Raw genomic sequence first — 57,018 nt, forward strand, 5'->3', positions numbered from 1 at the left:
CGCGGGGAGCCATGTGCCCCTGACGGGGGAGCTGTGGTGGTCCTGAGCGTCCAGGGGGTGAGCCCAGAGCGGCCGGAGGAAGCAACCCGCCGGGGACCTGAGGAGTGGGGCGTGTAGGGCCCCAGGCGAGGTCTGCCAGCCTCCGCCCTCCCACCGGCCGACACGTGGCCGTTTCCTAACACTGATCCTCACGGCGCCTGCCGTCCCAGCGTGGCTCATCCGTGTGGAACATGGGCCACGCTGCCAAACCCTCCTGTCCTGTGAAGAGTCAGAAACCCAGAAACACGCAAGGGCCGCGTGTCAGCGACCACGTGGGTTAAACCACCGCAAACCCGAAGGCCGCTCACGCTCGCTGCTCACGGCCCCGCCTCTGCAGGGACAGCGCTCTCCAGCCAGGGTCCCCTCCCCCCCCCAACTGTGATCAGAAACACAGACGGCATACACCAGGGGCCGGTGCTGAGCGGCTGGACGGAGGAGGCCCGCGGACTGTGCCGGCGGCTGCTGCTCGAGAGAAAGCGCTGTGAGGGCGACCAGCATGAGCCCAGGCCTGGAGGAACAGATGGGGCGAAGACAGACGGTCTTTGTTCTTGGTACATTTTATTGGCATCACGTTCGTCTCTACAGAAGAACCTGGCCCACACCTGGGGACACGGGCCCTCAGAGGGGAGCTCAGTGAAGCAGGCTGCAGTGTGGGGGCCGCGGGCTACACTGGGGAGTCGGGGCCGGGGAAGGTGTGCTCACCGAGGACGCCACACCCCGAGAGGAGTGCCGTCTAGAACAAAGGTACCGTTGCTAGCACAGGTCTGGGAGGGCCTCCTCTCCCTCTTGGACGTGGATGCGAATCTAACAGGGGAGTTTTAAAAGTGTGGAGCAGGAAAGAAAAAAAGGGAAAATGAGAGTTTTAATTTGTGAAACAGCTGTTTCTCCATTGCACACACCAAAGCATTATGCAAATCGCCTCTTGGAAAATTTAGATGCAGAGGGAACTGGACAGTCTCCCCCTGGAGAGATGCAAAGCTTTCTGGCTCTGAAGTCTTTGATAAAAGGCGTACATGATTCTCGTGTCTACTGTACAGAATACTGCCTCCTGCTGGACTTCTCACCTCTTGAGATGCTGAACACGCTGCGGTCCAAACCGGGTTCAGCCCTCTGCCTCTAGGCCTGCATCACAGGACTTAAACACATAACCCAAGAATTTCTTACACTGATTTATACATTTTAATTGGTTGCATATATTAACATGTACTATAAGATTCTTTTCTACGAAGCATTACATAATAAATGGATACTGTAAAAAGATCTGATTAGTTAAAAGTAACAAGCATTAACAGATACATACAAAACTCAGCCTGATCAGACTGGGTGTGAGCCTGTGATGGAGCGCAGGGCACCAGCCTTCCCACGTGGTGGCCTTCACAGGAGGGGGTGGGTAAAAAGACCACAAGACGGTTAAAAAAATCAGAACTAATTAGACACAGATTAACTGTAAACAGTTCTCTCTCCAGTGGATGAAAGGAAGAAGCTTCCAGCGCAGACTCCACCCAGGCGGGTGTGCGCCTCCGGCCTTGCTGCTGCCGCGGAGCCCGCGGGGCGGGCGGTGGGTCTGTGGGGCGTGTGCGGGGGTCGGCGGTGTGCTGGGCTCTCCGGGCAGCTGGGCGAGAGATGACTGTCTGTGGGAGGAGGGGCTCGTGGAGGAAGGCCTGCACCTGTGTTCTCGGTCGCGGAGGGCTGTGTGCTCTGCTCTCTGCCTCTTCAGCAGCTGCAGCTCTCGGCCGAGGCCTTGGGGCGGTCGTTCTTGTCCAGTTTGATGGGCTCGGGGAACTCGTTGTACAGCTCCACTTCCGTTTCCTGGGCAGGGAGAGAGGCGGTGACCGCGGGCCCGGGGTGGCTGCAAGTCCTGCGGTGTAGGGGGGCGGGCCCCACAGCGGAGGGGCCAGGCGGGCACCGAGGGACGCTGCGGGGCAGGGGCAAGAGGGACAGGCTGGCGCCCTCCACCTGCACGTGCCCGCTCTGGGAGCTTCTGCCAGTGCCTGACAAGGACAGGGTCTGGGGCCCCAGCCTCACAGACCCCGCGAGCTCGCCCTGCGCGCCCCTCTCTGGACCCAGGTCTGTTGTCTCTTCCAGGCCTTCAGGAGAGCTTGCCCCCAAGGCTGCACATGCCAGGCCCGCCCAGGACAACTCCCTCAGTGTGGGGCCCACAGGACAGGGCCTGGGGTCACTTCACGGGGACTTGGGCTGAATTAGCGTTTCCAGCGAGGGGCAGCTCCCTGCTTCCTAGGGAAGAGAATTCACCTGTGCCTTAGACGCGGAGCACCCGCGGGTCGAGGCCCTCTGGGGAAACCACTCCGGTCACAAGTGCTGTGCAAGCGGCCACGCCCAGGACTGCCTGTAGTTTAAGGCGGTCTCGCTCCCTGAGGGCTGAGCGTGTGCCCCTGCAGCCTGGTCTGCTCACAGGCCCAAGCCATCAGGCCCTTCCCGGCCCCGGAGGCGAGCCGGCTCCAGCAGCAGCGGCCTGTCCCGCCTATTGCTCCAAGCCCTGACCAGCGCTCATCTGCGTTCTGTCTTAATGGAGGCCTCAGCGAGATCGGACCTGTGGCCCCGAAACCGACAGGAAATAAGTGTGTCCTTGAGCCACGCGGCCTGTGGGCACTGTCCAGGGCCCGGTGCTGGCTGACACAGTTAGAACCTCAGGAAGGTTTATTTTTTGTGGGGGTAGGTGGTGGGGAGAGGACGGAGGAGGAAAAAGTTGCACCTGGAGTGAAAGTCTTAGTTCAAATGGATAATGAACCAAACAGAGCCAAGAGAAAAGCCTCGACTAGCGAGGGGAGAGGCCGTGAGGTCAGGACGGCCGTGCAGGGAGCACGTGGGCTGCAGGCGGGGCCCGGCGCAAGGAGAGCGCGACACGGGGGAGCGGGCTCCACAGACGGAATACACACCCACCGGCAGGTTCTTCACTGTGGCCAGAGAGGCTGAGAAGAAGGCCCACCACACACAGCTCAGCCCCACCTCTGCGCACGGCCGAGGCCCGGGCAAGGGCTGCAGGGGCCCCTCTGCAGAGCATGGGCGCTGCGCCAGCGACGCCACCGCGGTGCCGGGACTGAGGGTCACCACTGTCCCCAGGGACAGCCAGGGGCCCCCTTACCAGTCGGACAGTCTTCCTCCTGCGACTCGAGCTCTAGGGGCAGGAGTGTTTAGGGAGGAAAGCACTGCCCTGCTGCTGTGGGGTCAGAGGAGCCCTCACCCGGCACCGGCCAACAGGATGCCGCTGGTATGTGGTGGGGAGGGGGACCATCTGAATAAACACCACAAAGAAAACGCAGGAGAACCTTACCTAAGGAAGATGACTCCTAGAACCTTTTGGGTTAACCTTTATGAGGATTGTTTAGGATAATTCCCAAAGTTGGTGCACCTCACTGAATCTTCACAAACGCCCTGAAAGCGGGCAATCTCATTGTACAGCTCAGACAGGATTTAAAAACCAGACTAGATCCCAAGACGGGCAGCAGAGCTGTGCCTCAAACTCAAGTGTATCTTGAAACAGGAGGAGCACGCCGAGCAGGGCGGCCCCACACGAGGTGGCCTCGATGTGTGCCCCCATGGAGCTGACTTACAGACGGCGGGACGGGGCCGCTCTCAAAGGCCCGCCACCACCTCTGGCTGCACAGGAAGCCCGTGGGGAGAGAAGGTGCGGGCCAAGGCGGCCAGGCCAGGGCTCCGTCCCCGGACACCCACCTGCTTGAGCGCGTTCCGGGCGATCGTCTGGAAGGCCTGCTCCACGTTGATGGCCTCCTTGGCGCTGGTCTCAAAGTAGGGGATGTTGTTTTTGCTGTAGCACCAGGCCTGAGCCCGCTTGGTGGCCACCTGAAGGGGAGGCAGGGTGCAGGTGCCAGGAAGAGCAGGCATCCCAGCGGAAGAACCCCCAGGACCCCCGCCGGCCACCGCCCACCAGCCCCTCGCCAGCTAAGCTCAGTACAGTGGGGCTTTCCCCTCTCAGCCTCCGACCCCGAGCTGCACCTGGAGGCAGCTTGTGAAGGGCGGCGGCAGCCAGCTCGGGAGGAAGTGCCTCCCCTCCGGCCCAGGACAGGTCTCCAGCCCCTCCTGTGACCGCTCAGCACACCTGCCTGGACCCCTGGCCTGATCACACACCCAGGCCCCAGAGCCCCCAACCCAGCCACATCCTGTTTCCTGACTCCCCACCCGAGCCTGTTTTCAGGAACAAGAGAAGAACCAATTCACTTAGGAAAGAGCTGACTGGTCAAAAATAAACTCAGCTATGAGTGAGTGAATGAAGTCTGGTCAGTTGTGTCTGACTCTGCAATCCCATAGGCTGTAGCCTACCAGGCTCCTCCGTCCATGGGATTTTCCAGGCAAGAGTACTGGAGTGGGCTGCCATTTCCTTCTCCAGAGGACCTTCCCGACCCAGGGATTGAACCCGGGTCTCCCGCATTGTAAGCAGACGCTTTACCGTCTGAGCCACCAGGAAAACTCGGCTATGCTTGACGACATCTCTGTCTACACCGACATCTCTGTCTACACTCCCCAGAGATGCTACTGGAAAGGAAGCCAGAGCAGTTTTACTCAAAAGCCCAAAGCACCTCCCGCCCCGCGGGATCTGGGGGGGCCCCGCTGCGGGAGGACGACAGCTGATGGCAACCGAACCCTCCCCCAGGGTCAGAAGCAGAGGCGCCCACAAGCCCGAGTCACGGCTGTGCGGGTGGTGTGGGGGTCTCAGAGGGCCTCCTGGGCCCCAGTCCCCAGGGGCAGCCGGCCTGAAGATGGCGCCCCTGTGCACCCCCAGAGCCACGAGGTGCTCAGCACAGACCCTCCGTGTGCACAGGGTACCTCAGAACAGGCGGCCCAGGCGAGAGAGCAGGGCGCTGGGCAGGCCCTCTGGGGCCCCACGGCCAGGAGACCGAGGTCCCACGGGGCCCAGAGGTCAAGCCTGGACTGGAGCCAGGAGGGCTGGCAGGGGGCCACTCCACGGGGCGCTCCGACCCCGCACACCCACCCTGCTCTGCTCCCAGGGAGCCGGGCCCCACCCAAGGGTGGCCAGGGGCCCCCTTGTTAGTTCTACCCTTCCCTTGCAGGGGTCACAGGCAGACAGACAGATGGGTGACCCTCGGGGCACACGGCTCTTTACCAGTAGAATCTGAACACTGGCGCTGCCCCCTCTGAAAGGCAGCCCCCACCGAGGGCCCCGCCACCGCCAGCACACACCTGTCTGTTTTCGAGGTCAATCTTGTTTCCCAGCACGACGAAGGGGAAGTTCTCGGGGTCCCGGGGACTGGCCTGGATGAGAAACTCGTCTCTCCAGCTGTCAAGGGTCTTGAACGTGTTGGGGGCGGTCACGTCGAACACCAGGACACAGCAGTCGGCGCCTCTGTAGAAGGCCACGCCCAGGGACTGGAACCGCTCCTGTCCCGCCGTGTCCCAGATCTGCCCAAAACACACCATCACTCCTGGGGGCGCAGCCCAGGACGGGGGGTGCGGGGGACGCCAGGGCCACCCCGAGACGAGCACCGCAGGACTCGGGGAGTGCGTGGAGCACGCTGACCGACAGCAGCTGGGTGCACACGCCCGAAGCCCGGAGACGCTCAAAACTGTGGGTCCTGATCCAGGGGGAGGCCACACAGGGAGGTGTGTACAGAAAAGCTGCTCCGTGAACCTAGGCTCCACGCTCGGGGGCTCCCCGCAGCAGGCGTCTGCTCAGGGCACGCTTACTTTTGTTTGGCCACACCGTGAGGCTGGCAGGATTGGGGCTCCCCAGCCAGGGACCTGGGCCCTCAGCAGTGAAAGCACAGATCCTAACTGCCAGGCCAGCCCGAAACTCCCAAACTGTACGGTTGTTGACGTGCATGTACCTCGCTGTATGTGACATTTACTTAAAAAAAACACAACTTTTCATCATGTCTCAAGAGACAAAGAAAGCACTGTGTGAGGAGGGGAAGGGGAGGGCGAGAGGAATGAAGGGAAAGGCTGAGGACTCAGCACGGAGGGCAGGTGCTGACCAACAACGCACAGCGGCACCCAGCTCTCAGAGCTTCCCATCATGCTCTGCCCCGCCGGGCAGGGATGCAGAGTGCACCTCCTGGGTGCCCCAGACCCCGGCAGGGCCCGGGTCGCCGGGAGGGACAGCCAGTGTTCCCAGGACAGGCCCCAGGGCCGGGGCAGAAGGCACGCAGTTACCTCCAGCTGACAGCAGTCGCCACCTGCTGGACCCTCTGTCTGTCTGTCTGTCTGCAGGAAAGCACTCAGCTTCAGGAAGCATGAGACGCTGAACCATCCTCACAACCCAAGTAAAAGCTACATCCACAGCACCGGCCGGGACTCCAGGGCTGGGCTTTAGATCAACATGGAGTGTAGGCTGAGCCACCCATCTCCTCTAATGAACCAGCCTCTGCAGGAAGCAGCCCAGACTCCATGCAGCCGGCCTGGCCTCCTGAGACCCACAGCGCTTGCGGAACACGCCAACCTACCGGGGCCACACGGACGCCCGGTCAGGGAGGACGGCCTCCTGCACAAAACCGGACGAGTGTCTGCCCGGAGGGAGCGAGCCCACGCGAGGACAGCCCAGTGGCACAGGGCTGCGCCAGGGGGCTCCCGTTTCTGTCACTCTACCAAGCTGCAATCGCATCGCGGACCTGCACCACTGCCTACAGTGCGCCTCTGAGGCGCTCTGCACCGAGCCGAGGGAGGCGCGCCTTCCTCCTCACAGCCGGGCGCCTCGGGGGCAGAGCAGGCGACCTGGAGAGCAAGCCGCAGCCGTCGGGCCCGCTGCAGCCTCGAGCAGCTTCGCCGCCGCGCTTCCCGGCCGTTCTTGCTCCTCTCCCTGGTTCCAAGTTTATCTCAAAAAGGTTTTTCTTTCAAGATGGTTTTCCCAGTCTTCTTAATTTATCCCTCTTGGAATGTGGGCTTCCCTGAATCCGTGGGTTGGTACCACATCCACCGAGAAAACTTCCCAGCAAATACGCATCTTGACCTTCCTGCTCTTCTGAGACGATGAGAAGCCTGGGCTGCTCACCGAGGCCTGCTTCCGAGTTTCCCACCACTCCGCTTCCTTTCAGCCCGCATCTGCTGTATCCCACCTGCTGAACACTCTCTAACTTGTCATTCTGGGTTACCGTGTTCCATTTTCAGCAGCCCTACTGACCCACGCCACCTGCTTAGCTTCTCCACAGACAGACGACATGGCTTGATGTCTTTCACTACAAAAACCACTCTGAACTGCCAGGGAGGTTTCCACTGGTCTTCACCGTGTTGCCTCCTGGGAATCATCTCTCTTTTTTCGGCATGCTGCTGAAGGCCCATAAAAACAGGGAAGGATTCCTCAATACCTGGAATGAGGATGCCTTTGTCCGGAGATGGTGTTTCCATTTACTTCCGTCTTTTCAGCTGGCTGCAGGAGCCTGAGCACCAGCCTTCTGTTCCAGCCCGAGGACCACACACTTTCTCTCGCGCAGTTTCCAGACTCTGCTGGGTTCTCGGCGGGTGCACTGACTTCAGGAAACTCTTAGGATCTGAGCTTGTGGGGCTTCATCAGACTGGCACCCAGCCTGCAGGGGCTGGGCCTCTCTTCTGCAAGCCCTTGTGGTTATGAGAACCACCGCTGTCCGTCGGCTCCTGCTCCGGGACGCAGGGGTCTTCAGGCAGCATCTGAGCCCAGGACCTGGATGCAGGGCCCGGCCACAAGGCCGAGAGCTCACCTGTCCACCTGCTGTTCCTGCCCCTGTCTCCTCTCGCCAAGTGCTCTGAGGATCCTGGTTTCTGCATTCCGGTTTTCTCTGAGGTGATCTGCTCAGCTCATCCTGAAGCTCACTGTTCCCTCTGCTGAGCTTAACCTGGGCTTTGCCTGTGCAACCCATTTTCTCGGCTTCGGCAGAGCCCGGGCCGCGGCAGGGGCCGAGCTCCCGCCAGTTCCCGCTCCTCCCCGCTGCCGTCCGAGGTCTTTCCTCTCCAGCGGGGCTCATTCAATTTCTAGTCGCGCGCGGCCTGAGGCCTGCTGCCTGCAGCGCCGCGTCTCTTTCGGCTGTGCTGCCTGCAGTTTTATATGTTTACACCCCCCGAGCTCTGCCACCATCCAGCGCTTACAATTCTGCCACCTAGACACACCCCGCACCCCACCACCTGTTTACCGTACAACTGGAGGTCGGCACCGTGGAACCTGCCCATCCCCGCCCGCCGCTGTGTCTGGCGCGGTGGGGTGGGAGCCACGTCGGCCTCACCTGGAGTGCATGGCCCAGGAGCACGGGACACGCCCCCGCCACAGCCCGAAACACCCAGAAGTCTCAGCAAGCTGGGTGTTGGCCAGGACCACACAGCGTGGTCTCCCCAAGACAGCACTCAGGGCAGAGAACAAGGCTCAACTGCTGTGGAGGCAGGGCTTCCGAACACAACGCCTGGGCTGAAAGCTGGTGCTGCAGGATGCCAGAAGCTGGGGCAGGGGGCCTGGCCAGCAGGGCCCCGAGTGAGCGCACCGGAGGCTGGTGGGAGCTCAGCTCCTCCCCAGCGATCAAGCCCAGGCCCCGCAGTGGACGTGTGGTCAGAACCACTGGACCTCCAGGGAAGCCCCAGAACGTGAAGCCTCTTAAGGAGCCAAGTGAAGGAACTGTGTTTTTCCCAAGTGTTGAAAGGGAAGCCCCTGAAATCAGATTAAGCTGCTACATGAAGAAGCCAGGCTGGCTGAACAGAAACACAACTTACAGGGCCGTGAAGCGCACAAGACTAGAAGCCAAGAAGACCACTAGAATGGCCGCCGCAAGAGCCCAGGAGAGAGGCAAGGATTCTTCAGCCTCAGCACAGGCAAGGGTGCTGGGGAAGGGACGACTTGGACGTTTTGGAGACACAAGACAGGAACCGGAAGCTGCCAACTTTACAGCAGAAAACTGAACCACAACAGCAAAACCCAGGGAGGCCAGTTAAACTCGAACTTTGGGAAAAAAAGGGAAACTGCTGGTGTGCCTCGCGGTACTGAGGACGCCCCCCCCCCCCCCGCCCCGGTGTCCCGTGCTGCGTCTGGCAGGCCGCGAGGTCTGACGGGGAGGGCGGCGCCAGGACAGAGGCGGGGCGGCGCAGCGCGGCGGCGCTCACCTGCATGGTCACGAGCCTGTCGTCCACCATCACCTCCTTCGTCAGGAAGTCCGCGCCTATCGTGGCTTTGTACTGGTTACTGAACTTCTTGTTCACGTACTGGTTCATGAGCGAGGTCTTCCCGACTCTGAAATGGGAGAAAAACCACAAGTCAGGCCGGTCGGCATCGCACACCGACTCTGACGCGTGCCATCTGGAAGGACTGTCTGTCTCGCAGGAGAACAAGGCCCGCCCCTCCCAGTGCGGGGGAAGCCTCCAGTTCACCCAGTGGCGATGCGCGCCCACCAGGGACGGACGTGGGCTACCGGCGGGGGTCAGGTCCAGAGAAGCACTCCTGAGCTCTGGTACAGCTGGTAGAGCCGAGTGTTTCCATTTCTCTCCTTCCAAAAGGGGGCTGGCAAATGCTCTCCTTCTAAAAGAAGCTCCAGCAGTAAGATCCCTGCACTTGTCCCGAAGTGTCTCTGCCATCTTGGGTCTCTCCGTTTAGTGGTGGTTCTTCAGTCCAAGAGAGTAGCGGCAGAGGCGCCCACTGGCTCCCAGCAGACATTCATGCCAGCCAGCCAGCCTGCTGCTGTTGGTTTAGTCGCTAAGTCGTGTCCGACTCTTGCAACCCCGTGGACTGTAGCCCGACAAGCTCCTCTGTCCGTGGCACTTTCCAGGCAAGAATTACTAGAGTGGATAGCCATTTCCTTCTCCAGGGGATCTTCCCGACCCAGGAACTGAACCCGGGTCTCCTGCATTGCAGGCAGACTCTTTACCGACTGAGCTGTGAGGGAAGCCCAAACCAAGTTTAGAATCTGAAACAGAAAAAGCACCAATAATCCGCCAAATTGGAATCCACCAAAGCAGGCTCCCCAGAGGGGTGTTTCAGTAAGAGAACTCAGCAAGAGACCGGGGTGACTCTTCGGGTGACAGGGCAGCAGGACAGGCTGGTAACACCTTCCTTTCCACAAAGGCAAACACTCGCTTCACCCACAGAGGACCTGGGAGGACAGCCCAGGGCAGTGTTCCCCACCCGGCCATCTGGGCCCGAATCTCCAGCGGAAGACAACAGGAAGTCTGTCTTCAGGCAAGTCCAGGAAATGGGCCGAAAAGCAGCACTTTCAATCCTGACAGTGCAGCAGAGGAACCGAGAGGCGCGCGCGGGAGGCGGGCCAGGGAGAGCAGAGATGGGCGGGGCGTGTATGTGGATGCGCGGATGCAGCCAGCGCGGGCCTGCGGCTTGTGGTGGACGCGCGCTTTTAAAAGGCTTCTCAGCGGATTAAGGAAGCCAGCCAGGGCAGGAAAACCACTGCCTTTTAGGCACACTTGCATCATTACATGATTTTCAAAAGCACGTCGCCTCCGGTCTGAGCTTTCAAGGGTCACTTCAGATGCCAAGTCTGAAAACCTCACCTGCACCCCGAGTCTTCCCAGTGACCACAGAGCTAGTCAGTTACCTGGCCAGGGGAGACCCAGGCCCAGCCGGAGGCGGGTGCAGGCGCGCCTCCCTTGCAGGCGCTCCGCAGAGTGCCTTCCGCCTCGTTTTCTCTCTTTGCAGACCGCACGTCGGTGGCGGCCCCGTGTCAAGCTAGTCACTTTTCCAACGACGTCTGCTCCCTTCACGTCTGTGTCCCATTTTGATAAATCGTGCAGTGGTTACAACTCTCCCGTCATCACTCTGCTCTGATCTGTGACCAGTGATCTCTGATGTCACTACTGCAAAAACATGAAGACTCACGCAGGGGTCAGTGGGCGGGTGGCGTTTTCCGGCAGTAAGTCGTCTTTGAACTGCGGTGTGTACGATGCTCTTCAGACACATGGTCACTGCACACCAAGCGGCGACCGCACGGTGCGATCGTGACTGTTCCGTGCCCGCAGAAGCCAGAGAGCTCCCGCGGCTCACTTCCCTGCGATGCTGACGCCGCGGAGGTGGTCTGTAAGTGCCTGCAGCGTCTCGGAGCTCTGCCTGCGCCACCAAGTATGCCCCAAACCTCCAGCGTGGGCACGGCATGCTGCCCACAGCAGCAAACCTCCATGAAAACTCTCCTCCCTCCTCTCACCAGGTAGGAAAGAGGAGCCGAATGAAATTATCACTGAGTTCTAACAGCCACCATTTTCTCCAAACGGGACAAAGGGCCCCATGCCAGGGAGACCCGGCCCCGCAGCAGGGAGAGCCGGCCCCACGGAGAGCAGCGCTAGAGCGCCACCAGGGTGTCCGCTCACGTGCGGGGACACTCACCCAGAGTCTCCCAGGATGATCACCTTCAGCAGCACTTTCTTCCTCGAGGTCATCCTTCAAGCTGGAAGGAAGGAGAAGGCACATGAGCGGCACGGAACTGCTGAGGGGAACCCCTCTCTCGGCACACGCACAGACGAGGCCCGGGAGCTCCACGCCCCAGCCTTCCGGCCGGCTCCCCGCTGCACCCGGGGCCTGGACGGAGCTCAGGCTCAGCATGGGACCCGGGCCAGGAGCGCGCCAGAGGCACCAGAGGAGCCTGCAGGAGGCGCGACCGCCGGGACGCCGGGGCAGCGTGGGTGAGCCTGAGCGCTGCTCACGCAGGCCTCCTCGGCGCAAGCCCTTTGTCCACTGTGGAGCAGCCCGCCTCTCCCCACCACTGTCTACCCCTGATGCCGCCTGGCCGTCTTCAGAGCACGGACCCTGCACGCAGCTGGAGACAGCGGACAACCTCACAGCTGGCCCTCGGCCCCCGCGCTCCTGCCTCTGCGGCTCGACCACGTGGGCTGTGCAGTCTGCGTTCTTTAAAACACTCTCACGGGCATCCCTGGTGGGCCAGGGATTAGGAATCCGCCGGCCAATGGTGGGGGCACAGTTTCCATTCCTGGCCCAGGAAGATGCCACGTGCGGTGGAGCAACTGAGCCCTGAGCCACAACCCGGGAGTTGCGACCACCGCACCCAGAGCCGAGCTCCACCCTGGGGAAGAGCCTGTGCAGCAACAGCGTTTGACTTTGCAGCTTGAGACCGTCTTTCCCCAGGAAGCCCTTCAGGAAGTCTTCTGGAGCCTGGACCAGACAGCATGAAGAGGCCCTGCTGGTGTTCAACCCCCTGACTCAGCCTGACCCCGGATCACTTTCCTACGGGCACAGGCCTTGTGGTCCTCAGGAGTGCCTCAGAGGCCTTCAGGGGGAGAGCGGTGGCAGGAGGGCAGCAGTCCTGAGCCTAGGCCGGTGTCAGGACCGCACGTGAGGACCGCGAGGAGCACCCCTCGGTGCTGACCCCACGGGAGGGCTGGGGCTGCCGCCGCCTCCAGAGGCAGCAGCGTCCTCAGCAAGGACCCCATGCCTTCCGGGGACCCCCAGCCCTGGCCCCTCCTCAGGAGGCTGGGTGGAGACGACCAGGAACCAGCAGGGGTGGCGTCCGCCTCCCATAATCAGCAGAGCGGGGACCTCGGGGCTTACACAGGACCGAGCGGGGAGGGCGTGGGCTCAGGAGAGCCTGGTGTTCTTCCAGTCTGAGCTGAAAGATGCTCCAGGTGGGGCCTGAGAAAAGCTGCCTCGATTCTCTTCTCCACCTGCCTGGCTTCCTGAAGGCTGAGGCTGACGGCACTGCCGGCCACAGGGCCGTGACTCAAGAAGGGGATTCCTGGCCCACGCTCCCCAGCGCTGTGACCTCGGATGCGCCGGCCAACCCCTTTGCTGGGAGAAGGAGAACAGCTTTTAGGTCAGAAGAAGGGTGTCAGGACTGGATGAGAAAAACACTCAGGACAGTGACGAGAGCCCAGGCAGTGGTCAGTGAATGCTGGTGCGCTGGTTCCAACGTGCGCCGAGTGCAGAGCCGAGCACACAGTGGAGTTTAGAAGGCAGCGCGCGCAGCGGAACTCAGAGCTGGCCACCGCGCGCCCCGTTTCCAGATGCTCGCTGCCAGCTGTGCTCCACGAAAGGCAACGGCAAGGGCTAGAACGGCTAGTGCGCAGGGCAGGGTCAGAGGGAGGGCCCGTGCCCCTGAAAGCGGGGCTCTCTGCAGCTCTGCTCAGCGTGGGGATGGGAGGCAAACCAGAGGCGGCGAGCAGGCCCCGCAGCCGAGCCCGGGGCAGGCTGGCTCAGCCCCCAGTGCCTTCTATGCAGCGCCCACTCGCACTAGTCAGGAGTGGGACCAGACAAGTCACACCAGGCCTGCCTCCTGTAGCGTTTTCGCCGTCACGTGCAGGGCTGGCGTTTTCCTACCTGCAGTGAGAGGTTCAGCCCCAGCGTCTCCAATCACCCATGAGACCGCCAGCCCCACCGGCCTCCCGAGGGACTGCCTTAACCAAAGTCGAAGCGTCTCACCTCGAGGTCTGGGGCTGAATAGGGGCCGAGATCAGAGTGTGATGGCTGGGACACGCTTCAAATGCAAAGGGCAGGTTAAGAAAAGGGGTGAAAAGAAGATGCCTTTGCAAAGAAATACACCGATTCTCAGAGTTCAGTAAGTGTCACTTTGCACCGAGCGCCCTTTCCTAACATCAGAAAGAAGACGTAAGAAGCGCGCCCCACCCTCACTGCCCCCACGACGGCTCACGCCTACCTCCTCTGGGTCCTGCTCACAGGTGGCAGGCGGCCCCGAGTGCCTTCCTCCCTGCACACCCCATCACAGGCCTGGGGACCCACCGGAGGCGCGTCCAGGAGGCCCCTCCGAGCTCGTGTGGCCCTGCACACAGGCTGGAACCGTCTCCCCCGTGGTGCTGGTCAGCCACTGTCTCAGTGTCTGATATTTCTCTGGCTGCACTAAGCATTTAAACAGCCACTCACCTTCCGTCTGACATATCGAAACTCTAGGGAAAACAGTGCCCGAGAGGACACCTCTGAGCTTCCACCCATAGGGTCCTTTTCTGGGACACTGGAATGCTCGCTGGGTGGAGGTCTTGTAGGCGCTCAGACTCCTGAGACCCGTGCCAGCCACACAGAGCTGAGGACCACTGGCCAGTCCACACAGCGGGCAGCCCAGGCACGGGGAGGTGGCCTGGCCGCAACACCCCGACTTTGAGAGTCCTCACTCCTGGGGGCTCCCCACAAGAGACATACCCAGCACAGGAGCCGCTGTGCTCCCTGAAGCCCAAGGCTGGGGGCCCATCGGGTACGCCCAGCCCCTCCCCACCCATCAGATGCCATCACGAAGCCGGACACGTGACCACAAGCAAGCTTCCCACAACAGAGGCGCCTGCACGTGCCTGCAACAGGGTTCCCAGGCAAAGGGGTAGGAAGTCAGTGAGAGGCCAAATTCTCACTCAGGGGAAAGGTTTCTGTCCATCTTAACCCAAGATATTTAAGAACGGGATTACTGAGATTAAGAATGGGATTAACTGTTTAAGAATGGGATTATTGAGTCAAAAATATAAAAGTGCTTTTATGACTTTTGCTAATTCACTTTCCTGAAGGATTTTCCAAATATAGCTGCAGCCACCGTTGCAACAATTAACAGATATAGGATCTAAATGAGAAAAATTTTACTGAGACAAAGAAAATCAGGAAAAATGAAGAGACACCTCCTACAGGAAGCCTTGAAGTAAAGGGAGAAGTTCTTCCCTGTTTAAATAATTGCAAGGATTTGGGGGGATGGGATGAAGCCATCCTATCTTTCTTAGTAACGAATGAACAAAAATCCCTCGCAATCCTTTCAAAAAAGAGCAGTGACAGGGAACTGGCCTAACCATCTTGGAAAGTATGCTACAGAAACAGTATCAGCATGACGGGCTGGGATTCCAGCGTTACAGAGCTCAGCAGTACAAGGCTGACCCCCCACTCAGTGGTGAGAGCCAGGTTAACACCCCTACAGCTCGTCTTCCCAAACAGACTCCCCAGCAGAGCGGAGGTGCAAACTCAAGGAAGAGACAAATCAGCTCTCTCCTGGAGGGTAGGTCACAAACGACTTTCTTTCTTCATATTCACTTACTGTCATCTTTCCAGGGCAAACGACCTTCAAACTCAAAGGCTATTTCTATTTTGGAGGAAAACATTCACTGTTGACTTTCTGGTCAGTTCTCCTTGCAAGAGCATTCCTGTCCTGCAGGACACGCGCCCCCTGCGCGGAGCCTGTCAACAGGCGAGGCGGGGTCACGGCCAGGGCCGGCCCAGAGGGCGCCACCGGCTTCACACTGGCAACCGCTAAGAGCTACGCGTTTGTACGTCATGTTCTCTGGGATTGGAGCGTGGGACACTTGTTTCTAGAAAGGAGCGAAGGAAAAAACAAAACCAAAGCAACCCTGGAGCACGGCTCTGCCGCAAGGAGCAGCGCCTCCAGAACCCTCACCGCGGCACCTTTCTCTGACCCTCTCCCAGCACTGTCTCCATGGACTTCTGCAGACACAAACTGCTCTGAAAATCCCTACAGGGTCAAATGTCCCCAGGGCCTGGGACCGGGCGCTGAGGGAACACCCACCAGCCCAGGAGTCCCTCCCAGAGCCTTTCTAGAAGGGGTATTCGAAGCACATCCCCTTCCTCCTGTCCTCAAACCCAGCCTGCCCAGCGCACATCACCGCTCCACACGCTGTGTGCACTCCTCCCCCAGGGACACTGCTTCTCAGGTGGGAAACCAAAAGCTAGACTCCCCCGCACACACCTGGAGTCACTGCTCTCCTCATCTTTGAAGCTGAGCAACTGGCCGTAAAAGCAGAGGCAATAAGGAAGCCGCAAGCAGGCACAACCATCAGGAAAGCATCGTGGCCCAGCCCAGACTGTGGGCTGGGCAGGGCCAGTGAGGACAGCAACGGACTGCTGGAGAAGATGGGCGGGAGCGCGGGGACACGGGGCCAGGGAGGGGAGGAGCAGGAAGCCGGGCCACCCCCACCTCTGCCGCCAGCCCGAGGGCGGCCCCTCAACCAAGGCACTGCCCCCGTGCTGGCCACGCGGGGGCGCCGCCTGCGCTGAGTCCTCGGGGTCTAGGCAACCTGAAACCCGGGGGGTCCACTGATCATGCGGCCTGCGTGCTCCACGCAAGCCTTCGGCTGTGATGGTGTCAGCCAACAGGCTGCTGCTCTGTGTCCCATTTACAGCACCCCAGGGGAAGCGCAGCAGGCAAGAGCCCCAGGACTTCAAGAGGATACTGGGAGGCCCGAGAAGACGCAGGAGACACGCCAGCGAAACAAGCACATGCCGAGCGGCGCGGCACCCCAAGGGCGGTGGCCTCCGCTGCGGAGCAAGACAAGCTCTGCTCCGGGAGATGGCTGAGCAGGACTGGAGGAGGTAAAGGGCGCCGGATGTCCCAGGCAGGACGGCCCGCTGACCCGTCAAGGGCGGTGGCCTCAGCTGCGGAGCAAGACAAGCTCTGCTCCGGGAGATGGCTGAGCAGGACTGGAGGAGGTAAAGGGCGCCGGATGTCCCAGCCAGGACGGCCCGCTGACCCGTCAAGGGCGGTGGCCTCAGCTGCGGAGCAAGACAAGCTCTGCTCCGGGAGATGGCTGAGCAGGACTGGAGGAGGTAAAGGGCGCCGGATGTCCCAGGCAGGACGGCCCGCTGACCCGTCAAGGGCGGTGGCCTCAGCTGCGGAGCAAGACAAGCTCTGCTCCGGGAGATGGCTGAGCAGGACTGGAGGAGGTAAAGGGCGCCGGATGTCCCAGCCAGGACGGCCTGCTGACCCGCCAGCACTGCCCCCAGCATGCCCCGTCCCTCCCAGTGCCCCTTCGAGGGGGTGCCTGCCACTCCACACTGCCCCCCAGGTGCCTTGCGCACGTGAGGACGGGAGACAGTCCCGGAGACGGACCTGGGAGTGCAGGTCCAGGGACGGCCCCAGCGCCTCCTCCTAGGCTTGGCCCGCAGCGACGTGCCAAGCTCCCCACACAAGCACAAGGTCAGCACTCTCTGAGATGAGGACTTCTAAACCCCCGCCTACCGCTCACCAGGAAAGGCCTGGCTGGCGTTCTCACCAGGGCACACTCTCTGGAGCTGCCACAGCATCGACTTACATCTTGGGGGAGCCTGTCAGGCGGGGCCTGTCTGGTGTGGGGCGGGCCTGCCTGGTGTGTGGGGCGGGGCCTGCCTCGTGTGGGGGCGGGGCCTTCTGGTGTTGGGCGGAGCCTCTAGCTGTGGTGCACAGACTCTCTAGCAGTGGTGTAGGCTGAGTTTTTGCACCACATGGGATCTCAGTTGCCCGAGCAGAAGCTGAAGCTGCACCCGCTGCCCTGAAGGGCGGATTGTTAGCCACTGAACCACTGGGGAAGTCCCTCTGAGGGCATTTCCAACAGTGTGAAACACGCACCTAGTCAACCAGCATTCCTAGCATTATCACTGCACCTTCCAAATCTCATCACCCCAGCCTCTCACACTAGCTCGCTGACTCTGCTACACTAGCACGTTAACTCACACGCGTGTCCGAGGTCCTAGTCAAACATCTAAGACAAATCACAGCTTCATTTACGTGCATCCTGAAGTCACACTGTACAAACCGGGACTGCGTCAACACCAGCAAACGCTGCGGTGGAGGGAAGGGAAAGCACAGCTGACGCGTGGGCGCTCGGTGACTACCCAGTCCGGCTTTCGCCTCCGTCTACTGTTCTGCGGTACCAGTTTAGGCCCATGAGTGCGAGAAGCATGGCTCCCCGCTCTCGAGATCCTAACCCAGGCTGATCAGATGACCTCAGACTAAGGCACCCTACATCCTGACACCCTCCTCCACGCCTCATACTTAACCACGTCCACTCCCGAGTCCCTGTCTCTCTCAGGAACACGGGTCACTAACCGCGACCTCGGGTAGAAGCACACCCACTCTGGCTCGGACACCTGCTGAGGGTCAAGTAAAGTGTCAGTTACTGGGTTGGACGTTGGGGTTGACCTACTCCCTGGTGGTCCAGTGGTTACGACTTCATGCTTCAACGCAGGGGGTCCATCTCTCTGGTCAGGGAACCAGATCCCACATGCTGCCACTAATGCCTGCCTGCACAACCAAAGAAACGAGAAGGCCACCGTGACTGTCTAAGCTGAACAAAGCACTCTGTTTTGTAGCTTCCGAGTGGTCACCTGGAAGCCCCAGTGGCCAGATGCAGCTGGCTACTTCACACCTCCTCGCTGGACAAGGGGCTTGGCGTGATCCTACACAAGGAGAGGCCATGCGCAGAATGGGCCCAAGCACCTGACACCCATAATGGGCCCTTAGGAGTCACTTCACCCCATCCTGTGCTGGGTGAGGCACCCCGGGGGCACCCACAGCCCGCCCGGCTCCCGCCTGCACCCCCAGAGACCACGAACTACCTCCTGCGCAGGGAACTGCTCTCAGCCTGCAGCAAGACCAGACACGCCCACCCCCTCCAGCACCGGTCAACACCTCCACTCAACTCCTGCCCACGCAGGTGCCTTCTGGATCCTCAGCTTCCCGGCTGCCGCCCTCTGCCTGGCTCAGACTCAGTGCGCCTCTTACGCCACCTGCCTCGCACACGCACCGTCCTTTAGTGAAAGACGGTGATGCCCTAAGAACGCGGAGAACTTTACGGATGTCTAGGAGCTCCCTCGGCATGGAGTCCCTAACTGCACAGGACGGTGCCGCCCGCCTCAGCAGTCACCCCAAATATCCAGGAAGTACACTGCCGCTGGGCTAAGCTTCACGACCATGCCAACCCTCTGCTGGTCCAGACCACGCATTCCCCGTGCGGGCGTTACTAACCATGGTCTGCGGCCCTCCAGAAGCTGAGCATAAGGACATAGTACATCCACAGTATTAAAATTTCACTGGGGCCGGGGAGACAGTTGGGGAGGCGAGGCTGGGTCGCAAAGGCCTGGGGGGCAGAAGGGAGACGTGATAATGAAAAGTGGGGGGGAAGGCGGGTCTAACGGGGCGGTCCTCTACAGCACCCAGCGGCTCGGCCACACCGGCCACAGGCTCGCACCTGCCCCGCTGGCCTGCGCAGGCAGAGAATACTTGCGTCTCCACAGCCGGTGAGTTCTGCGGTGTGCTGCTGGTCTCAACAACCCGGGAGGATCTAACCAGCACTGGCCGGTGGTCCTCGCACACCTCCAGTCTCAGTGGGTGGCCATTCATTGCTATCCAGCCCATCGTCTTTCCCTCTTGAAAGCACGGCGAACACCAGCTCTTCAACGGCAGCTTCAGGCAGCAGCGCACGCGGGCTCCTCGTCCGACTGTCACAGGGGCGTGCTGGCCGCACCCTGACCGCTTCAGAACACTCGCAGCCACTGGTCCTGGCTGGCCAGCAGTGTCCACACAGCGCCCCAGGTCCCCTGTACCCCCGAGCTGCCTGTCTGAAAGCCAGCAGCACTGTGGACGACACCAGCAGCATGAAGGACCCGACAGACCGCACTGGCCCGGAGCAGGCGGCCTGTGGAAGGTCAGACTAGGGAGCGTCGCCCAGACCTCAGAGCCTCCCGGGACCAGGGGTGGACGTCCACTCCCGACAGAGCCGCGTGTCCCAGCAGACCCTCTGCCTGCGCGTGCCTGTGTGAGGCGGTCACAGGTACTTTTCCCTCAAGAGCTCTTGCAGGAACCACGGTGACTGAGGTGTGCCCCAAGGCTAGACCAACTCCTAAGCAGTCCTTCCAGACCACTTCCAAGTCAAGACGCCAACATTTAAAAAAAAGTCCAGTCAGCTAAGTGACAGTCTGTCTCCACACTTGCTGACTTTTAAGGGTCCACAGCACCCAGAGCACAGAACGCAGGACATCACACGTGTGGTCAGGTTACATGCGGACAAGCTGCCACCACCGGCCACGGGCCTACGACCCGGAGCTCAGACAGGGAGGCCCAGGGCACGCGGTGCACCACCACCACCAGGACAGCAGCCAGAGGAAGGGCACGGTCCACCGGCCAAGAGGAAGAGTGGGGACCGGCGCAGACAGACCCCGCCAGCACCCACGGGGGCGCCGAGCCGGCGGAGAGCGCCCCTCCTCGGGGGAGGGCTCTCGGTGGCTGCTGGGACCCTGGGAGGCTCCGAGGGCCCCTCCGTTCTGAAGCGGCTCCAGCTCAGGACTGGCTTGTCTCTCCCACACCGTAAACTTCAGTTCCCCGTGCCCACTGTCACACCACCCCGACCCCGCCACCGCTTCAGGGAGCAAGATCACAGGACTACACGCCTGCGGGCACACGGGATTGACCGCTTTGGCGCGAAGCGGGCCACTACCTCCTGGGAAAAACAGGTTAGGGCAGCAACTCTCGCCCAACGTCTGGGGTCACAGGCTCCGAACCTCGAGCACTGCCTGCTTCCAATCAGACGCCAGGGATACGGGAGTCCCAGGAGCCCCACGCTTGGTCCCAGGGCCACTGTCCTCAGAAAAGACCTCTGGGGCAAAGACCACATTTCATATCAAGTCATCAAAGTACATTAAACCAAATACGTAACCACTGGGGCTTTAATTCACAAAGCCTCCTCACCAAAACATTTTTAAACAAGTATTCAAAAATTTCAGTATTAAACGAAAAAGTAGCCCGATTTAGCATTATGAACTCATATCCTGTAAGGAGACTTACACCTAAAAGGGCGTGGGATGCCTCCTGTGGGGAACAGTGCCCAGATCCCGGAGCACCCTGGGGCTCGCACTCTCGGCCGTCACTGTCCCTGACCAGCTGAACGTGCAGAAACGATGGCAGAACAAATGACTCTCAGACACACAAATGGATTCGAGCAGGACAAGCCCCTCGCGTGGAAAAGCCAGTTTTGTGACCAGCTGCAGGGTCCTTACAACACTGTTGATCTCCATGTATATCTGCTCTTTGTTCATTTCATTGGACAGTCAGGATATTACCTTTCCTTGAAACTGTCTTTAACTATGCCCATCACCTAGGGACTTCCCTAGTGGTCCAGTGGATAAGACTCCAAGCTTCCACTGCAAGGGGCACAGGTTCAATCCCTGGTCAGAGAACTAAGACCTCCCACAAGCCACACGATCAAAAACAAACAACAAAAAACCGCCCAGTGTCCACCCCAAACAAGACTACTCTGATGCCTGTCTCTGAAGAATAATTCTATTAAAGTTCTAACCGCAGTTGTCCTCTGGTTGCTGAGCCATATCTCACTCTCTGTGAGCCCATGGACTGCGGCACGCCAGGCCTCCCTGCCCTTCACCATGTCCCGAAGTTCGCTCAGACTCATGTCCATCGAGTCGGTGATGCCATCCAACCATCTCATCCTCTGTCGTCCCCTTCTCCTCCTGCCTCCAACCTTTCCCAGCATCAGGGTCTTTTCCAATGAGTTGGCTCTTTGCATCAGGTGGCCAAAGTACCGGAGCTTCAGCTTCAGCATCAGTCCTTCTAAAGAATATTCAGGGTTGATTTCCTTTGGGATTGACTGGTTTGATCTCCTTGCTGTCCAAGGGACTCTCAAGAGTCTTCTCCAGCACAATTCAAACACATCAATTCTTCAGCACTCAGTCTTCTTCATGGTCCAACTCTCACATCCATACATGACTGCTGGAAAAACCACAGCTCTGACTTGACGGACCTTTGTTGGCAAAGTGATGTCTTGGCTTTTTAATATGCTCTCCAGCTTTGTCGGGTCTTTCCTTCCAAGGAGTCAGCATCTTTCAGTTTCATGACTGTGTCTCCGTCTGCAGCGATACTGGAGCCCAAAAGGAAAATCTCTCGCTCCTTCCACCTTCTTGCCTTCTATTTGCCGTGAAGTGATAGGACTCGATGCCATGGTCTTAGTACTTTGAATGCTGAGTTCCAAGCCAGCCTTTCACTTTCATCAAGAGGCTCTCTAGTTCCTCTTCACTTTCTGCTATTAGAATGGTATCCCCTGCATATCTGAGGTTGAGATTTCTCCTGGCAGTCTTGATTCCACCACGTGAAATATCCAGCCTGGCATTTCACATGATTACTCTGCAAGGATGACAATATACAGTCTTCACATATTTCTTTTTCAATTTGGAACCAGACCGTTGTTTCATGTCCGGTTCTAACAGTTGCTTCTTGACCCACATACAGGAGTCTCAGGAGACAGGTGAGGTGATCTGGTATTCCTCTCTCTCTAAGAATTTTCCACAGTTTGTTGTGATTGGCACAGTCAAAGGCTTTACTGTAGGCTTTCTCTATGATCCAACGAATGTTTGCCATTTGATCTCTGGTTCCTCTGCCTTTTCCAAACCCTGCTTGTGCATCTGGAAGTTCCTGGTTCCCCTACTGCTGAAGGCTCGCTTGAAGGATCTTGTGCGTCACCGCGCTGGCGTGTGGAATTAGCGCAGTCGTACAATGGTCTGGGCGCTCTTCGGCACTGTCATTCTTTGGGACTGAAATGAAAACTGACGTTTTGCAGTTCCATGGCCACTGCTGAGTTTTCCAAATTTGTAACGTTTCTATATTGAGTGCAACACTTTAACAGCATCATCTGTAAGGATTTTAAACAGTTCAGCTGGAATTCCATCACCTCCACTAGCTTTGTTGGTAGTGATGCTTCCTAAAGCCCACCTGACTTGACCCTCCAGGATGTCTGGCTTGAGGTGAGGGGCCACACCACGGCAGTTATCCTGCAGAGGCTTCTGCGTGTTCCTGCCGCCTCTTCCTTACCTCTCCTGCTTCTGCCAGGCCCACACCGTCTCGGCCCTTTACTGTGCTTCCTCTTCCACGGAACGCTCCCTCGCTGGCTCCAGTCTCCCTGAAGAGGCGTCCAGCCTCCCTCGTCTGCTGTTATCCTCTGCTTCTCCACACTGCTCACTGAAGAAGGCTCTCCTTGCTATTCTCTGGACTCAGTTACGTATGCGCCAGTGGGGACTCTCCAGAGAAAGAGAACCACGGTTCCAAGGATAAAGGAACAGAACCTACTGCTTCTGCTGGCGCCGTGTAGGAACCTGTGTTTTCCCAGGCAAAGTGAGAGTTCAAAAGTGTTAAAAATAAAGTTCACATACATGAGATTCACGTTTCTGTAAGGATATATAAGATCACGGAATGCACACGTGTGAGATGTAGCATTTAGACTAGTGAGGAAGTTCTCACAAGGTCACGGAGGCCGAGATGCCCCGCAATCGGCAGTCTGAAGGCCTGGGAACCAGGCAAGCTGGTGTCAGATCTCGGCTGAGCAGGGGACTGGGAGTCCCCCTCGGCGTCCCCCAGGCCTGGACGAGAGCAGCCTGCCCTGCTCAGCCCTCACGCCCAGCTGTGCGCCCCACCCAGAGACACAGCACAGACGCCCTGGAAGCAAGCGTTAGCTAACCCTTGGGGGCCGCTGCTGGCCAGGCTGACACACAGCACTCACCAGCACGCCAGGCAGGTGTGAAAGCCCCGCAGAGCTCAGGGCTCAGGCGAGGGTTCAGCTCCTCTAGCTGAGGAGGAAGTCCTCCATTACAAAGGTTCCCATCCGAAGGTTATTACTCAAGTGCAGCTTTACAGGGATTCAGATGCAGTGCGTGCAAAACCTGGCAAACCACAGACCCACCTGCCTCACAAGATCACTGACAGCCAGCTTGCTGCAGGTAGCATTTAGGAAAACCACTGCTAAACACTAACTCAGGGTGGAAACGTACCAGTGACCCACTAGAAAGGAGAAGAGCCGAACGTCCCGTCGCCAGGTCAGGAGTGGGCGCTTCTCCGCAGGTCCATGCAGCACTGCGTGGCACACGCCACGTGCAGACCACGGTTCTCCTCAGGCGGGACAGCCGCTCCAGAGCAGACCTCGCAGCTTCCCCGGCCGGCGCCGTGACCACCCGGGATGGAAACATGAAATCACATCTCGAGGTCAGCGATCTGCCAGCCGAGATGCCAGCTGGCTCTTATTTGGGAGGAAGAGCGTGTCTGGAGCGAGGACACCCACCTCAGTGTGTGCGTCTGTCAGAGCCTCACCCGTGGAGCGGCCACTGGGACTGTTTCCGGGACCCTTCCTCCAGGGCCGAGAGGAACCCTGCGCGGATCACGCACGCAGCAGCCCCTGCTCGCCTGCCCCGGCCCTGGGCTCCGTCTTGGAACTGGCCTCCTGCAAACAGCGCTCGTGCACCAGGTCCTACAGAATCTGTCCTTTCCTGCCTGGCTTATCTCACTTGGCATGTTTTCAAGGCCCGTCCACCTCACAGCCCACACTGGAACTTCATTCCTGTACATGGTGAATGATACACCCCCGTATCTATTCACCAACAGATGAGCACACAGGGTCTTTCTCCCCGCTGACTGCTGTGAGTAATTCTGCCCTAACCCACAGTGCATGACTATCTGCTGGAGATGCTGATTTCAAATCTGATGGGTAGATGCACCTCAGTGCCAGGACATACGGTAATTTTCTGTAATCTGCACACTGCTCTCCATACAAGTCCAGCATTTTACACTCCTACCAGCAATACACAAGGGTCCCAATTTCCGTAATGCTCACCAACACGTATTTTTTAAATACAGAGCCAGGCTTCTGTGGTGGCTCAGTGGTGAGAATCCGCCTGCCGATGCAAGAGCCACAGGCTTGACCCCTGGTCCAGAAGACCCGCACGCTTTGGAGCAACTGAGCCCACGTGCCACAGCTGCGGAGCCTGTGCCTCAGAGCACGCAGACCGCAGCTGCTGCAGCTCGAGCGCCCCAAAGCCCAGCTCTGCAACCAGAGAGGCCACTGCAGTGAGCCCACACGCGGCAACCAGCGAGGCGCCCCCGCCCGCCACAGCGAGAGGAGCCCTTGCTCACCACAGCTAGAGACAGCCTGAGCAGCAACGAAGACCCAGCACAGCCGTAAATAAACAGATAATAAGGTTACTTCGGGCAAGGGAGAAAAAGAGCCACCGTAATCCAAGTAAAGCATGTATCACCATTCTGAATTCCCCTAATAACTAGTGGTGCTGTGTATTTATTTTTTGTGTGGGTCAGCCACTTCCACATCTTTTTTGGAGAAATGTCTACTCTGATCCTGAACCATCTATAATCAAATTGCCTGTTTGCTACTGAGTTGTTCAAACTTTAAATATGTATTCTGAATATCAGCCTTATCGGATGTACAATTGGTAAGCATCTTCCCCATTCTGCAGGTTGTCTTTTTGCTGCCTTGACACCGTGCTTGGAAACACAAAAGGTCTAGTTTGGATGAAGCCGAGTCTACCTGTTTCCTCTGCTGCTGCAGGCGCTCTTGGTATCACAGCCGTGGCATCGCTGGGTCCAGCACCAGGGGTCTCGCCCTGTTTGCTTCTCAGAGTCCCACAGCTCTCTTTTTTTTTTGCAGCACTGAGGAGCATGTGGGATCTTGGTTCCCTGGGCGGGGATGAAATCCTCATCTCCCGCAGTGGAAGCGTGGAGTCTTACACCCCTGGACCACCAGGGAAGTCCCTCACTTTTTTCCTTTAACCTGTTAAGATTGAGGTCTTTGAGACTGCAATACACCGTAAAACTCCCAGGAGAGAATGCAGACAAAACATTCTCTGACATCAGTCATTCCAGTGCTTTCTTATCTCAGGCCAGTCTCCCACAGCAGCAGAAGCAACAACTGAAATAAGCAAACGGGAACTAAGCAAAGGTACAAGCTTTTGCACAGAAAAGGAAAACATAAACCAAGGGGGGAAATCTACAGAATGGGAGAAAATATTTGCAAATGGAATGACTGACAAGGGTCTAACTTCCAAAATATACAAGCAGCTCACACGTCTCAGTAGCAACAACTCAACAGAACACACAAACGGCCGCAGAGCAGCCGAGCCCGCACGCCGGAACTGAGCGCGCGCCTCGCAACGAAAAGGTCCGGGGCGACGGAAGCAACACCGCACGCCACAAGTAAGGCCTGACACAGCCAAACAGACTTAAAAAAAAAAACAAAACAAAAAACACGGGCGAAACCTAAGCAGACATTTCTCCAAAGAAATACAGGCAGCCAGCAGGCACATAAAAATATGCTCCATGCCGCTGATTTTCCAAGAAACGCAGTTCAACACTACGATGAGGTACCACCTCACACTGGCCAGGATGGCCACCACTAACAAGCCTGCGAATAATAAATGCCGGAGAGGGGGTGGAGAAAAGGGAGCCCTCCCACGCGCTTGGGAGGAGTTTACCAGCAAGCCGCCGCAGCCACTAGGAAAGTGCCTCAAAAACGAAAACTCGAGCTGTCACACGATCCAGCAGTCCCACTCCTGGGCGGATATCCGGACAGACTAATTCAGAACGACACGCAGCCCAGGGCCCAGGCCGCGCCGCCCCGGCGGGCGGGCAGCACCGCCCCGGCGGGCGGCCGCTGGAGACCCTCGGACGTCCCGCGGCGCGCGGGCGCCCGGAGCAGCGCGGCGCATGCGCACTGGAGCACGACAGCGGCGCGGCGAACAGCGCCACCGCGCGGCCACGCGGGACACCGAGCGAACCGCCGCGAGACGCCCCCGCTGCCACTCACACGGGGAACCCGAAACAGGACGCCCGCAAACCTGGGTAGCAGAGACTCACGGACCGAGGGCACGGAGGCGTCTCTGCGGCCGCCGAGAGGAGGGGGGCGGGGGAGGGACTGGGAGGTTAGGGTGAGCAGAGGCAAACCGGTGCCCAAGGGACGCGCGACAAGGCCCGACTGCGCATACACGGGGCGTCCATTCAACGCCCCAGGGCGAACCGCCCCGGAAAGAGCAGGAAAAAGGAGGCAACGTGCAGCGGAGTCACCTGCTCCACAGAAGTCAGAACACCACGGTGAATCAACGATTCGTCAACGAAAGAAGCGTCAGCTCTCCCATTTAACCTTGCGTTATGACGACAGGTCCAGGTCCAAATCCGTCTGCAGGCAGGCGTGTCCCAGCACCGCCATCAGTCGCGGAAGGCACGGCTTTCACCGCCGAACGCGCTCGGCATCTTTGCCAAAGGTCAGTTCACCCTGCATGTGAAGGTTAGTGCCTGGGCTTTCCAGTCTGTTCCGCTGGCTCACCCGTGTTTCCTATTCTAGTATCACACTGTTCTGATTACCACAGAGCTTTGCAGTTTAAAAATCTCAAAGTGGGAGACCTCCAACTTATGAGCTTTCAAAATTACTTTGACTATTGAGGGTCCCATGGCTTTCAGGACAGGTTTTTCTATTTCTGCAAAAAAAAAAAAAAAAAGTAATTGGAAGTTTGACAAGGATTGCATTGAATCTGTAGATGGTTTCCCAACAATATTAATTTTTCTAATTCATAAATGAGCTGTCTTTCCACTTACATCTTTAACCTCTCTCAGCAACGTTTATAGTCTTTCGTTTAGAAGGCTTTTTCATTTACCAACTTAGATTCCTAGGTATTTTATTCCTTTTGGTGCTACTGTGCATGGAACTGTTTCCTAAATTTCTTTTTCAGATGGTATCCTGAAATTTGTTGACTTAGTTTATTAGCTTTAAGAGATTTTAGTCTTTTAATTTTGGGGTATGAACTCTGTAAGGTACTCCACGTATAAGATCACGTCTCTCTTTCCGGTCCAGTTTGGATGTCTTTTCTTTTTCTTGCTGAACTGCTCTGGCTGGAACTTCCAAGACTGTTTTGAAGAGGAGTGGTACAGTGGGCCCCTCTGCCTTGTTCCTGATCCTGAAAGACAAAGCGTGTCCTTCGTCTTCTGCATCAGTTGAGATGATGTTTTCCCCTCTCATTCTGTCAACGTGGTCTATTAACGATCGCTATTTGGTTGTGGAGCCAACCTAACATTGCAAGGAATAAGTCCCACTCGGGTCATGGTCCGTAACTCCTGCCGAATCAACTTCACAGGCATCTATCCTGTTAGGGGCTTTTGCACCGCTCTTCACGAGAGATGCTGACCGATACTTTCCTTTTTTTTTGTAGTGTCTGTCTGACTTTAGTATGAGAGCCATGCTGGCCTCCTTGGTGGCTCAGAAGGTAAAGAATCTGCCTGCAATGCAGGAGACCCGGATTCAATTTCTGGGTCAGGAAGATCCCCTGGAGAAGACAATAGCTACCACTCCAGTATCCTCGCCTAGAGAATCCCGTGGGCAGAGGAGTCTGAAGGGCAACAGTCCACGGGGTCGCAGAGAGCTGACCACGACCGAGCCTCTAACACTCACTTCACTGTCAGTCCTGGCCTCATGGAACGGGCTCAGCACTGTTTTCCCCTCGGGACTACAGATTCGGGATGGACATGTGCACAGGGCCAGATTCACAGCGGACAGCCGACAGGATCTGCAGCAGAACACAGGGGGCCTGCTCAGCGGCAGCCCGGCCAGGGGCACTTGAAGGGATGCATGAACACCCTGAGGCCCTTCGCCGCCCACCTGGAACCATCTCAACACTGTTAACAGGCTGCACCCCAATACAGAATAAAAAGTTGGGAGAGAAAGCAGCAAGGTTCTCCCCTCTTCAATATCTGGGAAGAATTTGCGAACTGGTGTCAGTCCTTTACCCGTCAGAACTCACCAGTGAGGCCGTTAGGCCCCGGGCTCCTCTCTGTCCAGAAGCTTTCGGTAACCGACTCCACCACCTAGCTTGACGACAGTACGAGCCCTACTCTCTATCTCGTCTGGCGGTCTGTGCATCTCCAGGAATCTGCTTCACCCGGGCTACGCAAGTCAGTCCCGTACATGTGTTCCGAGTGAGAATCCTCTTCATTCATGAAAATGGTTAGTTATATCTCCACTTTCTTTTCTGACTTTAGTGATAAGAACCTTTAAAAAATTCTCAGCTAATCTAAAGGGTTTTCTGCTCTAACCTGGACTATTTCCTTCCCTTTTAAGCTCTGGGTTTAAACGGTTCTTTTTCTAGTTCCTCAGGAAGTGAAGTCAGGCTGTTGATCTGAGATCTTTTCGCTGTCAGCACTTGAGGCTGCACTCTGCCCCTCAGCACTTCTGCGCCGAGTCCTGTGCGCTTGCTGTGTTGTGTTTGCAGGGCCACTGTTCCCAGACCAGGGACGGGACCTAGGCTTCCAGCAGCGAACGCACCGAGTCCTAACCCTGCCCGAGTCCCAGCCCTAAACAGTTTACGACTTCTCTTGTGACTGCTCCTCTGGCCCGGCAGTTCTGTAAGAATGTGCTGTTTGCCATCGATGGTGTCTGTGGCTTGTCCAGTTTTCCGCTTGTTACTGACTTCTGACTCTCTCTCATTGTGGTCCGAGAGGTACCTTGGGGACTCACCCCTGGTTGGGGAGCAGATATCCCACATGCCTCAAGGCCAAGAAATCAAACATAAAACAGAAACAATAAGTGTAACAAATTCAATAGACTTCAACAGTGGTCGGCATCACAAGAAAAAAGAGAGGTACTTCGTATGACAACCTACTTTTTAAAACCTTCTGAGACTTACTACGGCTCAACATGTATTCTATCATGAGCTGGATCAGCTCACGGACCTGCTGCCAGAGTCCATCCACTGTCAGTGTCTGGGCCTTCTTGCTGCACCGCATCTTCTCACATGCTCTGTCTTGTCAGGTTTTTGCCTTGAAGGTTATTTCACCTCAGAGGAGTGCAGCTGCCGTCTCTTTTGGTTACGACCTGCATGAGTCCTCTGCACACCGTTTCACACCGAACCTCTCTCTCTCTTTGGCTCCAAAGTCAGTCTCTTGTGGAGGGCAAGTAAGCCTGGCGAGTCTGATGCACGCACAGGTGAAGAATCACTAACAGGGAGGCACTCGCTTCAGTCCTCTTATTGATTGATTCTTTATAGCAAAACACTTTTAATTCCCTTCTCATTTCCTTCCGAGTATATCTCATGGCTAGCTTCTTCCTTGTAGCCGTGGAATTCCAGTTAGCACCCTACAGCGGCAGCAGCTGACCGGGCCAATTCACACCAGCTCACCTTCACTAACATACAAAACTGTTCCCGTGCAACCCGGAGCCCACGCCCTCTCCCTCACGGACGTCACCAAATCACATCTCTGTGCACCGCGTCCCTCCTTCCTCACAGGGCTCTGGGTCACTGTCCAGCGCCGTCCAATCTGAAGGAACCGCCTCTCTACAGGCAGGTCTGTGGTAAAGAGCTCGCTCGGCTCTGGCTTCTCTGGAAGCTCTCAGCTTCTCTCTCAGTTCTGAAGGACAGTGTTCCCCATGACAGGTTTCCTGGTTGACAGCTTTCCCCTCTAGATTCTGAACACAGCAACACAGCCTCCAAGGTTTCTGACGAGAAATTCAATAATCTTTGATTTTCAGCTCACTGTTGTTCTCAAGATACTGTTCACTTCATCACCAGCTCTGTTAACGGGTCATCCTCTCGGCGTAGCAGCTGGCACCGCAGAGCACCGCAGACGCTGCAGGGCTGGCTCCGGCCAGCGCCAGACAGCGAGGCTGCACGAGACCGAGCCACGCGGACTTCCCGGCGCACCTAAGCTACGCGTGCACCACCCTCTCGTCTATTCAGTGTGCAACAGTGCTTTATTTCAAAATACTTCAGGAGTTGTGATCTTTCCGCAACAGTCACATCAAACATCACTGACCACAGATCACACATCTGACCTGAGCAAGGAAGCAAAGTGTGTTAACATGAGGTAGGCAGGCAGCACTGTCAGCGCGGCACACGCGCCCGGCTCCTAGGACATAGCAGCTTTTCCATGAAGGCCATGCCATGAAGGTTTGGGGGACTTAAAAATCACTATACTTACTTATTTTGGCACATGGGTTTAGTTGCTCTGCGGCCTGTGGGATTTTCCCGGATCAGGGATCGACCCCAAGTCTCCTGCGTCGGCAGGCAGACGCTTCGCCGCCGAGCCACAGGGGAGGCTCCACCTTCATTTCAGGTGAAGTGCAGGTGGCTCTCCACGCTGCCCGCCTCTGCCGCGCAGCGCAGTGGCTCAGCCGCACACACGGAGTTCCTTCTCGCGCTCTTCCCCACGACGGCCCATCACAGGATGCTGAAGACAGTTGTCCGTGCGGTACAGAGGCGCCGCTCCCTCACCCGCCCCCTGGACGACAGCCCGAGTCTGCTCCCCGCGAAGCCCCAGCTCCCGCGCGCCGGCGGCCACACGCCTGCGAGGCGGCTGCTCTTTCGCCGTTTCTTCTGCTCTGACGACACCGTCTCCTCCGTCCTGGGAGCCTCAGGCCTGGGCTGGGTCGCGGCTGCCTCTGGTCCCCTCGTCGGCCCAAGCTGGGCCGGGAGACTTTAGCCCACTTACACTCAGGCTGTGCCCACCCCTCATCAGGCTCTCCTGCCCTCACAGGGAGTCGCTCCGGCTTGCTGGCTCGCTCTCCTGCCGGCTCACGCGGCTCCTAACCCTCCGTAAGCTCCCCTTTCGGCTCCTGTACCCTTCTGTCTCAGAACTGTCTGCTTCTCTAGAATTCCTTTTTCTTGATGCCCTCGTTTGGTTCAGCCACCTATCCCCAATTCCTGCCGCTTCTTTGCCGCGCCCTCCGCTGGCTCCTCGAGCGCAGCGACACACTTAGGCCGGCGTCCTCACGCCGCCGCCTCCTCTGGGAGGGCCACACGCTGCCGCTTCTCAGTCAGTTCAGCTCAGCCGCTCAGTCGTGTCCGACTTTTTGCGACCCCATGGACTGCAGCACGCCAGGCCGCCCTGTCCATCACCAACTCCCGGAGCTTATTCAAACTCAAGTCCATCGAGTCAGTGATGCCATCCAACCGTCTCATCCTCTGTCGTCCCCTCCTCCCGCCTTCAGTCTTTCCCTGCATCAGGGTCTTTTCCAAGGAGTCAGGTCTTCACATCAGGTGGCCAAAGTATTGGAGTTTCAGCTTCAGCATCAGTCCTTCCAATGAACGTTCAGGGCTGATTTCCTTTGGGATGGCCTGGCTGGATCGCCTTGCATTTCTTCCTGGGCTTCTCTGTATGGTCCGTAATTTTCTGTTGATGAGTCTCGCTGTGGTGTTCTGGAGATCTGTCTCCCTCCCTCCGGGGCTGCTGCCTGCTGGGAGCCAGAAGCGTTCACCCTGAGCACACCACTCGCCAAACCAGCTGCTGTCTCCTCGCAAGGCCTCATCCAGCTGCCAATCCCAGCCATCCTCTCGCTCCGCCGGCCTGGTTGAGGGGCTGCGCCCAGGTTTCCCGTCCCGTCACTTTGCACAGCGTCACTGTGGTCTGCGGTCTTTAAATATCAGTGATTCTGTCCCATTTCTAGACCTTGATCAAACTCATCCAAGCCCCTGAATCACTGCTAACTCTCAGCAGAAAATGCCAGGTACACGCATGCCCTTCCTGCCATAAGGTACGGCGACGTTTCTAGTGCTGGGAAACCATCAGGATGGCCATCCTTCTTCAGTGTGGCTCCTTCGGCAGAACTGTCGTAACCACAGGGAAGGACGAAGGCAGAGATGCATCACGATCCGTGGCTCCTAGCTTCACGCACTGCTCAGAACCCTGGAGGCGGACCTAGTGTGAAGAGGGGCGCGGCACAGAGGCCACCTCTCCAGTCCCATTTCTAGGACAGCTTTCTAGGGCCCGAGGCTGCAGCTGAAATCAATACTTCCAACTCTGCATTCTAGTCCTAACCACTTAGGAACCTGAGTATTTGCTACAATATTCCGCTTCTTTTGTCCTAAACATCTTTCTGGAAATACATATAAGAAAACACAACAGTCTGTACAGGGTAAGTATTTAGCTCTCCTATCAGCAACCTTCTCTCTAAAGCACGCTTTTTCTGCAGCAGTTACTTTGTATCAATGAGTAACCCACAGGCTACAATGATGGAAAAACTGATGTGGTAACAGCCAGCAAATCCCATCCAACAAGTCCTTCCTCCAGTAACAACAGCCAAATGGCATCAACAACTAACCATCTGTCACCCTGAGTGTGACGCGAGCACCGCCAAGCAGCGGGGGAAGTGAGAGCTCCTCTGTCACCAGAGGCAGGGATGGCCAGGCCCGAGGCACGCCGGCACCGCCCCGCACCGCGCTTCCTCACCGCGCTTCCTCCTCTGCTCCGCAGCCGTGAGCCTGCTCCCTCTCAGGACTGCTGTTGGGCCCTGCCTCCCCACCCACCCCCCACCTCCCAAGCAAGTCAAACAGGCTTCACTGCTTTCAGAGCTTCGACCTGACCAGGCTGGGTCGCATCACACCCGCGCTGTTCCAGCTGCAGAGCCTTTCGGCCACAGGGATTGCCGCGATCTCAACATGTAGACGTGGATCAGCCGTGGTGACTGACTGTGGTTAGGGCACACAGGAGGCCACCACCAAACTGCTCTCAGCCCCATCACGGCACCTCTACCTGGGCTCTCGAATAACCACGCGGCTGAAAAGCGCAGCCCCCCAAGCCCGCCCCACGCTGCCTGCGCGCTGCACTCAGCCCCAGCTCGCCAGACCGCCCTCTCCCAGGCCGACCACCGCCTCACGCTCAGTGAGGTTCAGAACCCAGGCAGTCTGCTTCCAGACTCGACCACAGCAACACGCACGGAGGGCCTCGGGTTCCCTTCTCTCCTCCCCTCCAAGACACATGCTCAAAACACACAAATATGCCAGGCACTGTCACACGGACTATTAATGAACATTCTAAAATGTAGTTAGGTTTTTTTTTAAGAGTACAAATTCAGCTTTCACGCTGTTGAGCGGATGCCTACAAACTGTCCTTTTGGTAGCGAAAACAAGCCATCGGAGGGTCCACCATGGTCTCCAGGTGGACAGACTGAGGAACATAGACTTGCTTCCAGAGCTTCCTTCTGGGCCGATTCAGGACACCCCTCTGGGACTCCTGGGCACCGCCCCAGCACAGGCACACCTTTTCCAGACCCGACCGCACCCCACCCCAGAGGAGCCCTCACCAGGCCTCTCCACTGGGCTAACGTGGGCCACCAGGCTTCCCCCTCCGCTCCCTAGAGACTGCGGGCACCTGTGAGTCTGGAGAGCAGACCGGAGTTCACGTGCACAGACTTGTCAACAAGCAAGAGAAAGAGGGAAGAACTGGTTGACTAGTGCACTTTTTCCTGTCAAAAAGAAAACTTTACCAACTCAGACTTAAAAATCGCGAAAATAAAGACTGGCCCAATGGTCTACTCTTTATCTGTGAAAATTAACTCATAAGAAGAGGCATGTTTTTTTAATGCACTGAGACCCTATATGCCACCCCTGGGCAAACAATGAATGAAGAAAGCGTTCTAGAAGCCCACACGGAGTGCAGATCGTGAGGTAACTGTGTCTGTGCAGACGCTGCAGGAGACCAGAGGCGGCAGAGCGTGAGGAGCACCGCGGACACACGGAAGCCCGGCTGCCTGCCTTCCAGGCCATCTCGCAGGCAAGGGGACGCACACTGGGATGCAGCCTCGTGCACGGGGGCTCAGGAGCCAGAGGCTCTCCTGTCCGCACAGCAGGCACGCGACATTGGGGCTCAGGAGCCAGGGGCTCTCCTGTCTGCACAGCAGGCACGCGACACGGGGGTCGGGCCTTCCCTCCCTCCACCAGGCCATCTCAGCAAAGGGCATCCCCTCAACCCGAGGAAAGACTGTCAGACAAACCGACCAAAGACAGGACGAGCGGCAGGAGAAGCACCGATTAGATCAGAAGCAGACGCGCCTCTGGGCACAGCTTCAGCAGAGCTCTACGAAGACGGGCCACTCCGGGCTTATCAAAAGGCATCACGAAGCAGCGAAGCCAGCAGGACAGTGGCCAGGCCCTGGAGACAAAGGCTGGGACCAGGCGTCTAGAGAGACGCGTGGGGGGGCCGGGCCAGTGTGCGCGATGAGAAGCCGCTAGCTGGGGAAGAAAGGAAGAGAGTGCAGTGAGATGCGGGGTAAGCAGGCGCGAAGAAAGAGCTGTCTGACATCACGTTGCACAGAACTCTCAAACGTGCTAAGCACCAGGGGAAAAACCAGCACAGGAAAGGAGAAGGCCAAGTATAACACAGAATCCAGAAACGAAACAAATCAACAGGCCTGACTACCTAAACCTTCTCCAACCAGGCCATCCCAAAGGAGAGCAGCCCTGGGTGTTCACCGGAAGGACTGACGCTGAACCTGAAACTCCAGTACTTTGGCCACCTCATGTGAAGAGCTGACTCACTGGAAAAGACTCTGATGCTGGGAGGGATTGGGGGCAGGAGGAGAAGGGGACCACAGAGGACGAGATGGCTGGATGGCAACACCAACTCGATGGACGTGAGTCTGAGTGAACTTTGGGAGTTGGTGACGGACAGGGAGGCCTGGTGTGCTGTGGTTCATGGGGTCGCAGAGAGTTGGACACGACTGAGCGACTGAACTGAACACTACAAAAACACAGCATCAACCAAACCAAGCCAAGTGAAACAAGCCTGGAACACTGCAGCGTGAGAAACGGGCACCTTCTTCCTGGAAGCCAAATAACAAAACAGCTAATCCCCCTTTTACAAAATTTAATCCATTAATCAATGAAATGTAAATGTTAAACAACAAGGCACCTTTAAAACTTTCCCCAGTAGTTACACTGGCAACCACTAAGAAAAGCGACACCTATATAAATAGAATCTTCCAACTACAAACAGCTGAGTCCACAGCCTTCCCGGGGGCAGGATAACAACAAGCACCGGATCCTAAGGATGCACAGTCACAGGATCTTCGGGACACGATCACAGAAGCGGACAGAGACTGAACGACTCTGTTACAGAGGAGAGGCGGAAGGAACCGCGACGTCCACTGAGGACGGCTACACTCTGGTGTGGGCGGTGTGACACGGTCAGCAGAGCGCACCCACCAGGGAAGGTGCCGCGTGCGCAGGGGGCGGTTTCCGCAAGCAGCTGCGAAGTGTGTGCTGGCGAGCCCTTCTGGAGGAGAGGTGTACGTCTGGAAGCGCAGGCACCCAGTGATCAAGAAGGGGGACAGAGAATCCTCCCCCAGGCTCCTATGCCGCGTCTGTGGTTTAGAAACAAGCCATTTGGGAAGACCTCCCCACCCAGCAGGACGGGAACCAGCAGGGCTCCACAGGGGGCCCGGGGTTTCAAATGGCTGGAAGGGTGCTTTGCACTTCAGCAACATCATCTTGCAAAAACCACCACAGGTGAGCAGGAGCCCGAGACGCAAACCGCGAAGGAGCCTGTGCACAGTCGGGGCCCCGTCCGTGGAGACACGCTCCGAGACTCCAGTGGATGCCTGACACCACGGAGGAGCCGGACTCCTCGCCCAGCGGCCCTTCCTGTGCCTCTGGTCTGATCACGTCTACGCTGGGCACAGGATGCTACCAACAGACTGTACTGAGCGCACGTGAGTGAGGCCTCGCTCAGGACATCTGGCTGCACCGTGCCCTCCGCCCCCCTGTGTGAGGGGAGAGGCCAGCTGCCTGCCTGACGTGGGGAAGGGAGGTGGGCGGCGCGGGCCCTGTGCCCCGACCCACGCTCGGACCCTACGGCAGGACCGCCGCGAAGTGAGCTGGGCAGGGGGCCGCTGCGGGGTCCAGGCCTGGGGTCTGAGACCTCAGGTGGGGAGGGGCTGGACGGCGTGAGGCTCCATCACAGCGCTCCCAGCAGCAAGCCTTGTCAGATGACCAACGGTTTACTTCTGGAAGCGTCCATCTAGTATTCTTGGACCGTGGCTGACCGAAGGTAACTGGAACAGCAAAAAGTGACACAGGGAATAAAGGGGGGACGCGGAGCTCGCATTTTGCAGCTGTGGAAACCGAAGCTCAGCAACGCTCTTCAGAGCCGCCCTGTGGCCCTGCTTAAGGAGCCTCTGCAACGCCCCTGGCTCCCGGTCCACCGACTCCAAGCAAGCTGAGGGATTCACAGGCATGCGCTGCTTTTCAGCCAGGGAGCAGCAGGCGGGGTGGGGGGGGGGGGGGGCAGGTGGGTGAGGGTAGGGCCGGGGTGGGAGTGTGTATCAAAAGCCACTTGGGGAATGTATTTTAGTTCGTTCTTTCATGTGGCTACCTTCTGGGGGAAACCACAGATTAGTCTAGGATCTGGAGCTCCTGGGAGCCTAGTGTTAGTCCAGGCTCTCCCTGCTGGGGCCCGCAGTCAATCCCTGCTCAGGGAACTCAGGCTCGGCAAGCTGCACGGCGCTCCCCTCCCGAAAGGCTCACTGGTTTAAACAAGCGTCTAGGGTCTCCGTTAAAAGCCTCCAAGAGCAGGTGCAGTGCCCACAAGGCCTGTGAGAGACACACGTCTAACAGGCGCTCAAGGGTCAGCGAGAGGCGCGACTAAGGGGGACACGGCCAGGAAAGCTGAGGAAGCGAGGCCGCGGGAGCCAGGCGAGGCGGGAGGCGCAGACGAGCGTGGACGAGGGACGCGGCGGGGCCTGGACGGAAGGCAGCAAGAGCGAAGCCCGCTCACGGCAGGCAGGTCTGGCAGGCGGGACTCGGTCGGCGCCAGGACACAGCCGGGAAGCCGCTGGAGACCGCCACGCGGGGCCAGGACCACAGCGGCACGCGGCGAGGACGGGGTGGGCCCACCACTCCCTGCCCCCCAACGCTGTGCTCAGCGCACTGCCAGGCACCCGCGCGGGTTCAGCCCTCCTGCCCAAAGGGACGGAGGGACTCCAAGCGAGGGTGCCAGGTGCCCAACGGCCAGCGGGCCGGGACAGGAAACCACACACCAGGCACCTCGCCGGAGCCAGCGGGTCGACCTCCCCCGCGGCCGAGCACCCTCCGGCCGGGACCCCCAGCAGCGCCCCCCACAGCAGCGGGAGGCTGACGCAGACCCCCGGGAGAGCCACAGCGAGCACCCACGCCCACAGAAAGCAAATGTGAGGCAGTCTGCAGTCACTGGGAGACGGTGTGTTACTCCCGAGTAAGAACAGCCAGTTCAGTCAGAGCTGCATGAAATCCACTACCCAGAAATTTACATTTCAGAAGAAACAGACCTGTCAAAGCATCCCTCTTTCCAAAACACTTTTAAATAAACACCAAGGCCAAGTGACCAAATGAAGTCCCTCAGTCGTGTCCGACTCTTTGCGACCCCATGGCCTGTAGCCTACCAGGCTCCTCCATCCATGGGATTTTCCAGCCGAGAGTACTCGAGTGGATTGCCATTTCCTTCTCCAGAGGACCTTCCCAACCCAAGGATTGAACCCAGGTCTCCCGCATTGTAGGCAGACGCTTTACTGTCTGAGCCACAAGGGAAGTCCTTAAATAAACACAGCATATCACTAAAATTCACTAAGACTGTGCTTCCGTAGGCGGTGTTCTCGTCTCAGCACTGTTGGGGTTAAAGACACGTGTGCCTACCTACAACACACAGCGCTGGCCTGTGATACTGAGCGTCATCTTTCAGTCGGGTCTCTCCTCTGGAAACAGACGCTGACAACTCAGATGCTGCTGCAAGGTGAGCGCTAAACTCTCCAAAACGTAGAGAGACTGTGCACACAGACACACACACGTGCTTTTCCCAAGGTGTCACGTTCACGTGGACTCATTTTTCACAGAGTCAAGCTCCCTGGAAAGCAATTCTTGTCACAAGGACTTTGCAGCCCAGATCGACAGACTCTTTAAGGGAAGCGCCCGCTGTTCTCAAGGCAGGTGCCAAACTGAGAGCTAAGAGTCCTTATTAAGAGACCAGAACGACCGTGCCCCCTTTCTTTTCTTTTTGGTAAGGCAGACTGGAAAACAGAGAAAGCTACACACACTATTTTTCAATACTTTGAACATCTGACATCAGCTTTAGAGTATCTCAGGCATCCATCTGATAAAACGGCACCCATTAACCATTCAGAAGAGCCCACACAGCGGGCTGGCTGAAGAGGACCAAACCACCTGCTCTCTGTCTTCAGTCAGCACCCCCACACCAGCCCCCAATTTTAATCTGTGCTGCAGGCGCTTCTGACGAAATGTGTCCCTGAAGGCTGAAGCATGCCCTCTGCATTTCAGTCCTAGCCCCACTCGTCTCTTAGTGTGTCTTTAGGTAAACACGGAGAAGGCAATGGCACCCCACTCCAGTACTCTTGCCTGGAAAATCCCATGGACGGAGGAGCCTGGTGGGCTGCAGCCCATGGGGTCTATAAGAGTCGGACACAACTGAGCGACTTCCCTTTCACTTTTCATTTTCATGCACTGGAGAAGGAAATGGCAACCCACTCCAGTGTTCTTACCTGGAGAATCCCAGGAACGGGGGAGCCTGGTGGGCTGCCATCTATGGGGTCACACAGAGTTGGACATGACTGAAGCGACTTAGCAGCAGTACCATCAAAGGCACTCCTCGTGGATGACTGAGACACCATCCTCCCCACCCACCAGGGCTGCGCAGGTCAGGGGAAAGGACTATGGCCGAGCCTAGCACTTCAACACAACCCTTCACCGTGTGTGGGGCTCGTCCGCTCCCCACCCGGCTCTGCCCCACCCGGATGGCCACTCCCGAGTCCCAGTGCCACAGCCCCTCACCTGCCCCCCACACCACCCCCCCCAGCTCCCTCTAGTGCCCTCCAGGGGCTCTCCCAGATCCCCCTGCGAGGCACTCTCCTGGACGCCTCCGCAGCACCCTCTGACCCAGCCACCGGCCTCTTCTAGCGTCTCTGGGACTGGCATCTGTCTCGTTTCTACGACTCGGAAGCCTCCAGCACTTTTCATTTGATCGTCCCCGCAGCTGCCAGCCGCGCTTTGTTGTAGCAGACAATGAAACCGCGTCGAGTGAACACAGGACGCGCGACTTATCATTCAGGGAGGCTATCCGTATTCATCACTGGCCCAGAATCAAAACTTACATGCTACAAATAGCAACCCAGTGTGCAAAGTTAGAACCGGAGATATTACCAAGCTGCTGAGCAGTATTTCAAGGCTCATCCTGGAGCCATGACTCACCCCTGCCCTCAAGGTGGGTGTGGGGGAGGGGAGGGGCAGCACTGCCCCAGCGACCCCAGGTCTACAGCCAGCACTTGGCCCGAAAGCTGCGGGCCCAACACCAGGACCGTCTAAACGCTCAGTCAGAACACGCCATGCGGGCCAATGCCGCGCATACGCATGCGGGAACCCCGTGTTTTAGGGACACGCGTGTCAGGCCAACGAAGAGCCCTCCCATGGCCACCTCCACACACAGGGGTGGCACTCGGAGGCAGCTCCACCCCCAGGAGCGAGTCAGGGGGTAACTGCAGAAGCCCCCACGGGCCAGTACGGAGGGCCGCCTGCTCCCCTGCTGAAGCCACTGCTCTTCTATCCCCGGTGGACTCAAGAAGCATTCACAAGAGGCACTCTCAAATTCTGACGCAATTTGTTTCAAAATCAACCTCCCCACCCGCTCAAGAACAGCCCACGCTAGTACTGGACAGCGGTGCAACGCCAGGACCCCAGGGGCAAAACGAAGGGAAGTCAGCAAAGACGCGGCGCATCTGGCGCCCTGACACACGGCTGGCGGGCGCGGAAGCGGTGGGACTGCGGGAACCTAGCGGGTCCACCACAGCGCCGCACGCACGGGCACAGCTGAACCGGGCCCCCCACGCTCCAGTCCTAACCCCGCCGCCTCAAAGCGTCAGACCGCGACCGCAGCGGGGCACGGAGCCCTTACGGGGGAGGGCAGTCAGACGAGGCCCTGCAGGCCCAACGGACCTAACCGGGGTCCTGAGAAGAGGGGTTAGGATGCAGACCCCTACAGAGGAAAGACAGGGTGAGCGAACAGGGACAAGACGGCCCCCACAAGCCACGGGAAGGGCCTCCGCCAGCACCTCGCACGTGGACTTCCAGGCTCCGAAGTTCAGAGACAACAAATGGTACAGTGGCCTAGCAACCTCCAGATACGCAGGCTAGAGACCAGGCTTTCCGCTCCTCAGGACTGATGTAACGGAAACGTGCACACACATCCATCAGCAGACAGACCCAGGACTGTTCACTCGGAGGTTTTTTTGGCCACTCCTCTCGCCATGCGGGGCCTCAGCCCCCTGGCCAGGGATGGAGCCCGGGCCGCCTGCAGCGGCAGTGTGGGGTCTTAACCACGGGAGCGCCAGGGGGCTCCCAGGACAGCACTGCTTCTAACAGCCACACACTACAAGCTACCCAGATGCTCATCAGGAAGGCAATAAACACATCAGGGTGTATCGCGGGAAGAAGCACTAGCGGGCAATGAAAACGGAGTCGGGACTGCCCCCAGCAGAAAGCCCGCGGGCAACACGGACTCAGACAGACAGAGACAGGAGGGCACCCGGTGTGGGACTGACACAGACCCGGCCGGAGCCGGACCACAGCGCCCAGACAGGAAGAGAGAGCCGGCAGGCGCGGGCAGCAACGCCCCGCTAGCAGGCGCGGTCCACGGGAACGCTCCCAGCTTCTCTCATTTGCACACGCTTCATACGTCCCGCTGCAAATCCGGAGTTCAGTAAAATACAGAAATGACAGCTGTTAATACCTTACTGGCACACTGGCACCACAGCAAGCCAACCTCACCAGCCAACCGGACTCTCAGGGCCTGCCCTTGCTGCCGTTCCACAGTCAGAGCGCACAGCTTGTCTCCTGACCCCAGCTCCCCTCCCACCTGTCAGAGGGGCCAACCAACACCACATTACTTTCTCAAACCATCTCTTTAAAACTCAATCTCATTAAACGAAGGCATTAAAATATGCGTTCATGAAAATAAAACTACCAATTAACACTCTGGTCTTCCTCTGGATAGTGAATTACATTTCTCTTCTTTTTTACTTCTGTATTTTCCTAGCTTTCTTTTTTTTTTTTTTAAAGAAGTGACTAGTTTAATAATCAGCAAAAGAGAAATGTCACTTCAAATAAAAAGTAGAGCTTCCCTGGTGGCTCAGACGGTACAAGAATCTGCCTGCAATGCAGGAGACCCGGGTTTGATCCCTGGGTCCTGAAGATCCCCTGGAAAAGGGCATGGCAACCGACTCCAGTATTCTTGCCTGAAAATCCCATGGACAGAGGAGGCTGGCAGACTACAGTCCACAGGGTTGCCAAGAGTCAGACACGATTGAGCAACAAGCACTTTTCACTGGAGGAAGGATAACGTTTTTACAAGGAGTCGAAAGCTGAGGCTTCAGAGCGATCGTGAGTGACCCAGAAGCCAGGCTGAGGTGCCAGGCCGCAGTGTGCTCCGAGGGAGCCCGGCCGGCAATCAAGTGGCCGGGCCTCCTGAGCCCGCAGGACAGCTGCGAAGGAGCACTGGCTGGAAGCCTGTGGAACCGTAAACACTCCCCAGACACTAAGGAAATAACACTGCAAGACGAGTATCGTGTATCAAAGTTTCTACAAAAATGCTCCTCAGCCCCAAGCACCCACAGCAAGGCACAGGTCAGGGGATTTCAGCAAGTCTCCTAACCTGCAGGCTGCCCGGGCAACCCTGAGTGATTTCCGGGGCCCCCGGCCAGGTAAGTGCCCAGAGAACCGTCAGCAGCCTGACTAAAAACCGCGTGTAAAGGGCACCAACTTTCCCGAAGTTCTGTGCTGTTATGATCAGGCTTCTAAAAGGTTAATTCATAGTAGCTTTGCTGTGTACTCGCAAACAACTCAAGTGGAAATCGATTTTAAAAAATTAAAATTGCAGACAAGAATGGGAAACCAATGGTGTCCGCAGGGTAATGTTCCAAAGACTCCCTAGCAGAGCTGGGTCCGGCCAGGAAGGCCAGTAGCAAGCAGAAAGCCGCTCACACCTGACAGGGTGGGGAGACCACGGAAGGCGGCTCGCGGCATCCGGCAGCAGGTCCACTCGAAAGCCTCGCCAGGCCCCCAGCCCCTCACAGGCCTCCTCGGAGCTGCTCTGCTGGACAGCGAGCAGTCCAGCGCAGCCAGGAAACGGACGAGGGACTCAGACTGCTCTCCTCGGCAGCGATGACATCACCAAAACCGAGCAGCCGGGGCGAGGCCTGCGATCCCTGCATCGATGCTGCGTCTCCAGGCAGGGCTCGGCCAGGACTGCGCGTCCCCCCTGGAACCACTGCCGAGCTCGCTTCCTCCCCCCAGAGGCATTCTGCAAGTAGCTATTCTTAAATGTGTTTTTGAAATCACAGCCTGGAGTACTGAGATTGAAACTAGTGGGAGGCGGCGCTGAAGAGCCTGCTCTGATTTCCCCACTGCACGGCTCTCACCTTTGACTCACAAGCCACACTGACCACAGCCACCATTAAGAAGCTTTAAAACATGAATGCGAACTATTTTTGTATTTAATGCCGTACACGGGAAGGAAAAAAACAGAAAACAGAGGGAAGGGACGAGAGCCAATAACTGAAGACATCAGCACACTGCAGCAAACTGCAGACAGCAGCCCCAAGCTCCGAGGCGGCATCCGCGGGCGTGCCTCATCACACGCAGGAGCGGAGCGGACGCCGGCACGCAACGGCGACCCTGCAGGGGAGACGCGCGGCAACAGAATGCCAGGAGCTGCCAAGTGGGGTGGGGAGCAGGGAGCTGACTTCCAGACGCCATCAGCGCCGGGGGAACCCCCAGCTGGGCCTGGCTCAGGACTCCTCCTGACTGCCCCAGGAACACGCTGCCTGTGCAGCTCGCAGTCCAGCGACTGGTCCAGTCCTCCTCAGCCCCATGTGAACTACTGGGTGGAGAACGAGACGGCTCCAGACAGGAGTCATGACAGACATTTAGGTCCCATTTGGGAGAACAGTTCGTGAAAGGATAGTCCCGCGCGTGGGATCTGGGTTCGCCACAGCCTCGCACAGAAACACCGACGCCGAGTCAAAGGGCAAGTGTGTACCCCGTGCAGGTCCCTTTGGGAACTTATTGACAGCTGATCAAATACCGGAGCCCCCTTTTGTTTTTTCTTTCTTTGGTGGTAGGGTAAGGAATTGGATCCAAAGCCACACTTTACTATAAAGCAATGGTCTTTGATTATGGGGTTTGTTGGGGGTGGGGGTGGGGGTGGTGGCTTAGACTTGTTTGGCACCAAAAAATATTTTTGCCTCAGGAGATTGCTTACAACTACCTGGAAAAATGTACCGATAAAGCTATTTTTAGAGTGTCCACTACATCCCACTCCCCCTTCTGGGTGTTCACTCATTTAACCCTACAGCAAACGCAAACGCCCCTGTGAACCAAGCCGAGACAGAGGGCTGGTGGAGACGGGGTGGCGGGAGTCAGCTGGGGCGACCCTGGCGCGTTTAACCTGTGCTGGCAGCGGGAGCGGCTGCCTCGGCCCCACAAGAGCATCTCTGCTCAGCGCCCCCAGCAGCTAAGGCCTGTCCTGGAAGGTTCTCGCGACACAAGCTCCACGTGGAGTGAACGACAAATGCCCCAGGGCAAAGAAGAGCAAGTTTAGAGCCCAACGTTACTCTCCAAACACATGACCAGCTAGAAGCTTAGACAACAGCTTCTACACATCCTCTTCAAAACCAAACCAAACCAGGTGCTGCTGTGGAAAGTAACAAAGCTTTCAAGTCAGGGCAGGACCCCATGCTGCCCAGATTGCCACAGATGCCCTTGCTGAGATGAAAAATAACTCTCCCTTATAAAAATTTCAACGTCCACAGTACCACCATGCCGTGCCACGAGAGAATTCCCGGCCATGATCACTCACCAGTTTTAAAGTCCTTGAGGACAGCAACCAGACCTCTCTCCCTGAGTCAATACTCAGCCATGCCTGACACTCGGTAGATACTGAAAACATCTGATGAGTGGATGAAAAGCCACTCGTCACCACCACTCTGCTCCAAACACAAACAATAGTTATGGCTACCACGCAGATTGCTCATTTCAATATATCAGACCGGGTAAAAAAAAAAAGAAGAAGAAATCAGACAACAAGGTAGGAGGCACCAACTTCTAGCCTGGACAGGACCTTCAGGGGAAGTACTCAGGACTCACTTTCCAGCTCTTAAGACTCAAAACTGAACAAACTCTCCTAAGTCTGAAGAGAGAAGTGCACTAACAGGAGACTTTATTAATCCATGGATGAGAAGTCATGCGGGGAATCAGCTGCTTCAGTCACAAGGAAGAGACAAGAGCCTGTTCTTTTGGAATCTAAAGAGAAGATACAGTATTTCCAACAGTAAAGAACCAATGGGCCCGACACCCATGCACTAAGGCTTCAGGAAAGGTCCACACACAAGATTGCCAGCCCAACTCACCAGACTAGAGACCAAGGTGACAAAAATTTTCAAACCTCAACTAACAACTCTACTGTAATTTTAGAGGTCCCAACTGACTGGCGCGACACTACAAAAAAAAAAAAAAGGGCATTATAACTCACAACTGAACACGGAATATGTTGTGGTTTTAAGGGAGAACTAATGCTACCAGAGAAGGTTTCCAGCGTCACATCCCCAGAAAGAAAAGACGCCGAGACAGGCAGATACGGGGGGCAAGAGACAGATGACAAGCTTCAGGGACCCGCTCTCCGGTCCGCGACCTTGGGCCAGTGCCTTAACCTCTCCCATCTTCGACTTCGCTATCTACCAGTGGATACGGCAATGTACTTGAGAAGGCTGTGCTAAGCATCAAATACAACAATCCGTGCAGAGATCTTGCCACGCCGCCCGACAGACAGTAAGCACCCCAGCGTCCGCCGTCTTTATTCTCAATCGCCCAGTTTCGCGAACCATTTCTCGCCGGGAAGCTCGGGCTCAACGTACAGGCGGGCCCCGCCGCGGTCCAGACCTAACACGGCGCAGCACCCGGCAGCGGTTCGCCCCAGCAACTTTGCAAACTTCTTCCAGGCTTCCCCGCGACGCGTGTAAGAGAAAAAGCTCCGCGTCCCGGGAGCTCGCGGCCCGCGGGGGAGCTGGGGGCACGTGACCTGCTCTCCGCCGGCTCCCGGCGTCGGGGATTCTCGGCCGGCCTGGCGCTAGGCGCACGGGACTGGGGGCACGCGGCTCGGCCTGGCACCCGGGCGGCGTGGGCGGCGCCCCCGCGGCCGGCCGGCTGGCCACCGCCCGGGCGCGCAGACCGGGCCGCTCCGGCCGGCCGGCCCGCGAGGAGGGCGTGCGCGGCGCCGACCCGAGTGGCGGCCGGCCGCGGTCACACCCGGCCACCCCTCGGCTGGCCTGCCGCCGGGCCCGAGGGCGCGGGGGCCCCCGCGGGGCCGGGCCGGGCCCGCCCGAGACGAGGACGGCTCGCGCCGGCGACCGAGGCCAGGGAGGGGGATGGGGCCGGGCCGCCGCTTACCGCGGCCGCTCCGCTGGGCTCCGGGCCGGGCGCGTCGCGAGGGCTCCGCCGAGGAGGAGACGGGGGGGTGACCGGCGCGCGGGGAGGTCCAAGCTGCGGCTCCTGCGGGCTCCCGGGCCTGTCCGAGCCTCCAACGCCGCCGCCGCCGCCGCCTCGGGCTTTATGGCCAAGACTCCGGCTCCGCTCCCACTTCCGCCACCGCCGCCGCCCCGAACGGAAGTACCTGTCACGAGACGCTCGACGTCAGGGCTGTGGGGGCGGAGCCCCACCTCAGCCGTGCGTCACGTTCCGCCGTCTCCGGCCCCGGCCCGAGTCACGTGGTACAAACATGTCTGCCCCCAGTAGCTGCGGCCATCTTGGAGGCCCCGCCGGGACCAGGGCGGCGCCATGCTGGACCCACCCACCGAAGCCCCAGCCCCTAAGCAGCTCCTCATCAAAAAGAGCGAAGAAATGGAACCCCGAGAGCTCCGCGGAGGGTGGGGCACCCCACCCAGCTCTAGCTCCACGTGCACACCGTAGGAGCTGCTCAGAACTTCGGCTCCGTCTTCAGCAACATGCTCCTCTCATAGCCTTTTCCTGCGTTGGTTTCTGCAAACTTCATTCTTTTGGTTGCTGGATACAATAACTATGGAATCATTCTTGATTACTGTACTGGGCTGAATAGTGACGCCCCAAAAGGTATGTCCACATCGTGGAACCTGTGGGTGCGATCTGATTTGGAAAAAAGTGTATTTGAAGGTGTAATTAAGGATCTGGAGATGAGACCCTCCTGGATTACCTTCTTTTAAGAGATAAACCAAGAGGAAAAGGCCACGTGGAGATGGAGTGGCCACAGTCCAAAGGATGCCAGCAGCAAGGGGTGGGGGCTGGTGCTGAGTATGACTTTTGTATTTCAGAGAATCTATTTCGGTTGTTCTAAGCCACCAGCAGTTCCAGGACACTAAAGCTCTCTCTCAGACCCCTCATCCACAGCCTTTGAAAGATACCCGGAATGGGACCCCTTACACTCTCTGCCACCACCACCTGCTCTGAACCACCATCCTTTCTCACCTGGATTACGGCAGTAACTTGGCTTCCTGCTCCCACCCCATTCCCTATCTAGCATCAACACAGTAGTCAGAATAACCTGTCATTCTCCTGCTCAAACTATTCCCATAAGTCAGAATAGAAGCTAAAGGCTTTACAACCAGAAGGTCCTATCCTGGGCCTTCTCCGGGGGCCCAGTGGTTGGGACTCCCCACTCTCGATGCAGGGGCCTAGGTTCGCTCCTTGTTGACAAAACTAAGAATCCCACATGCCAGAGCTAAGGCTTTGTGGGCAACCAAAGATTCTACAATAACGATCAAAGATCCTGCATGCTGTAATTTGGGCCTGGCACAGCCAAATAAGTAATTTTTTTTTTAAGTGTGACGAGGAGAAACACAGCAATGGCAGTGGGTAGGGAGTGGCCCCAGCCTCCCTGTCTCCCAAAATCAGGCCGCTTCCTTGTCTACCTGGTTTGATGCTGAGATTCCAATGCCTGGAACAGTACCTGAGTCGTGACAGGTACTCGGTGAGTATTCACTGAGCGACTGATAACTCCATTCCTCTGCCGTCTCCCTAATTCTCTCCTTTCACACTAGGAGCTCCCACCACTCCCTTGAGACTAGTCCAGCAAGATTATAGTAGTAAACACAGAGTCATGGTGCTGTATTTCAGAAGGTAGCCCTACCTGCTTTAACAATAGGCCTCCAAGGAGTCAGATTTCAAACAAGACATAAGTAGGCGGCTCTCCCGCACACGCAGACGTGAGCGACCCCGTAGCCACACTGTTCACAAGGGGCTTGTCACTGTGTAGAGAGCTGGGAGCAGGGGAGGAGCTCCACGGAGATGGCACAGCTGCTTCTTGAACGCCTCGGCGCAGGAGTGACACACACCACCTCTGCTCACATTCCTCTGGCGAGAGTTAGTTGTGCTGCACACCTGGATACAAGGGGACCTGCAAAACGGGGCGACAGGCGAGGCGCCGGCTGTGCGCTCTGGAGGAGGGAGGCGCTCCTGGCCACGAGCTGTCTGCCCTGCCGCAGACACAGCGTGGAGAACGCTGGACGCCAAGGACTGCGGGTGGTGCAGGAGAAACTCATGAGGTTGCCCAGGAGATGGAGTAGCCAAGGAGGGCTTCCCAGAGGAGGTGGTACCGAGGTGACTCAGGAGGGATGAATAAGAACCTGCTGGACCAAGAGGAAGGTGACTACCCTGGAGGGACGGCTGTGTGCAAAGGCTCAGAGAAAAGAGAGCATGTCATTACTCGTTCCAGAAATTGCTGACCGGTTGGTGTTCCTGGAGAACAGAGTTGGAGGGAAGGAAGCAGGAGCCGAGAGGAAACTCATGCACAAAGGCCGGCTGGTGGTGTGTCCCGAGTGCCTTTGATCCCGAGGTTGATGGAGCCTTTTCCTGTTTTCCTGCTATTGACAGTCCAGATCCACAATTGAGGGTGAAGAGCGTGGAGGAGCTGACATTTAGGAGGACTGGGACCCTGGCTAAGACGGATGAGACCCGGCCCTGTGTCGGCGCAGGTGGAAGCAGCAGGACTGGCCCCGCCACCCGGCTCACCTCCTCCCCCACCGCACCGCAGAGAGGGGGGAGAGAGAGTTCACGGGGCCACAGGGCCGCTGGGCATCCCACGGCAGAGGGAGTTGGCTGAGGGGCGAGCGGAGGGTTCGCCTGGGGCTGGCTCACACAACGGTGACCGGTGCTGACACGCGCGCCTCTCTCCACTCGGCCTTTCCACAGGGCTGCTCACATCCGCACAGCGTGGCAGCTGGCTTCCGCCTGAGCAAACCACCCAAAAGGCCAAGGTGATGCTGCAGTCATCTCCTCCACAGAGCTCGGGCTCACGCAGGGTAGCTTGGACTCACTGCGCGAGGACCACGGAAGGCCGCGCACCCCTGGCGGGAGAATCGTGGGCTGTCATGGAGGCTGCGGACCGCGGCTCTCTTGCTGGCTCTGCGGCTGGGAGGGCTGGCCGGGGACGGGCACCCGAGGAGGAGGAGCTGGAGGGGCCGAAGAGCTCTGGCCTGGCCAGCCCTACCCTCCCGTGGACCCAAGCGAGGGGAAGACCCACGGGGCTCTGTGGGTAGCTCGCCCGTGGCCCGTGTGCAGCGCAGGCCCCGCAGGTGTTGGGGCTCCCAGGGCACGACGCCCTTCCCCCACGGCCCTCAGCTGTCACCTTTGCCAGAAGTCAGATGACTGGAGATTCATGGGTCTGTTTCTAGACCGTCCTGTTCCACGGATTTGTCTGCCCAACTTTATGCCAACACCACACTGGATTAATTACCGTACTTACATGGGAGGTCCTGAGATCTGGCGGGTAGGTTCTCCAACCTTCTCCTCCTCCCGTTCTGGAAGGCCTTTGCGATCGTTGGCCCTTTGCATTTCTATATGAATTTTAGACTCAGCTTGTCAATTTCCACATAAAAATTCTGCTATAGGCTGGAATCATGGCATTTATGATCCACTTGGGGAGAATTTTATTGAGTTGTACACTTCTGTATTATTTGAATGCTTTTTCATATATGGGTTACACTTCCAAATATTTGATGCCATTAGGAAATCTGCTGCCCATGGCACATGTGTGTTAAGTTGCTCAGACGTGTCCAATGCTTTGCAACCCTATGGATCATACTCCGCCAGACTTCTCTGCCCATGGGATTCTCCAGGCAAGAGTACTGGAGTGGGTCGCCATGCCCTCCTCCAGGGGATCTTCCTAACCCAGGGATCGAACTCATGGCGTATTTTGTATTTATGTTACAAGACACTGAGATTCTTCAATCGATTAACATTAAACTTGTTTCAAAACTTCACTTTTTTCCCGAGGGATCTGTGTTCCCTCAAATTCTATCATTTGCATGATTTTTTTGATATATCCCATGCCATCAATACTGCTAGTTATGGAAAGGGAGTTGATTTTTAAAAATTTAAACTTTTTGTAAATAAACCTTTGTATCAGCATCATAAGGGGATGAGTCTCCCTTGCCAAACGGAGAAGATAACTGGCAAGGCGAGCATCACAAAAATAAGATTGTTGACTTATAAGTGGCTGTGGTCTGCTGAAAGTCTTGAGCAGGAAGCCTGCTGCTAACTCACTGCAGTCACGTCCGACTGTGCGACCCCATAGATGGCAGCCCACCAGGCTTCCCTGTCCCTGGGATTCTCCAGGCCAGAACACTGCAGTGGGTTGCCATTTAAGGACGCCTACACTTTCTCTATCCAAAATGCATATTTGCTAGTTCTAGAGAAATGCGACCAGCGCATTGCCAGCATCCCGAGAATTACCCCCTGAGGTGATCAGGAAGACTGGGAAACTACTGGAAAAGGAGTGATTCGGTCGCTTTTGGTTTTCTGGAGCTGACTGTAGACCCACATGCAGGTGTGAGAAGCAGTCCAGAGAGGCGGCCTACACACTACTCGGCATGTCTGTGTATCCACCATCACCCAGCTGCGTTTTAACGCCATTCTAACTCAGGAATCCGAGCCGATGGTGCCAGCCCCCACCCCTGCAGGCCACCTGCCTGCTGTGTCTCAGCTGTGGTGTGGCCCACTCCTGCACTGCCCCCCGGAGACCTCACCCACACGTGACCCGCGGTGCCTCCCTGCACTGCCCCCTCCCCACCCCGGGTCACAGCAACCTCCACAAGGCAGGGAAGCAGGATCTTACCCGTCCTTGAAAGGAGAGGACTCTGAGTGCTAATGAACAGCGCCGACTATTAATGCCCATCATCTCACGGTTAGACGTTCCTCCCCCTCTGAATGCACTGGTGAGCACCCTAAAAGGCCAGGTCTCTAATCTATTCTTGGAAGAAACAAGGCAAATAGAACACAGACAGTTATGGAAAACTTTCAAAATGACCCGACGCAGGCATTCCCCACTTTTTAAACGGTCGCTTTATGCCACTCCAATTTTAAGAAAGCCCTACCTGTTTTTACTAACCGAAAGAAATCCAAAGAGGATTTTCACTTTTATAAGAAAAAGGCAGAAAGTGGAAATAGCATTTCCCGTGAGTTCTGCTGCAAGCTGTTAGAGGCAGCGCAAGCTCTGAGCAGCAGGAGCGGCAAGCCGCACACCCCCCGCAGGTCCTTCCCAGGAAGCGCACTCAGCATCTCCGAGACGGCCGCCAGAGCTGTGAGCTGTGTCTGCGAGCGTCTGATCCTGACTTGTCTGTGCGTCGGAGAGCAAGACGTCTCCTAAGGCGACTGCTTTTCCCGTTTACGCAGCTTGGCTCATGAAAGATCTCTTAGGAACACTTTACTCTCAACCAGTGGGGGAAGCTGTATCAATACTGCATTTTCCTCTTCTGTGTTCTCAAGTGTGAGGCAGTTATCTGGACCGTCTCTGTCTGTCCTCGCGTGAAGCCAGGCACCAGGACCCATCTGTCCCCTCCTAGTCCTCTCCTGGGCTTTGGTCCATTCCAAACCCCAACCTTCGCGCTCCCTGTGGCATCCCCATTCCCCTGCCGCTTGGGGCTGGGGTCCACCCTGTCTCCCTCCAGTGTCTGCCAGAGGGACCTTTCTTCACTTTCCGTGTTATGGCCAATGCAACTCGATAATTAGACATCGCATTTAACACTGCATTTGCTATTTAAGATAGAGATTCCCAAAGAACTAAATGTCTTGACTTTTCCTGTCCAGGCCTCATTCAAACGCAGATGGAATTTTTATGCGGTGATAACAGAATACAGACCCGCACCGAGCAGCTTGTGAGCTTTTAGTTCCCCAGCCAGGGGTGGAACCCGAGCCCTCGCCAGTGAGCGCGGAGTCCTGACCACTGGCCACGAGGAGTTCCGTGCACGCCACTTTTATACTTGCCCGTTTTACCAGACGTTGCGCCAGATGCGCCTATGTGACCACGTAGTCCCCAAGTCTCCTGAAATCAGCCGTCACTTTCACCTTCTCCCTGACTCTGTAAACAGCATAGGTCCGTTACTGGACATTTTAGGAGAATCGGACATCTGGCTAGGAAAATGAGGCAGCAACCATCCCTCTACCTAGAGATAACTGGTAAAATAGTAAGTGGTCTTCATCATCCATGTCTTCTGTCTATGTCTGACACAACATACCACACTACTTAACTTCAGAAAATATAAAAATCACCTTAAAACTCAGCAGCTATGAAAGATGAGCACTCAGCTCTCACGGTTTCGACAAGTCACCCGACTGCAGCTGCCGCGTTGGCTGAAGCTGTGATCACCTCGGGGCTTGGCTGGGCAAGGACCCCTGGGTGCTGCCCCACGTGGCTGCTGGCCGGCGGTGGGGCTGAGCTGGCCTGTCTGAGGCAACGGCCCCCCTAACGTGGGAGCCCCACAGAGGACTCAGGGCGTGGATCTGCCCCCCCAGGGGGAGGGATATGCGTAGAGGAAGGGCAATGGAGAAGCTCCGTCTTTTTTCAACTTAACACCGTGGGCGGGCTTCCACCACCTCTGCTGTGTTGTGTGTTATTAACACAAGTGAATCTGGCCCGCACCAAAGCGTGAGTGACACACAAGGGGAAGAAAACCATTCGGGGTCACTTTGCAGGCTACCTACCGACCACTTACAGGCAAGACTGTCTTATAGCCTACTTGCGTTTTGTTCATTGGAGATGGTTCTTATTCCACAAAACCAGTTTTAAAGCGTGCAACTCGGTGGCTTCTAGTATGTTCACAGGGCTGCGGGGAGACCACCACTTACTCCCCAACATTTTCAGGTCAGTTCAGTTCAGTCACTCAGTCGTGTCCGACTCTCTGCAACCCCATGAACTGCAGCACACCAGGCCTCTCTGTCCATCACCAACTCCCGGCATTTTCAAGACCCTGTAAAACACTGCCGTGAGCAGCCACTCCCTGTTCCCCCTTTCCCAGCCCAGAGACCACTGGTCCACGTTGTCGGCAAGCACTGTCTGTTCCGAATATCGCACATAAATGCACACATGAAGTATCAGGACGCTACACGTCTGCGCGCAGAGGAGCTGCATGGAGTCTGTGGCCTTGTATTCAAGGTTCATCCGTGTGATGGTATGTCATTTCTTTTCATGACCGAGAAAAGCCCCACTATATGGAAGGACAAATTGTGTTCATTCAGTCATTAGTCCACGGACATCTGTTATACTTTCCGACTATCAGGAATCATGCCGCTATTACTAATATTCACGTGCACATGTTTGTGAACGTGTGTTTTCAACTCTCTTGGGTTTACACCTGGCTGGTCATGTGGTGACGCTGTGTTAATTTTTTGAGGCACTGCCGAGCTCTTTTCCGAGGCTGCTGCGCCATTCTACACGCTCGCCAGCAATGAGTGAGAGCTCTGGCTGCTTGGTAGCCTGGACAACGCCTGGTACTGCCCACGTTTCTTTCCTTTCACTCGTCCCAGTGGGTGTGAAACGGTTTCTCATCGCGATTCTGGTTTGCATTTTCCTAGCGATGAATGAAGTTGGGTGTATTTTTCATGTGCTTACTGAACTTCTATATACCTTCTTTGGAGAAATGTCCTATCAAATCCTATGCCCATTTCTCAACCGGGTTGTCTTATTACTGAGTTGTGACTGTTCTTTATACGTTCTGGGTATTATGTCCTTTGCATAGATATGATTTGCAAATATCTTCTTCCATCCTGTGGATTTGTTTACCTTTCTTGACAGAGTTCTTTGACATATGAAACCTTTAAAATTTGATGAAGTCCCAATAATTTTATCCTTGGCTGCTTGTGGTTTATAGATGTCACACCTAAGAAACCACCATGTACTCCAAAGGCGAAAACGTTTCCCTCTGTTTTCTTCCTTGTTGCTTTTTTGCCCACACCATGCAGCTCACAGGATCCCAGCTCCCCATCCAGGGACTGACCCTGGGGCCTTGGGAGTGAAAGCACAGAGCCCCAGCCACTGGGCCGCCAGGGAATTCTCACGTGTTCTTCTAAAAGTTTGGCAGTGTCAGTGGCTACACTCGGGCCTTTGATCAATTTGAATTCATGTTTGTACACAGGATGGTTAGGGAGCCAACTTCATTCTCTCGCTGTGGCCCCAGCACCATCTATTGACAAGCGTGTTCTGATCCCAGTAAATGGCCTGGCACCCTCCTTGAAAGCAGCTGCCTACAGGTGAATGGGTTTACTCCTGGACTCCCCAGCTCGTTCCATTAATCCACGTGTCTGCCCCGATGCCAGCACCACACTGCCTGGGTTACAGGCACTTCTCAAGCCGGGAAGAATGAAGTCTTCCAACTTTGTCCTTATTTTTCAAGACTGTCTTGACTATGATGGGTCCCTTGCATTTCCATATTAATATTAGGATCGGCCTGACAATGACTGGAAAAAAAGGCAGCTGGATTTTGATACAAATTGCACTGAATCTGTAGATCAATTTGGATTTTCGTATGTTGAGCCAGCTTTGCATCCTGAGATGAATCCCAGTTGGCCATGGTGCATAATCGTCTTTATATGCTTCTGGATTCAGTTTGTGAGAAATGGCAACCCACTCCAGTGTTCTTGCCTGGAGAATCCCACGGACAGAGGAGCCTGGCTGGCTACAGTCCATGGGGCCACAAAGAGTCAGACATGACTTAGCAACTAAACCACCACAGCAAAATATATAACAATCACAAGAGATATTGGTCTGTAGTTTTCTTGTGGTGTCTGGTTTCAGTGACAGAGTAATTCTGCCTTCAGAGAATGAGCTGGGAAGTGTTCTTGTTTCGTTGTTGCTAAAAACTGAATATTTTAAACGACTGAATGAACGGCTTTAGAAATAAGATCTCCGTGCCCAAGGTCCGCCGTCGTCACCGCTTGTTGTCTGGTTGCTTGTCGAGCGACTGTGCTGAACTGATGCCACAGTGTCTGCGTCCTTTGCCACATAAGGCCACTACCGTCTCTCGTCAGTTAGGCTAGTGGTCAGCTCACGGGACAGCGTCTTCTTCAAAGGCCTGGAACAAATAGCTCTCCCAGTCTCTGCCGTGGGGCTCGGAGTGCATGTTAGGACAGGCTTTCAGGCCACAGGCAGGCAGATCATGGCTCCACCTTAGGCTTCGTTGCCTTGTGTGTGCAAGGCTCTGAGGTCAACCGGAGGTGAGCGCTTAGGGCCTTCTGAGCTCTGTCCTGAGCAAGCGCACATCCCCGGGCACACAGACCCACAGGTGAGCACAGCCGCCCATGCGCCCGAGTACGCCAGCGCCTCCAAAGCCCTTAGGGGCTCTGTTCCCTAGCCTGCTCTTTGAAGCCTTTTCTTTCTTTAGGTCTGGTGTTTGACCGGACTCTTATCGGCTGCCTCTGACAGTCGCGGAGTTAAGGCACTTGTCTGTAATCGCTCATTTACAAGGATTGCTCTTCTTTCTTTGTGGCTGTGCCAGGCCCTCGGTCTGCGGGGTTTTCTCTGGGTGCGGTGCACGTGCTCCTCCCGCAGGGGCTCCTGTCGCGGTGGAGCTCGGGCTGCAGGGCACACAGGCTTCGGTAGTTGTGGCCTCGGGGCTCCAGGGCGCAGGCTCCACAGTTGTGGCCCACAGGCTTAGCTGCCCCGCGGCACGTGGGATCCTCCTGGACTGGGGACGGAACCTGGGTCTCCTGCGCTCGCAGGCAGGTTCTCTACCACTGAGCCAGCAGGGAAGCCGCGTGACGGCGTCTCCGAAACGTCCTCTGTGGAGAGAAGCCTTCCACACCGAGTGAGCTCCCAGGCAGCCTGGCCCGAGGGCTTCCAGGGAGCCCCGGACAGTCACACGAGGGCCCCCCGGAGCGCGGGTCCTGGAGCGGGCTCCAGCGCCTTCTGTCCCTCTGGCAGCTGGCGGGCAGCGCCGGAAACGCAAGCTGTTGTTTCTGAGCTGACTGTGGACCTGGGGAACACGGACGAGTCCAGGGCAAAGGCAAATGTCAGCAGGCGCTCTGCTCACCCTTACCCTTGAATGAATGCTCTCCAGGGTGCTTCGGCTAAGAAAGGGGGCGCTTTTTGCCCATTTTCCGGTTGACTTTATGGAGGAGGCAGTGTCTGGAGCCCTTACACTGACATTCTCACCGATCTTGCTCACATTTGCTTGTGTTTTAGAGTTGCAACTAACCCTGAATGTTTCTCAACTTTGATTATTTCAAAAAATCATCTGCTCATGACTGGTTAGCATCCCATCCTACGAATACATGACTATTCACTTAAACCCCCTCCCGGCTGGTCCACATGAAGAGGAGGAGGGCTCCGGGGACAGGAGGAGCCAGCTGGTGTTGGCTCTCAGCAGCCACTTGTGTGCACGTCTCCCCAGTTCCCCGTTCAGTAAGGCTCCACCGGCAGCTTGAAATCAGCCATGGGGGAAGTGTTTACACCACAGAACTGACAACAGTTACAAACCATTTCTCCCTGCTCCCGACTGACCGGCAGCTCGTCATGCGTTTAACTGCATAGCAGTGCTTGCAGTCCCGTAGCAGAGAGCCGGAGCAGGACCATGAGGTTTTCTTTTTGTTTTTCCGGCTGCGTGGCATGTGGGATCTTAGTTCTCTCACCAGGGATCGAACCTCTGCCCCCTGAAGTGGAGGCACAGAACCTTAACCACCGGGCCACTAGGGAAGCCCAAGACCATGTTTTATTAACCGGTGTCTCTCTAAGGCTCAACAGTCTCATTTTATAAGCTTTCTTGATTTAGCATAACTTCAAAGCATAGTATTCATTGACACATAACTGTCATTATTTTAGTGGGTGAAATTTTCCTTTGACTTAATGAATTTCTTTAATCTCTCCCATGTTGATTTATTATTAGATCATTTCTCATATTTCACGATGATGAACACTGTCATGTAACGAGCTTTCTGCACCTTGGTGAAACTCCTTTAAAGCTGGGAACCGGACTTGCCTGGTGGTCCAGCGGTTAGGAGCCCGCCTGCCAGTGCAGGGGACACGTTCCATCCCTGGTCCGGGAAGATCGTGCGTGCCGTGGAGCAGGTAAGCCTGCGTGCCACAGCTACTGAGCCTGCTCTCTAGGGCCCAGGAGCTGTAACTACTGAAGCCACTGCGAGGCAAAGCCTTCACATTGCAACCAGACAGTAGCCCCCGTTTGCTGCAACTAGAGAAAGCCCACAAATAGCAACAAAGACTCGGCACAACCAAAAATAAATAAGTGAAAAATGGTTTAAAATTTCAAAAAGGCATTAAAAAAGACAACCCTCCAGGAAAGAGGCTGGGAACAGGCTACCTTGTTACAAGGAAGGCTGAGACAGTGGAACACACACATGACCTCCTACACGGTCACCTTTTGCAGAGTGGGTGTCTTTTCTGGGTCCGCCTCCCTGCTACAGGGGCGCAGGAAGAACAGACGGCACCGCGCAGCCCCAGGCAG

General features: G+C 56.9%; 1 protein-coding gene across 6 annotated transcripts; it reads right to left on the reverse strand.

The window, feature by feature from the left end:
• Positions 1–580: 580 nt before the first annotated feature.
• Positions 581–45,897, reverse strand: RAB7A (RAB7A, member RAS oncogene family). 6 transcript variants are annotated; one of them, XM_027957540.3, is made up of 6 exons: positions 45,707–45,897; positions 11,309–11,369; positions 9,088–9,214; positions 5,218–5,436; positions 3,733–3,861; positions 581–1,848 (listed from the first exon to the last, which is right to left on the reverse strand). In XM_027957540.3, the coding sequence occupies exons 2-6, from the start codon at positions 11,359–11,361 to the stop codon at positions 1,753–1,755; spliced, it is 624 nt and encodes a 207-aa protein (XP_027813341.1). In that variant the 5' UTR covers positions 11,362–11,369; positions 45,707–45,897; the 3' UTR covers positions 581–1,752. The 6 variants fall into 6 exon arrangements, with proteins under 6 accessions (XP_027813341.1, XP_042091642.1, XP_027813343.1 ...); XM_042235708.1 differs by lacking the exon at positions 45,707–45,897 and adding an exon at positions 26,532–26,721; XM_027957542.2 differs by lacking the exon at positions 45,707–45,897 and adding an exon at positions 25,943–26,183.
• Between the last annotated feature and the right edge of the window lie 11,121 nt (positions 45,898–57,018).

The sequence above is a fragment of the Ovis aries genome, chromosome 19 (assembly GCF_016772045.2).
Source record: "Ovis aries strain OAR_USU_Benz2616 breed Rambouillet chromosome 19, ARS-UI_Ramb_v3.0, whole genome shotgun sequence".
Lineage (NCBI taxonomy): Eukaryota > Metazoa > Chordata > Mammalia > Artiodactyla > Bovidae > Ovis > Ovis aries.

Coding starts and splice junctions, on each gene's coding strand:
- RAB7A (XM_027957540.3), bottom strand. CDS start 11,361: ATGACCTCGAGGAAGAAAGTGCTGCTGAAGGTGATCATCCTGGGAGAC. Junction 9,215..11,308: donor ATCATCCTGGGAGACTCTGG/GTGAGTGTCCCC, acceptor CTCCCATTTCAG/AGTCGGGAAGACCTCGCTCA. Junction 1,849..3,732: donor CCCGGAACGCGCTCAAGCAG/GTGGGTGTCCGG, acceptor CTCCCTGCCCAG/GAAACGGAAGTGGAGCTGTA.